This window comes from Magnolia sinica, chromosome 1, assembly GCF_029962835.1.
Source record: "Magnolia sinica isolate HGM2019 chromosome 1, MsV1, whole genome shotgun sequence".
In the NCBI taxonomy this organism is placed as follows: Eukaryota; Viridiplantae; Streptophyta; class Magnoliopsida; order Magnoliales; family Magnoliaceae; genus Magnolia; species Magnolia sinica.
Window position 1 is genome coordinate 43,301,509 of NC_080573.1, and position 72,089 is coordinate 43,373,597.

Consider the following 72,089-nt stretch of genomic DNA (forward strand, 5'->3'; position numbering starts at 1 on the left):
CAATGAGAGAATAAAAGAAAAACGGAGAGATCTCACCAATTACGAGGACGTAGAAGCGTTGAGATATAAATTGCACAGTAGATAACCTCCATGAGCATAACCTCCCTTCTACAAGCTTCATCTCTCTCTTTCTCTCTCTCTCTCTCACACCTTTGATAGCCCTCTTGTATTTTTCATATATCTAGAAAAATCCTAAGAACTCCTATTTATAGTTTTAGGAAACTCCTTTCCGCATCCCAGTTGCGAAAGGACTCAGATTTTCGCAATCCACAAAATCGCATAACGAATCTGTATAACTATGACCGGTCAAGACGAGACCACGACCGGTCGAACGCCACCCACAACCGGTCGAGAACCACCTTCGACCGGTCGAGCACCCCGGAGAAAACTAACCCAAAGTCGCTGGACTTTGAGTCGAGTTAGGGCTCAACTCCACGACTGGTCGTGCACCAGCCCTCAACCGGTCATGTAGGGCTCACGACCGGTCGAGCACGGGGAAAAAACCCCATCAATATATATATATATATATATATATATTCAGGAAAAGGAAGATTTCATTTCATCAAAAAAGATTTACAGAGCTGGCTCGCATCAACCAGGATCCGGGCTCCCTTAGACAAAAGGCGAGGGAAGCCTATCATAAGGAAAAGAAGAGAAAAAGAAGTAAGGAGCGAAGTGGGCCCAGAATCTAAATCCCCCTCCTCACTAAGCCTAACGACAATCTATCTAGGAAAAGGAGGCCCCTGACTATCGAAGGGATGCCGACATGGTCCAAAAACAAAGTCGACCTTTGACATTCGCTCCCCAATTTGGCCAAGGTATCCGCTGGCCCGTTTCCTTCTCTAAAAGTATGAACAAAATTCCTCATGTATCTTATAAAAGCTAATTTCTATATATGAAGATCTTAGATATATATAAACCTTAGAATTCCTAAAATATGAACTGATTTTCTTAGTGGTATGAGATCAATTCCTCATCTAAGGGACCCACAACTTAGCAATATTGAATCTTTTGTTTGTCTATTGTTGGAAGTGTACTTACAAGGTAGATACATGTATCTTATAAAAGCCAATTTCTATGGAGCCAAATAGCAAGGTTGTCTTCCCAATTGCAACGACACATCATGTCCTTATCCATGCGTTCTTGGTGGAGTCCTGAACAGGTTCATCCCTGTTGATAGTCTTTTTTTCCTCCTTTGGTTTCTTGTTAACTCGGGCTGCGATTGGATGCATAATTGAATTAAATGGTAAACCTTCAATTATATCGAGTAGAAATGATAAAAGTCAATGATGTTTCTTAAGGGCTTGTTTGGGTTCGGAAATTTGGCGCAAAGATTTGTGAAATCCATGGATTTCATATCTCCCTAGTTTGTTTGTTTGTTTGTTTTGTTTTTTTTTAGTTGAGGATTTAAAATCTTTGAATCTTCCATATCCACAGCCTTACATATCTATGGATTTAAGAGCACCTCTTCTGCTCATGTTTAAAGTGCAAATAAATATTTTTGACAGCCAAATAGTTGGTGTCTCACTAGGCATGCCAAAACTTGTTCGACATTTTATTTTATTTTTTTGGTTTGGATGTTTTGGTCATGTGTGAAGTGCGCAGGCATGTTAGAACTAATTGTGTGGCTTGATTCCAACCGAACAATTTAACCCCAATCTCTAATATAGGCAGATACGTGATTGTGAACATATATGATTGAAATTTGAGTAAATCGGTTATCTACTTGGCCACTCACAAATTATAATAAAGTGATTAGGAGATATCAGAGGGTACGATTCTTCATCCGAAGATCGGTTCAATTATGCCTTCTATATAAAAAGATTTTTTTTTTTAATTATTCAACAATGATCAATAAAAAAAAGGAAATACTTACAGTTGGTCAAGGCATAAGGGCAAGAAACCTATCTAAAAGAAGAATTTCTTTATATCGAGAATCAGATATAGTCCAGTGTAACTTATAGACTTGGATTACAACTAATCAAATACACCTAAAGGATTAAGATCACTCCTAAGGAAGAGCTAAACTCTGATAAGAAAATATAAATTGATAGATAATTAAAAGATAATTTGATTGATTTGTTAGATTGGAATGAGACACCTTGCTCTGTAGATTTTCTTTGTTATTTATAAGCTTTCATGCTACTAAGATGCTCTGTATCTTCCTCTTTACTTCAACCATTACTGTTAGGAAAGCACCCACTAAAGTGTTACCTCGTGAACATGCCCAAGCTTAGTAATGGATGGGCAAGGATGGGATACTACCCCAGGGCCTCTGTGGGGGGCTAACAATGATCTATATGCTTTATCCATGTCATTGATATATTTCAATAGGTCGTTTTAGAGCATGAGTAAAATGAAAGATGCAGATTGAAGGCTCAAGTGGGCCACACCTCATGAAGCAATAGGGATTTAAATCCTATTGTTGAAAACTTCTTGGGGGTCGCAAAAGTTTTGGATCAAGCTGATATTTATGTTTTCCCGTCTTACAAGTTGGCCTTATGAACAAGTTCAATGGCAAAAAAAAAAATGTCATGGTGGGGCCTTAGAAAGTTTTCAGCGTAAGAGTTCAATCCCCACCGCTTCATGTGGTGTGATCTATTTGAGCCTTCTATTTGTCATAATAGATGGTTGGTGCCCACAGACACCCTAACACAACCATTTGATTCTTGCTATGTACTGATGCGGGCGGTAGTACCCATCCTGCTCCCTTATTTGTCATCCAACATGTTGATCAGGTCACATGGATCTAAATGACTTTTGCAGTTAAAAAGCTTGTAGTTGAACTTTGGGATGGGCCGACCGTTCTGCATCTGGGTGTGCACCAGTCGTCTCTTCCACTCTACCGGCGATATGCTCCTGGCCTTAATTGGCAGGGTCGTGCCACCAGTGCTGTTATTTTGAAGAATGAATGAAGGGCAAATACAGATATGAGCTTGATACAAAACCATTTTGGCCCACAAAAAGTTTTCAATGGCTAATCACCACCGTATCATGTATGGTCCACTGTAATGGATAATTGCCATCCCAAACTGTTCATAAGGTCTAAAGAAATAAAAGAGAAAGAGAGAGATTGTCGTAGAAATTCTGTATTTCAATATGTATTGTATTGGAGGAAGAACACTCTCTTTATAGTATGATTACAACCTATTGATAGTAAATATATATAGTTGTAAGAAAGATCCTAGGTGCTAAATATAGGATATTACATAGCTAGAGAGAATATTACATAGCTGGAGATTTACAATCTAATATAACAAGATCACACAAAGTATGGTAACAAGATCACACAATATTCTAACATCCCCCCTCAAACTCGAGATGGTGAAGTCAACTTGAGTTTGGAAACAAGATCACGAAGTCAACCAGGAGGATGAGACTTCGTGAAAATATCGGCAAGTTGATCCTCGGAGGAGATGGATCGAAGATGTAGTGTACCCTGCTAGAGGTGGTGCCTAATGAAGTGACAGTCAATCTCGATATGCTTGGTCCGCTCATGAAAAACATCATTATGAGCAATCTAAATGGCGCTCCGATTATCACAATAAAGAGGGGAACTAGTCGACTGAGAAACACCCATGTCTGTCAAAAGCCATCATAACCACAAAAATTCAGCTGTAGTATCAGCAAATGCACGGTACTCAGCCTCAGTACTAGATCGGGCAACAACAGTCTGTTTCTTGCTACGCTAAGAAATGAGAGAAGTACCAAGTAAGAAACAATAACCCGTAGTGGAGCGACGATCGATAGGATCACCAGCCCAGTCAGCATCAGAATAAGAGCGGAGCTCCAGAGATGAGTGCGATGAAAAGTGAAGACCATGAAACAAAGTCCCCTTGACATAGCGCAAGATATGAAGAATGACAGCATAGTGAGTAGAGCGTGGTGCACTCATAAACTGGCTAACCAAGTGAACAGCGTAGGAAATGTTTGGGCGAGTAACTGTGAGGTAGATGAGACTACCGACCAATTGCCTATATAGAGTAGCATCTGAAAGAGATTCACCGTCAGTAGCGAGAAGCTTAACATTATATTCAAGAGGAGAAGTGCACGTTTTGCTATCAGTCAAGCCTGCTTTGGAAAGCAAGTCAGAAGCATACTTAGCCTAAGATAGATAATAACCATCTGAACAGGAAGTCACCTTAAGACCAAGGAAGTAGTTAAGCTGCCCTAAGTCTTTCATCTCAAAATTCTGACTCAGAAAGTGTTGAAGATCTCGAATACCAGAGAGATCATTCCCTGTAATGACCATGTCATCAACATAAAGAAGGATAAGAATAGTACCAGCACCAGTAGTCCGCAGAAACAGTGCAGAGTCATATGCACTAGGGACAAAGCCTTGTTGAGCAACAACGAAACTAAATTTGGCAAACCAGGCTCGAGGGGCCTATTTGAGACCATGAAGAGCACGACGAAGATGACAGACTTTGTGAGGAGGATGATCATAGCCAGGTGGAGGATGCATATAGACTTCCTCAACAAGATCGCCATTCAAGAAGGCATTTTTTACATCCATCTGAAAAAGTTCTCAATGACGCACAACAGCTACTGCGAGCAAACATCTAATAAAGGTAAGTCGAGTAACAGGAGCAAAAGTCTCCTCATAGTCAATACCATATTCCTGAGAGAAACCCTTCGCAACAAGGCGAGCTTTGTATCGTTCCACTGATCCATCTGCCCGAGTCTTGATTTTGTAAACCCACTTACAACCAACTACAGACTTTCCGGAAGGCAAATCGACCAGGTCCCAAGTATGAGTTTTGATAAGAGTATCTAGTTCATCAGACATAGCTTTTTGCCAAAAAGGATCAGTACTAGCCTCACGATAAGTATGTAGTTCGTGAAGAGTGACAAGGGCATAAAAATAATAATAGTGTTGAAGATGAGAAGGAGGGGCTCTTACTCTAGTGGAGTGACGAAGTGCAAGTACCTGGACAGACTCAGAGGCAGTTGATATAGCAGGAGGATCAGCAGACATGTCAGTTAGATCAGGAGCAGCCGTAGAATGAACGTCTGAGGAGCTTAGCATCTCTGCAGAGGGGTGAGGTACTAAAGCAATAGATGGATCAGTAAAAATAGGAGCATAACTGGAAGAGGACTGTGGAAAAGGAGAAAGACTCGTAAACATCTTATGCCCTCAAAACTCCACATGACGAGAAATACGAAGACGTTTGGCTATGGGATCATAGCAACGATAACCTTTCTGAGTGAGACCATAACCAAGAAGGCAACGGAGTCTGGATTGTGGTTCTAGTTTAGTGCGTTCATGTGTAGGAAGAGTGACAAAACAGATACAACCAAAAACTCGAAGTAAGGAATAGTTAGAGACTGTACCATGAAGAAGCTCAAAAGGAGTTTTATTATGGATGGTATGTGAGGGAACATGATTGATAATGTAGACAGCAGTGAGAGCAGCTTCACCCCAAAAGCATTCTAGAAGAGAAGCAGAGATGAGAAGTGCTCTTACCGTATCTAGAATATGACGATGTTTATGTTCTGCTCGACCATTCTGTTGAGAAGTGTATGGACAAGAATGATGAGAGACTGTTCCATTTTGTTGTAAAAGAGTAAGAAAAGATTTATCTTTGTATTCCATAGCATTATCTAAACGAAAAGTTTTAATGGTACAAGAAAATTGAGTATGTACCATTTTGTGAAAATTATGGTAAACATTTGTGAGTTCAGACCGATGTCGTAAAAGATAAACTCAAGTATAACGACTGTAATCATCTACAACGATAACAAAATACCGAGATCCCCCCTCAGTCGGAATCGGGGTGGGACCCCAAATATCAGAATGGACTAAATCAAAAGGTGCAAAAGAAAAAGATTCACTTTTATTAAAGGACAAATGTGTCTGTTTTCCAAGATGACATGAAACACAATCAAATGACTGAAAATTAACTGATCCTAGATAACCCTGAGAGGCCAAGAACTGGACACGTGGAAGCGAGGCATGACCCAATCGGGCATGCCATAAACTGGAAGTGACGGTGACAGCAGCCATAGAAGTGGTTGTTGAAGAAGGAAGCTGCAGATATGAGAGCTCGAAAAGACGTCCAACTTTACGGCCTGTCCCAAGTAGTTGACCCATCTGTGAATCCTGTACATCAACACCCTTGTTAGAGAATTTCAGTTCAAGACCTAAGTCACATAGTTGTCCAACAGAAAGAAGGTTTAAAGATAACTTAGGAACAAGGTAAGTATCACCAACAAATAAATTCGAGATAGAAATAGACCTTATATGACTAACAGATATATGGGAACCATTGGTAGTATATATGACAGGATTGGGAGAGATAGTTATTTTATGGGAGAAGATGGTGGAATCAGATGTCATGTGATTACAACAGGCAGAGTCTATAAACCACTGGGATTTACCTGGGGTGACGGACATGGCTGTTGAGGATTGAGACAAAACCTGGTAAATTAAATCCTTCACGTCAGCTGCAGTAAGAGAAGTGGACTGAGGTGGAGTCTCAAGTACAGGAGGATCAGATGAAGCAATCGCAGCTGTCTGTTGGGAAGCTTTTTTCTGCTTAGAATACTGGAACTTGCGGCATTCATCGATGGTATGACCAATTCATTTACACCACTTGCAAAAACTAGGCTTAGAGGTGGATTGAGAGGAAGAACGTCCAGCAGAAGACTGAGAAGCACCATGAGAAGTGGTGGCCGTAACCATGTCAGAAGATTGCATTTGCATAGTGGAACGTCGAGTTTTTTCAGAGATGAGTTCAGCAACTGCAGCATCCAATGTTGGAAGTGGCTGACGGTGAAGAAGAGAAGCTCGAGTAGATTCAAAATCATCTTGAAGAGCCATCATAAAGTGCATAAACTTCCGTCGATCAAGCCAAGTAGCAAACGTTTGAATGTCTTTAGAACATTCCAACTTAGGGTCTGCGGTAGATAATTGTTCCCAAATATGATTAGTTTGAGAATAAAAATCAGCAATAGACTGACCTCGGTCTTGACGCATTTGATAGAGTTTAGCTTTCAGTTGAAACTCCAATGAAGCATCATAGGTGCAGTTGCATCTTTTTGCCAAAAAGTCCCAAGCAACTTTAGCATTCCCAAGTTGTGGAAGAAGACTATTGATGGATAGAACGGAAGTATTGATGAACCAAGACAGAGTTTTGTAGTGAATACTGTTCTACTCTTCCAGAAGAGATGTAAAGGCATCGTCTTTCTCACCGTCTCCCGACGTAGGTTGAGGGACTGCTCTAGTCACATAACGCCATAGCCGACGTCCTTTTAAAAAGACTTCCATATTCTGAGCCCATAGACTATAATTGGATCCATCCAATATAAGATCAATAGGACGGACAATTGAATCAAGACTTGAGGCAGATAGAGACATATTGAAGATGGCGAAAAAGAACTCCAAACAACCGCTATATAAAAAAAAAAAAATTTATAGCCCACAAGAACTTGGCTCTGATACCATGAAGAAATAAAGAGAAAGAGAGAAATTGTCATAGAAATTTTGTATTTCAATATATATTGTATTGGAGGAAGAACACCTCTTTATAGTATGATTACAACCTATTGATAGTAAATATGCATAGTTGTAAGAAAGATCCTAAGTGCTAAATATAGGATATTACATAGCTAGAGAGAATATTACATAGCTGGAGATTTACAATCTAATATAACAAGATCACACAAAGTATGGTAACAAGATCACACAATATTCTAACAAGGTCCATAACTTCCGTAGCTTTTAAAAAGTTTTCAATGGCAGGTGTTTAATCACCACTGTGTAGCCCACTTTAGCCTGGGAACTGCCTTAATTTTAGGATTGTACCTTAAAATAATCGACAATCCGTTCCTAGCGGGATAGGAGGGAAGCTAATTACGTCCTATCCCCGTTTGCACGATAATCCGTCTAGGCACGGCTCCGTGGGGCACACCGTGACATCAGTGTTTTATCCACGCCTTTCATCCCTTTACTCCGATCATTTCAAGGCATGATCTGGAAAATGAGTCAGGTCCATATCTCCAGTGGACCAAATCAAAGAAAGCAGCGGTGATAATGATACCCAGCATTGAAACCTTTCCGGGGCAACCGTGATGTTTATCATGTAGACTGGATGAAGTGAAAAAACAAATATCAGCTTGAGCTGAAACTTGTACAGTTATGAGGAAGTTTTTAATGGTTGTAGTTCAATACCCACTTTGTGGTCCACTTAAGCTTATTTCTGTCTCATTTTTTGTTTCATACCTAAAATGATCTGTAAATATGGATGCACGGCGTGTATCAGACCTTTACATTACGTTGGGCTCCACATAGCCCTTCCCGGACGGATTATTGTCCGGGCTGGCGTATGATGCAATCCGCTTCCAGATACGAGGGTGATCGGTGCTCTGTGGGCCTCAAGATAATGAAATGTTTCATCCATTCTGTTTATCTATTTTTACGGATCATTTTAGGGCTTAATCCAAAAAATGAGAGGGATATAAATCTTAGGTGGAACACACCACAGGAAAACAATTGTTATTGGCTATCCACCATTAAAATCCTCCTAAGGGTCAATGTACTGTTTATTTGACATCCAATCTGTTGATTAGGTCATACAGACCTAGATGAAGGGAAAAAAACAAATATCAGCTTGATCCAAAACTTTTATGGCCCCAAATTTTTTTAATTTTTTAATGGTCGACGTTCATTCAACACTGTTTCCTGTAATGTGGTCTACTTTGAGATTCTGATATACCTCATTTTGGTCTCATATCATAAAATGATCTAGAAAAAATAGATGGACGGCATGGATGAAACACATACATCATGGTGGGTCCCACAGAGCACCAACGCGCTTGTCCTCTCACTCTCAGCATTTCCTTCCGTGACCTTTTCCATCAGGACCACCTGCTTTATCATTTTTCCATGCGAAGACTTTGGTGCTAGTAACTCATCTTACGAGCAAAGGTTGGAAATATTTTGAATCATATCATTAAAGATTCTTCCCCTCAATTACCATCTCTGGTCAATTCCTAGGATTCCATTTTCTGGGGAAAGGTACTGAAGTTTCTTTCTCCTCTTTCCTTATTTCTTCTTCCTACTCTTTAACATTCACTCCTACTTTATTCCAGATGAGTTCCTCCTTCTGAAGTATCAGAAGGTAATTTTTTAACTGCCATGCAACAAATGACATTGATAAAGAGACAGTATAAATATAATATGTAAGGTACTCATCTCAACCATACCTGGCAGAGGGTATACTTGAATCAATTACACCCTCTCAATTTAGGGCCTTACCTTTTTATATTTTTTATTTTTTATTTTTTAAAGAAAGGTATTGATGCAGCAAAATATCATTGATTACTTTGGGCCCCACCGTGATGTATATTTTATATCATGATGTTATGATCCCAAGGGTTTAATAGCCTAACTTTACACATTTCATCAGTCATGGGGCTTTTGGTGTCCTTAACAAATGATATCAGAGCCAACACTGCGCCTTGTATTCACCAGAGTGAAAGCCGCCGCAGCACGAAAAGGGCTACCTGAGCAACTAGAGTGCAACCGCCTCATATTAGTTAGGTTCTTAACACATGCCATCCATCTGAATTGCCAGCTCATTTTAGAGTACGAGCCCAAAAATGAATCAGATCCAAATCTCAGGTGGAACACAAGGTAGGAAACAGTGGTAATTGAACATCCATCATTAAAAACTTCTCAGGTGCCACAAAAATTTTGGATCGAGCTGATATTTGTGTGATGCCTTCATCTAGGTCTGTGTGACATTAGTAACAGGTTGAATGGCAACTAAAGATTAGGGTGGGCCTTAGGAAGTTTTTAATGGTGGGCATTTAATGACCAGTGTTTCTGTGGTGTGGTCCACATGAGATTTGGATCTGCTTCATTTATTTGGATCATGCACTAAAATGACTTTCAAAACAGATGGGCAGCATGAATATAATGCATATACATCACAATGGCCCCACAGTCAAGGATCCACTCACCTAAGGAGCAGCATGGACAATTGACCAGCATGTGAAGCAATACATGGGAAAATGATTGCCTAAAAGAGGGCAAATTATATAACATGCCTCAAAAGAAAAGTTATGCAGAAGACAGAGGACTGTTACAAAATTCCCTCCCTAAACATGACACACCCAAACTAAACTCAAGAAATGGGAAGCTCTCTTCTCTAGCAAGGTTGTCTCCTGCCTCATTGCTCTCCCTGAAGGTTTGATGTACATTTGCATCCACCTCTGCAATGAAGACTTGCATAGATCTCCACTAATATTGAGTTATCAAAGGCCCCTCTGGATTTCTCCATTGCTTTTGCCTATATTGATGATTCTCTGGAAAATTGGAACTAGATCTAAGCCATTCTGATCGACATCTGAGATCTGATTTCTCTCATTCTAGATCTAAATCATGTGGTTTGTTATCTTGCATATCCTCACTTCTTCAATTTGTACAAGTGACCTCATGGATGGACCTTGTTTTAAAGTCTCAATTGGATGATCATGACCCCTTGATTGGTGGTCCTGATGGTCAAGCCAAGGTCCTTAGATGTGATAGGTACTTGATAACCTTATCAAATTTAGGTCTAGGTCATCAAAAGATGGTACCTGAACCTAAAATGGGTCCCGATTGGACCCTAATTACCCACACCCATTGAATTATCTTCTTCATAAGATTGGTTAACCTTTTCTTAGTGTGGACCATTGGCAAAGTTATGCATCTCGAGTCTACTAGCTTAAACAATTAAAATCATTCAATAAAAGTGATTGTCCTAGTAGAGCCTTCTCTTTGATGGCCCCCCATATTAGTGAAAGGTTAGTCAAAACCTGCATGTTTTGCTTGATCGAGAATCATATGATACTTGCATTTTGAGAGTTTTGAACAAGAAAATGTGTGGTTACTTGGAGCTCTTTGATTGCACAAGCAGGGAGCATGGTTCGTGATTAATTAAGATCTGTGATTTTGGCTAGCTCTGATCGGACCATGCCCCAAATATCTTCACGATGGGACAATTCTAACTCTTCAATGTGTGGCCTGTGAGTAGACAGTAAGGAAGAAAGAATTGCAACAAGCACCCAACTCAATAGGAAAACAGCTAAATGTTGGATTGGTAGTATTCTCTAATATGGGTAAATTTTATGGCATGTTTCATCCGCCATAAGGCCCATGAGGTCCTTGTCCTCAAAAACAAGATCATGCTACTCGCTTGTTCAAATAAGTACACAGGGAATTTGTGATATAATTACTATAGAACTAAGGCTAGGTCAAAAGTAAACAATTAAGTAGACAAGAATTTTGCTCCTTTCTTTTCTAAACATGCGTGTAAAAGTTATCGTTCTTGAGTTTCTTAAGCATAACAACATTTGTCTTGTTATGAATTTTCAGTTCATTACAACAGATCCAAATGATGTCTATGAACAAGATGCCGGTGCTTTGTAAATTTGGGGGCAACTTCATTTGGGAATCAAATAAGGTTTATTACAAGGGAGGCACAAACCGCATTGTTCGTGTCGATCGTGGGATCGATTACATCAATCTTTTATCCAAAGTGTGTGGGATTTTCAAATTTACCGACATTAGCAGCATCAAGTACACATATCCTGGTCTAGATTTGGATTCACTTGTGTCAATTGAGAATGATGATGATATATCCAATATGATGGAAGCATTTCCTCGAAGCAGTGAGCCTATTAGCTCTTTGTTTTTTGTGACCAAAACTTTTCAATCTCCATTGCGAATCCCAGGTACTTGAAATACAAATTTTTTTGTGCTTGCAATTATGCAGTTCACTGATTCTCTCTCTCTCTTGTTTCTTAAGTTTTCTGATGTAGAATGCTGATAATGGAAATGATCAAGCATCATTGCGGGATTTACATGAAAGTAATGGAACACTTGCACCTTCCCCACATAATACTAATGTCAATAACAATGATGTTTCACGTGCATCAAATGATTTGCGCAAACTGGACTACTTGTTGATGGATAATTAAGAATTACCTTACGGGGTTGTTGATAGTTGTGTTAATGACATTCCATAAATGATGTCAGTTTTAAAAGAAGGTCAAGAATTTGAAGATACAAATGCTTTCCACAAGGCTTTAAGGGATTACGCCATGCGTTCAAATTTTGAATACAACGAATAAGGTTGGGATTTGGCTATTATCAGGCAAAATGCATTAAAGAGGATTGCTCATGGCGCATACATGCATGTAAACTTCCTAACAAGCCTACATTCAAGATAAAATCTCTGAAGGAAAACCATACTTGTTATGCTACGAATGAGTCAACAATGTCAAATACTAGAACGCATCGACAAGCCAGTAGGAAATGGATTGCTGCTTTGGTCAAGGATTGACTCCAGAAAGATTTGCGTTGTACACCCAAAGATATTGTTGATAAGATAAGGCAAGAATATGGGATCAAAGTAAGTTATGATAAAGCTTGGAGGGGTAAAGAGTTGGCCCTAAAAGAGATGCGACTTGAACAATATGTTCAAGATCTTAGTATGCTTTGTAAAGACATCGAGATGACAAATTCAGGAAGCACGGCAAAGCTCAGCAATTCATCAGACAATTCCTTGAGACTTTTTGTTGCATATAAGGCTGTCATTTATGGTTTCAAGCAAGCATGTTGACCAATTGTGAGGCTTGGTTTTAGAAAGATGGAAGGAGAATGTCGAGGTGTGTGGCTCTTTGCCATGGCCATTGATGCAGAAAATGATGTGTTCCCAGTCTCATGTGCATATGTTGAATCAAAGAATGTAGGGAGTAGGAAATGGTTCTGTGATGAGTTGGCTCAAGTCCTGGAATGCATACCTAAATTAATATTTATATCAGTGAGACGAGAAGGAATTCTTGAAGTGGTTAGTGGTATCTTTCCATTTGCATCTTATTGATACTCTTAGGGGGAGCTGATTGGAGAAATGTGGGAGAAGTACAAATGTATGAATTTGGTTCAGCTTTTTAAGAGTGCAGTTTGTGCAGGGGTTTATTTTGAATTTGATGCTTGCATGTGTGAAATTCATGATAAATATAAAGAAGCATGGAATATTGTAAAGGATATTAATCCTAAACACTGGGCCACTTCTCACTTTGAATAGAATCTTTGCTGAGGATTATCATATAGACATGGCATGGGATTGGTGGTGGGATGAGTTGGAGGGATGGCGAGAGGTGTCTATCACTAGGGTGTTAGTAAACTTGCACGATTATATGATAGAGATATTTAATGAAAGGTTGGAAAAAAGTTCAAATTGGGACACAATCTTGGTTCCATGAGTTGAAGAGGTTATTTCTTATGAAGAGATGTTCCCAGGAATTTATTATGTGTCAGGTGGTGCAGCAGAGTTTGAGGTTTGTAATGTGAACAATGAAAATGCAGATCCAAAGAAAGGTGGATCTTGAACGGAGAACATGCTCATGCCTTGACTGGCAAATCTTTGGGTACCTTTGCGAGTATCCCATTGCAGCTATCCAATACAATAGATGTAATGTGTATGACTACTTTGATGTGTACTTCACGGTTGACAAATACAGGGAGACATTCAGAGGTTATTAATCCTTTGCATTTGGCTAACACAAGCCTAAGCAAAGGGAAGAAAAGAAAATATGTAGTCTGAGGAGGTGTCTCTGACTGATTGGTTACAATCAAGATAGTGATGATGATGATGATGATGATGATGATGATGATGGACAGAGAGGATGTCACACAACACAGTATGCTTGGATGTTGTGCCCATTGCCGTGCCACGTGTCCTAACCTCCGTTTTGTGTGCACTATAGCATTATGTGTATCGAGTAATCTCGATATGGGTATTTTAGGATGATAATGCTTATTTAGAGCATTTGGCAGTGACTTTCTTGCTATCGTTGTGGACCTTTGTGCTTACGCTATTTGGTTTTTGTATTACACAAATTAGAATGTTGTAAATTAATGATGAAGTATGTAAATCATTATTTACTTTTTCTTTTTTAATAATTAAAATACTTATGCTAAGAATTTATTAATAAAAAGGGTAGAAATATAAGATGGTTAAGATCATCTGACAATGTGAATTCTTAGGCTGCCATACATGCATTATGGTGTCCACAATTTGGACGGTATGGATTAAAGTAAACATATTAAATAATCATTAGACAAATGGCATTTAATATGGTCAGTCCAACTGGCGCTTTAAGAGAGCACCGGATTGCGTCTTGCCCCTGCTTGGACGATAATTTGTCCAGACGGGGCTCTGTAGGGCCCACTATAATGTGTGGGTTTTATCTATGCCATCCATCCATTTTCTAGACCATTTTAGGATATGAACCCAAAATTGAGGAAAATCCAAGGCTCAAGTGGACCACACAATGGGGTTGAACTCTCACCTTTAAAAACTTGTTGTGAGCGGCAAAAGTGGCTAGAGACGGGTGAGGTAGGACACTCATCAAGTATGCTAATTGCCTCTGCCAATACATGCCCAACCCAAGGTTCCTATACCTCAACTCTAACCTAACCCAACCTTAGGTTGGGAATTATTAACCCAAGCCCAACCCAAGTGAGCTAGGTCAAGTGGATACGTGCTAATATTTTTGTTATTACTTTAGTTTATTATATTTCAATACGAGTCTTAATTTTTGTACCTATGATTTTATTAATTATATATGTAATTATTTATTGTAAATAACTTCATGTTTTTCTAAATAACCAAGCTAAAATATAGGACTACTACTTAAAAGTCACGTTATGTAGCACCCAATCGATTTAGGAGAGAGAAATCCGACATATTGTTAGCTTAAGTCATCGGAAATGGCGTGAAATAATGAGACCCGGTGACACTAAAATTTCTTGTGCCTCTAACACAGACGATGCACACTCAATTATAATTTGTAAATAACTTATACATCGATTGGGTTTGGCTTGGGTTGCTCGAGCTCGACCCAAGTTTTATCGGGTTGGTATTTGCATAGCCCAGGCCCAAGACCAAACCTGATACATCTTGCTTGAGCCCAACCTAAGGTTGGGTTGTTAATTTGAAGTTGCAGAGGAACCGACCTCCTAGAACACATGGCAGCCAGCAATGTAGCTAGCTTATTCTTACGTGCTAGCAACAATTACACCAAAATTCCAATTTAGGTTTTCATCCGTGGTTGAAAAGGGCGTCGCAAAACATTAGGAACGGTAGAAAACCGTCCTAAATTTTCAATTTAGGAACGGTTTTGAACCGTCTCAAATTTTATATTTAGGAACGGTTTGGAAACCGTCGCAAATTTCCAATGTGGAACATTTTTATTTAGGGACGGTTTTAACAAAAAAATTTCTATTGGAACATTTTTTTTAAATATTTGATACCTAAAAAATATTACACTTCAATTAAAAATGAATATTAAATAATTATTGTACACTTTAAAATAAAAAATATATAATATTTACAATAACAAGTGAATTTGTCTGAATACATTAAAAAAATAAAATAAAATTCCGTGTGATCCACTCTTAGCTTGGCCAATACAGCTAGCCATCTCCAACCTTTATCCACAACCAAGAAACATTGGTACCCATATGCAACTGTCGCTGTCAAAATCTCCATCTACTAGTTTAAGAGAACAAACATGTCAAGAAGTCAAACAAGACGGTATAGATTTTAAAATGCATGTTTTTACTTCCTACAAACAAAATAGTTTTTACAATTGTCAGTTTAGTGTAATATTTGAATGGTAGCCCATAAATTGTGTTTGATCAAATGCACAGTCTAATCAAGTGATTAGATTGACCAAATGTCCCAATGCCACTAATATGAAGAACAAATGCAATCAATTCCAGAATTTCACTGAGTTGCAATCATGGTTCAATATTTTATTACAGTAACATGCAAAATTAGGACAACATAAATAGAATTCCTATAGTGAACTAGGATAGTTCTCCTTTCTTAAAAAAGAAAAAACAAAATCAGTCCTATGTTATATTGAAGTGCTCAATATCTACCTAAATAGAATTAAAATCTCAGCCCCTAAAATGGTTATGTTGGTTGTGTCAGCTTTAGCTTAGTCGCTTGATTCCTATCCTAGCTTGATTTTAGATGCATATACAATTTTAGCTTTGCTTGGCTCATGAGTATTGCAAGCTTACCTCTGCCAAACAATCACATATGATCTATGCAACCTTCAGATCCCACACTTGGTATATTGAGGCGTCTATTTTGGAACCCAACAGCTCCAACTACCTGCATTGGGTTCATTCCACTCCACGGCATGCGCAAGGTAGCCAACTCCCACAATATCACACTGAAGCTGTAGACATCACATTGCAAGAAAAAAACCGCTTGTATTATTACCAACATGTATGAGTCTTAAAATGAAATGGAGCTGCTATTATCAATAGTTTCCAAGAGAAATAAAAGTTGCTACTCACTTCTCATTGGATGGTTCATTTCTTAAACTTCCGGCGCCATCAATTCCGGTTGCAGTTCAACAAAGAGCATTTCACTAAAGAACTGATGCAATCATAGAACAGAAACCAAAGTGTCCATTCACACATGCAAATATCTAAAATTTGAAGCAATGCATGGAATCCAGGGTCCATGAAATTTGTCAAGTCCTGATTGGTCCTCTGGCCTTCAGGGTGTGAGGTGTTCTTAGAAAGAATGATGTAACTGTTGGAATGACCTCAGGATCCTCCAGGTGGGATTGTTTCTAATGGAGTATAAGGGAAGGAGCTTGGCAACTTAAAAGGTGCTATTTGTTATTTTGTAGTGACAAACATACATTCCAAACCAAGAGGCTTCTGTTGATTTCTAAGGAGATTCAACAAATGGCTTCTTGGCTAGAAATTTTGTTTGCTCGGGAGGAGAATCTAACACGATCGCCAATATGTCCATTAAAGTTGTGGCAAGATCACTTGAAAAAAGAACGCGTTTCCTTTACCCTAAGTTACTCCTCTTATTCAATGAAGTTCGGGAAAAGAAACACTCAAAGAAGTTTCACAAACAATAACCACTAACGAAGAAACATTTATTGATGAATAATAGTAGTTCGAGAAAACCAAACACAAAAATCTGTCCCTCAGAGACAAGGAAACGGATTGGCTACTCCCCCTGCCACCGGCCAATGGCTGGTGGTCGGTGCTCTGTGGGCCCCACCATGATGTATGTGTTTCACCAATGCCGTCCATCTATTTTTCTAGATCATTTTATGGTATTACACAAAAAATGAGGTATATCCCAATCTCAAGTGGACCACATTATAGGAAACAGTGTTGAATGAATGTCAACCATTAAAAACTTTTTGGGGCCCATAAAAGTATTGGATCAAGCTGATCTTTGTTTTTTCCCTTCATCTGGGTCTTTATGACCTAATCAACGGATCGGATGTCTAATAAACAGTACAGTGGACCTTAGTAGGATTGAAATGATGGATATCCAATCACTATTGTTTTCCTGTGGTGCAGTCCACCTGAGATTTATATCCCTCTCATTTTTGGGATAAGGCCCTCAAATGATCTTTAAAAATGGATGAACGGAATGGATGAAATAGATACATCATGGTGGGGTCCACAGATCACCGACCACCAGCCACGGGGCTGGTGTCAGGGGGAGTAGCCAATCCGTTCCCCAAAGACAAGGCCATCCAGAAACGCTGGATCTTACACCAAAACATAGAAAAGGACAGTATATGAAGTCAACTAACAGGTGCTGAAATACAAAACTGTTAAGAGTCACAAAGGATTACCGTTCCAGCTGTAGATTTTGAAGGCAGAAACGTGTGGTGCTTCAACCATGACAAGCCAAAATCACAAACCTGAAAAATGTGCCAGTAAATATCAAAACTTTGGGCGCTTCCTTAGTCACGAAAGCATTCTTAATTTGATCAGCACGAGCACAAAAACTAATTGAAAAAAATCAATTGACAATAAAGGAAAAACAGTTAGGGTGGTTGTTCATCATGGTGAAAGTGCTACTAATAACCTAACATAGCTGCATAATTAAGGTTGTCCTTAACAACTCATGATATGATGATCATGCATGGATATGTGGCAGCAGATGTGAGTGCATCCGGGTGTGAGTATACATTGCATGTGTCTAACAGTTTAGTACTAAATGAGATTTTCCTACAAGGATCGCCCAATCAGCTTGCCCGTTCACTTCATGATATGATGATCCAAACCATACATTTAGAAGGTCCCATAACATATGGCCAACATTAGCATATATATGGCCCACATGAGACAAATCTCACTGGTCCTCAAATTATGTAAACATGGCATACCTCTGAAGATATGAAATTCCAAAACTCAGTGTTCCACACATCAGTTGCACCACAATAGTAATAGAAAAATGAAAAAATTGAAAGGAAAATAACTATTGGTTCACATTCAATGTATGCTTATCACCCACCTGACAAGCTGACCAGCCTGGCTTTCGATCCAATCACCAGCCATCTTACTCAATCTCCCACAAGTGTACCATGTTGGCATGTATGCTGCTAGGCTCCTTCTCCATCTTTTTTGCGCATGTACTACTCACATTGCTCAATGAAATGATGTCGTTTAAATGATCTGTTAGCCAAAAAAATCAATTAACTATAGAAAGCAATTCAAGAACCATACAACGCAATTACCAAAAAAGGAGGTAGTTGACAATGCACAGGCAAAGAAATTGTATGGCAAGTTTAATATTCAGTTTGCATAAACAGGACCCATACTTTCTTTGTTAAGTGTATTTTTAGTTAATAAACATCCTTCAATGTTTGAATTTTTAGCATAGAATTTGGTTGATCCTTCAATGTTTATATTGGTGGAATCCAAAAGCTACTGTTGAAAAAATAATAATAATAAATTCTGCTGACATGACATTTTTCACCAATTGGTATAATAAAGTAATATGTGGAAAACTACTTTTCTTTCTACGATTTTCCTAAAATGGACATTTTCCTTTTCTACCCCAAACTTTGATAATCCACATTTCCATAATTTTTGAGAGACAATTATCACTTTTTGATCATTTACCAATCTACATTTCCTTGAAAGTCATAAACACTAAAAGGAACAACTTTTTTAGAATTCTTTTCCTCGATCTACCTTAACCATGGTTTCTTTGAGATGTAGCATTTTTCTTTCTAAATCTGCTTTTTGAATTTCACCAAACTAAACGAGACTTAAAATACAAATGCTACCCATAAAACTATGATTAGCGCTCATGATATTCAGATCGAATAATATAGCCTGCATGATTTTCCACAAATTTGTTAACATTAGACCAGAGCATTAGTGACATAATTTCACTCTAAAAAGGAACAATCTTAAAGTAAATTACCTTAGATTTGAATTGATCATCTGAAGTGTAACTTTAACCATGCAGGCATTTGAGGTAGTATTCATCTTGTGTTATTACCGGCTACTCAATTGCCTACAGTGTTTGCTAATACCCTGTGTGTATCTCCATCGCACTCCTGAAGCACAATAATCCAAATGATTCAACTCTACAAAAAGTAGATTATGCATTTTTACAGAAACAGAGAAGTGATTGAGCTTGAACCTGTATAATATCAGCTGGACCATAAGTTTCGGTCTGTATAATCACAAGACGGTCTAACAGGCCAACATGTATGCCATGTGGACTGCTCATATCAGTTCCCCTACATCATATGCATTGAAGAAAAAAATAACATAAGCTTGCAGGAAGATATTGCAGATTAATGCTAAAAAAGGCATGTAAAGATTTCTAGGAAGAACAAAATTCAAATAAGAGAACAAAGTAGGATCTTCCAAGAAGCAGTGTTATATGTAAAAGCAGCTGATATATGTGAAAGCAATGTTCAAGACTGAACTAGCTAGTGGACCAAAAGATAAGAAAACACAGGTCATTTCATAGCCATCTACTACTTGCTGATAGGGACGTCATTGCTTGTAATGCCTTCTTTGTATTTGCTGTTGGTCAAGGAGTTCCTTAAAAATTAATGCCACATGTTCAATCCAGCTGATGACCAGATTGATTTTCTGGCAATGGCTCATAAATGGTGGAGCCAAGAAGCCAGGCTAATGGGGCCATGCCAGGGACTAGCAAAATCAAAATTTTGAACAATGCTAGCATGAAGGCATGGCCTGACCAGTCCAAAATCCAGGCTCCGGTCTGACCCATTTTCTCTAGTTTCCACAGAAGTTCGATAGATTGAACAATCATCTAAACACACATAGAGAATAGGACCTGCTTAATTCAGGGTTTGAAGGGATTTGCTTATTAACAGGTGGCCACTCTAAAGTAGCAGCTGAATTGTATGAAATCCTTTCCCGCTCATCAAGCTCAGCCACATGACCTTTGTTCAGTTCGTTAACTCGACATTGGACGTCCGGCTTCAGAGACTCTTAACTCTTCTATAGGGGCCACCAGTTTCTATAGTTAAGAAGAAGAGTCAACTATATTCCAACCAAAAAGTTTTTTTAAAAAGATGCTGAATTCCTGAAATAAAGATCCAACACCATATAATTCTACTAACCTTCCTGAAATAGATTTTTTACTTTGGAAGCAAAAACTGGTACTCTCGATGGAGTGGTATAGTCTCAGACATCAAACTGGACAGTTGAGAAATCAGTGAATGTATATGAAAAATCAATGGGTTAAACCAAGTGAAAAAAATAATCTCAAGTGAGTAGCACTCTAATGAGACTAACAATGAGAAAGTGACAATAACAAGAAGGAAAAGGCAAGCAGAACTCCCATAATGATACCTTCTTCACCTTGAAAATCTGAGAAGGATAATATACAGGTCTATGAGATTCTTCTCCTCTTGATACATACTAGCCTGAACAAAGAAAACAAGCATTGCGCATGAATGAATTTGTCTCATGACTTGAACTCATTTAACCTAGAGAACATCCAAGAACCAAGGCCCACAAGCCATGTTGCTTTGACATACATCAGAATTCAGAATTACATATCAAGTTCATTATTGTGCTAAAAGTGAAATCGATCAATTTCCAGACAAAACTAACAGGGAAAAAAAAAAGATTACACGATCTTTCTTTAATAAATGGGAGATTCAATATTGTTGTAGCATTTTCTTAATGATTTGTTTGCAGCACATCCGTAGCAGGCTTGGATCAACAGCCTAGCTCACCAAACCATGGACTGTTTTTGCATCTTTTTCTTAACCAACTGTTTTATTAACTGATGGTTTGCGAACAGACAATTAAGAAAAAGCTGAAACAACAGTCAAAATTCGATGGTGGAGCATGCAGATTTTTAGATTTCCCACCTTCATTTTGCCAATGATACACTCCGTGGCAGACCATTGAATTGGTCAAGTTACTACGAATTTTTTAAGCTAGATTATTTGCATGATCAGCGACACCTTGTCTATCATAACCAGCATCTGCAACCTATCATCCAATACAAATGATGGGAAGTTCATTGTATTGGATGGAATTACCTATCTTCCTCCAGTTGATCAGAAGGAGATTCTCCAATGTGACTTATAGAGTTGTGGCCCACCTGGAAGGCAAATCTCCTAATTAGATCTCAAGCAATTAAAATACTCATGTAGATATCTATCAAACTGACTTTCAGCCTAAAATTCTTATTCAAAAAATAAAAAATAAAAAATGGATGACTTAAGTAAAATGTGAACCAAAGATACATTTGGGCAAAATCCCCAATATAAGCCTCCAAGAGAATTGGTACCTAAATAGTACAAACGACACAAGAATGTCAAAATTATTTAATTTTCAATCTTTTTTGGTCAACATTTATTTAATTTTCAAATTATGAGGGATTACAATTTTTCCATAAATGGATGCTTCAATACCATGTGGGAAAGATGCACCAGTATGTCCACATATATAAAGGACACAAACCAGGACATCAAATTTTTTATTTTATCCACTTGGAAATAAATACATGATAACATCAGTTGACAGGCAAAAGGAAAACATTACAAGAGAAACAGTCTGCATTTGCCTCAAAGCCATTTTGGGAGAGTAAAAACATAATATGTGATTATTAGTTCTTGTATTTCCATGACAAGATCATCATTTCTTTGATTTTCATTTTCTTCCTAGAATTTTTATTGCCAACCATTTTCTTGAGTCCTATGATTACCATATTGCGGCCTACCTAGGAGTAAAACAACCTGATTTTTTAGGCCATAAGTTTTACACAATGTGGCCCACCTACTGAAAATCTCCGAACCATATTGGCAATGTGAAGATCCCCATTGTGACATGTCCCAACCAAATGTGGTACCTTGTTGCATGCTCTAAAGGGACATCTATGAGGCGGAGAAGAATTGATCCTCATGCAATTGGGAGAAACAGAAATGCAAGGCAATACAATCCAATTGATCCCAAGTGAAACCCTGTAAGTTTCAACATTCGAAGACTGCACAAAGTCATATTTTATTGAAACCTGCATTCTTTTTTTCTTTTTTTTTCTCTCTCTCTCTCTCTCTCTCTCTCTCTCTCTCTCTCTCTCTCTCTCTCTCTCTCTCTCTCTCTCTCTCTTTTATTTTATTTTATTTTTTTTATTTATTTATTTTTTACATATTTAAAACTTAAAAGATAATATTACATAAATTCATATTGAGTCTGCCACTAATAAACTGAAGGTAGCCAAACTGCAATGTGTCTTTGGTTGGCATTCATATTGAGTAACTGGCCACCAAGTTAAAATCATTGCAATTCTAAGTTGGACTTGAAAGGAATGCAATTGCAATTCCAGGGCTAATTCTGCCCTGCCAAAACTATCAGAAGTCCCTAATTCTTTTCATGTGTACCCAAACGCAACATTAGGGTCTTCAAGTATGCAAAATGGTATCTCTTGACCGGCAGAAAAAGCTCCAAGTATTGCAGTCATTCTGTAATATTCCTTCCCTTCCAAGAAAAAAAATGGTAATTGCATTTTAGAGTCCAAGTTCCTTCTCTGTTAGTGACTAACATGGAACTTCACTGTCATGCATGATGTTTGCCAGGCTGGCTTATCGAAGCCATTAATACCACGGCCCCATCAAAGATGGACCATGCCCACAAAATCTTCCAAATTGGAGGATGCCTTCCAGTAATCTTTGGCCCTTTGCCCATAAATGTGGTATTTTAGCACACTTACCCATGTATTTGTATGCAAATAAACAAATGGTTAGCGTTGTCTGACCGAGAAGATTTTTTGGGCATAGTCCATTGATGATGAGAGACACTTGTTCAATGGCATAGATTACCAAACCATGGGCCACACATGTACAAAATCCACACACAATAGGGAAGTTCCATGTTAGTCACATTTCAATATCAAACAAAGAGAGAGCAAGGTATTATTTATCACACACCATGAAACAGAAGGATATAAAAAAGTTGTTCTTTTGTCATTTCTCCATCAAATGCATGTGGAGATGTATACATGCGGGTTCCTAACAATAAAATATGTTCATCAAAACCACAATGCAGATAGAATAAATAAATGAAAAAGAAGATCTATGGAATGCAGATGAGAACAGAACAAAGAAGGTCAATGTGACAGTAGATTTGAAACCAAAATGAATGTTCCTGATCTCAGCTAAAACAGATCAAACACAATGTGACTTAAACTGAGAAAGCTATTGACAATAACAACATCAGATCAGCTGTAGATACTAGACATTGACTGATTCATTAGAAAAGAAGATCTGTGAATTGCAAATGACATTCGAACATATCAGATCAGATTTACATTGGAAGATCTAACACATAGAGAACTAAGGGGACATGAAGATGTACAAACCAATCGACCGCCATAGGTACTAGACCTTTTTTTTTTTTTTTTTCTATAGCTAAGATCTTAGGGGATTTTTTATTCATAGGCCATCCATGTTGAGGCGGCCCATCATATCAATGGTTGGATCACGTAACAGCAGGCCCCACTTGTAGCACTGTATATTACCAACTTACAAGTCTACATGGCAGTTCATCAAGCATATATTCACAATGGAGAATATGGAAATAGATGAGCAGAACGGTATTTATTGGTGAGAAATCATGGTTTCTAAATACCTCTCCACATTGTCCAGCCCACAGAGCTCCTTAACCGCCGGCATGGTTGCCGGGACCTTCATTTGGAATATCAAAGAAGGATGATCATAGCCGTTGGTTGCAAGGAGCTCTTTCCTTGCTTCTTTGATGGCTTGTCTAGTTGCACAATGAATAGAGGCCGCTAGAAGCAACGGTGGCTCCCAGAAGCTTTGGAAGAGAGCAGGCATTTTTTGTGATGGCCATTGTTAGGTATCTCGACATTGAATTCTTTGGGGATTGTGTCAATGGTTGGGACCTTGTATGTCCACGTTCCATCCGAAACCACCAACCCATCTGAGTTTGATAGATATTCTTCCAGCATGAAAAATCCAACTCCTTGGATAAAAGATCCTTCAATCTGTCCTAAATCCACAGCAGGGTTTAAGCTCGGTCCACAGCCATAGATCATATCTGTTTGCAAGATTGTGGTAGCACCTGTAAGAAGATCTATCTCCACCTCACTTACAGCAGCACCATAATTTAGATACTCCATTTAACTATAGTCAGGGTCCCATAAGGTAGGTACTAGACCTTGACAAATTCATTGCAGATAAGATCAGATTCACATTGGAAGATCCAACACATACAGAGAACTAAGCAGGCATGAAGATTTGCAAACTGATCAGATCCATTCAAACAGTTCCATCGCAATGCAGACAGATACAAGGGCAGAAGAAGATCTGTAAACAGTGAATCAAAATCAGATGAGAACAACCCAACATTAGAAAATAAATTCATAATGCGAGTTCAAAATTCAGATCATTCAAAGAAAAATCCACCACAGGAACAAAAAGAAAGAGTTTCATTGCAAGAGAGATCTGCCCCTCACCAGGAAAAATATCAAATTACTAGAATCAAATGAATTTCAGATGCAACATTAGCCCAACCGAGAAAACCCCAACAAGAAAAAGATAACGAAAACAAAAGGCCTCTAAAGAAAGAAAAGAAAAAGAACATCTTCTCCATCAACAACCTACATACACCATCTAGAGATATGAATTGGACGGATCTCACCAATCTTGACTGCTGCTGAGCATCCATTCTAACAGCTGCTGCTGCTGAAATAAAAACTGCATGACAGATCCAGATGCTTTCTAATGCAGTGAAATTTCTTAGATAGCAAGAATATTCCGAAATAAACAAATTAATTTAGACATTTCATCAAACAGTTTCTAAGCAAGAGAGATGCACCCACACTTGCAATAAACATCCATAAGAGCCACTGTTAGAATCATATTAAATCCATTTCGATTCTCTTCTATAGACCCATTCACCAGAATAAGCTCATTAGGCACCACATTTTCAAACTCCATCCGTTGGAAGAGGCTCACAGCTTCACCAGGCCGATCCCACAAGAAGAAACAAAAGAAAAATGGACAGAAAATAGAAAAAAAACCTAAAAAAGGAAAACAAAGGAGAAAAAAAATCTAAAAAAGCAAATATAAAATTCCACAAAATCAAGATCCACATGCGAAATGGTTTCAATCCCAACCGAGACCCACAAAAATGCGGAAATATTGAACCTTCAGATGTTATATCTTGATGCTAATTAAAAAAAATAAACTAATCCCAACTACAATAAATCAGAAATTAACTTTTAGCATAAACTAGTAAAACCATAACTGGAAAACCCTAAACTACGAATGGAGATAGAGAGCTTTTGTAGAAATGAAGCTTCTGTTGTAATGATTTAAATGGGTAGGGAGAGAGAGAGGGGATTTGAAGGAGGATTGATGTTTCGTCTGTCATCAGTGAGAGGGTTTTGGGTTCGATCGGAGCATGAAGATTGCAAATAGAGAGACTAAAAATGGAGATTACGGGAAAATACCATGGAAATCGCAGGGAGAGAGAGACCCAGGAATGAAATACAGACATTGTGGTTTTCTATTTCACGATTTTGGGGGGTTTTTGGTAGTGTAGGAACGGTTTAAAACTGTTTTGCATTAGGAACGGCTTAATGTTGTTCCTAAACCAAAGATGCAACCGTTCCTAATAATGATTTTGGTGTAGTGAATGTTATCTCACTCTACAATGATTCCATGACATCCAACCTGTCCAAACAGATCTCCCAACCATGAATTGGAGGTTTTTGGCTGGTTGTCAATTGTTTTCTGTGGTAGGCTCTCCATGTTTTCACCCAATCTGCACATCAGGCAAGCCTTATCATGACGATGCGATTTACTAAAAAAAGAAGAAGAAGAAGATATGCTTATACAATCATCAGGTGGGCTACACCATGAAAAAACAATGAACAATCATTCAACAACCTCCTAATTGAAGCAATGGACCACATGGTTGGATTAGTCTGATTTCTTTAGAATCCTACTTCCATGGTTGGACGACCCTTTTGAATGGGTTAAATCCCACAAATACAGTGTTGAGCCCACGTGCCCCTGCACACGTCAAATGGGCCATTCATTTGGGGAAATGGCATGATCCTCGACTTACTAACTTTAACAAATTTCTATGATAATTCACCGTTAGTTCTGAATAGCATCCCTGGCTAAGATTTTGCAACTCCACAGTTTAGGAAAAAGCAGTACAGGGCCCATTTTTTGACAGTTTATCCCAAAATGATCTTTGGGCAACTGTCTACTCATCTAATCGCTGTGCGAAGATCAGATGATGCTCACGCAGAAGGGGAATTGGGATTTGGCTCAAAAAAGTGTTTAAGCATCGCCCAAATGACCCCTAGCATCGTTTCAATTAAACCATGCATAGGCCCAAAATTTGGATGGCTTGGATATCATGATCTATGAAAACTTAGGACATGATCCATCATGGTGCTGTCATCCTTTCAACAGTCTAGCTAGATTACTGAGCTATTAGTGAAGAATGTTGGATTCTTTCTTAATATGTCATAGTTGTCACCTTGAAGCAATCTCCATCTGTCTGTAGTATCTACCCTCCAAGTGGAAATGGTAGCCATCTCCATGTGTATGAACCACTTTGATCAGGCTATTCAGACCATTCAATCAATGGTTAGTACGACTCGCACATATGGGTGGCAGCAAGCTGAGCTGGGTTCTTCTGGAAGAATGGATGGATCATCTGGTGTGTCCATTTGTATGAATATTGTATCAATTGGGCAATCCTATGTCTAACGAGCAATTTTAAAATGGATAGTTCAAAAGGAAAACAAGCTTTCATGGTTTTGTTTAGTCATCCGCTTTGGTCGGTTAGAAAAGATTGATGGCCTAGATTACTTGGCTATGAAATATACTAATAAATATGTACTTGTAGAATGCAACCTTCTTGTTAGAAGATTGATAGCTGCAAATACATGAGCTTAACTTGATATCTGAGAATTCAAGGTTTTATGTCTATTTGTATTTGTAGTCCTACACTACTAATGTCAGCATTGTTATATGTTGCTGTAAAATGAACAGCAATAGGAAAAAAAAAAAAAAAAACGAATATCATTTTTTATCAATGAAGTCAATACAAATAATAAAATATAATAGAAAAACAAAACAGAAAAAAAAAAAAAAAAAAAAAAAAAAAAAAAAAGAAGAAGAAGAAGAAGAAGAAGAAGAAGAAGAAGAAAGAAAGAAAGAAAAATGATCTTATGACACAGGCAGGATCATCCCAACCATATCCACTATCTTGTCCTGGAGTTTATATGGTGAAATCATGCTTTCTAAGCAGTTTATAATGACTCTTTAATTGTTGTAAATCATTTTGAACCCCAAAACCAAAGATTGAATGCATATCTTGTAGAGTTCCAGGCTTCTTTAATCCACCCTGTATATGATCCTTTCCCAATATTAGTTTGTTCTATCAATATTCCAATTAAGAAGGCTCATTCCAATCTACTTTGCTGTGGTTCTGGGAGATGGGACAAAGTGCAAAAGCTTATATTGAGGGCCCGTTTGGATACCACCAAATAAGTTACTTTTCTACTTGCAGCAGTAGATAAGTGACTTATTTCATATAAGTTTGGTTTATGATTAGTTATAAGTAACTTTTTTAATTAAAAAGTACTTGATCACTTCAGTTAATTTTTTTAGTTTTTCTACTTTTCATGAGTTGCCAAAGAGAGGCATCAGGAGAGACGAAAGAGAGGAGAAGCTGATAAGTATGTTGTTTACCAAACATACTCATCTTCTTAATAAGTAGAAACTAAGATAAGCTACTTGTGGTATAAGTAGCTTATCTTAAGCAACTTAAGATCCAACCCGTCTCTAAATGAGAATGCCAGATTTCTCAAAATAATATAAATAGAATCATCAATGTGAATGGATAGCATACTCTATTGGATAGAAGAAGCACAAAAAATTTAGTGTGGGTAGTTCTTGGAATTTGTTAAGATCATATGCATATGGTTCATTAACAATAATCTATGTTTGGAATGAGAAAGCAAAATTCAAATATAAAGGAAACTCATTTCTTACAACATGAAGTTTGTTGAAACTGCAATAACTTGCTTGTTTATGCTTCACAAAGGTTGCAATTGAACCAGCCTTTGCAATAATCCAAAGTGATTTGCAGGATGGACATGGAAGAGCCTGTTTGTGCTATTTGTTGGTGTTAACTTTAAAATACAAAACATAATCTGAAATGATTTAGCTATTGTAGTAATGTTTGCATTCAAATCTTCTTCTTTTTCCTTTGTTAACTACCCAATGTTCAGTTGCAGCATTTGTTTTTGTTAACTTCTCTCTCCCAGCTCATCAATCACTTCTATTTAACATTTCATTAGGGATGCCATAGATCAGGCCCACGAAACCCACATAAACCCCACAAAATAACATTATAAACTTCTCTTCTTCTTTTTCTTCTTTTTTCTTTTCTTTTCTTTCTTTTCTTTCTTTTCTTTTCTTTTATTTATTTATTTATTTGAAAGGTGATAAACTTCAAAATTCAAGACCACCGAAAGGACCACCATAGGCCCCTGCATCCTTAAAATATCGAATCAAATGCAAGCAAATTTAAATCCATGAAGCTATCAAATCACCATAAGAGCAGCAAAAAAGAATCCTCTGTGTTAGTGTTGTTGTTTTTTTATAAGCATTTGATTATACATGTAGATGATCATGCCAAAAACCATAATTCCTTTCTCAGGGCATTCTGAAAACACTAAAGCGAATAGTACGAAGCCATCAAGTATGACAAAATGAAAGACATCAACCACTTGAACTTGTTCGAACCAGTGTTCGGAATATCGGTATCGCGCAATGTATCACAACCTTGGGATACAGATATGTATTGGTTATCGCATGGGATATATCGTTTGTACCGCGTAATTTATCGCACTTTTTGGGAAACATGGGGAAACATTGGAAACATGGTTGAATTTTTCAAGGATTATTAAAAAAGACCTTAATACACACTTTTAAATCATAAAATCTCAAAAAAGAAGTGCACATAATAGGTTTCCTTTGTATAGGGTCCTAAACCATGTCCTGTCTGATTGAAAAAAAAAAAGGCAATTATATTCAAATATGATGCATAACATTTATAAATATATCGGGACATTTATGAAAACACAACCAATGCATTCAAAAGCAAAGGATATTGTAGAAATTAAAAAAATAATATTTTAATAATTTGTTCAGGTGGAACATAATACAGGAAATAGTGGTAATCGATCATTATAAACTTCTCATGGGCCACAAAAGCTTTGGATCAAGCTGATATTTGTGTGGTCTCTTTATCCAGGTCTTTGTGACCTTACCAACAGGTTGGATGCAAATAAAAATTCCAGTGGACCCCAAGAAGTTTTAATGGTGGGGATTCAATTACTACTGTTAACTGTGTTATGGTCCACCTAAGACTTAGACCTCCTTCATTTTTGGGATCATGCCCGAAAATGAGCTTTCAAAATGGATGGACGATGTGGATGTAAGGCACATACATTACAGTGGGTCCATAGTTAGGGATCCACCAAAACAGCGCCCACAAAGTGGACGCAGATTTACTGCTGAAAACCTTTCCTAGGAAGTTTGTACTAGAACCTAGATGGGGCCCACCGTGATGTTTTTGATAAATCCACCCCGTCCATACGTTTGGCTTGATCATTTTAAGACATGCAACCAAAATTGAGCTTGATTTAAGAGCCAGGTGGGCCACATGAGAGGAAACAATGGGGATTGAGCAACTACCGTAGCCATTCGTATGGCCATAAAAGTTTTCTATTAGGCTAAGATTTTAGTGTTTTTAGTTCATACCAACGGGAATGACCTTATAAACAATTTGGATGTCATATAAACATCAAGCTGGAGCCCAGAAAGGTTTTAATGGTAGTAATTTCTTTCCCCAATTTTACCTCTCGTATGGCCCACTTGACTCTTAGATCTGTCTCATTTTTGGCCGCATATCCTAAAATGATCATGCAAAATGGAAGGATGGCATGGATTCATCACAAAATTCACAGTGGGCCCCACATAGGTTCCCAGTGCAGGAACTTCGAGTCCGCATCCGCCTGAGTTGGGATAGTCCCCCAGTCCGCCGGGAGGAATAGCTTAGTGGGTGTTACCCCTAATGTGTGGCCTACATGGGTGATTTTTTGTACATTCACACCGTCCATCCGTTTCTACAGATCATTTGAGGATGGGGTTCCAAAAATTATGCAGATCCAAATCTCGGGTGGACCATACCACTGAAAACTGTGGTAATTGAGTGCCCCACCATTAAAAATTCCAAAGAGCCCATCGTAAGGATTATTTGCAATTGAACCTGTTGATAATGTCAAGAAGATCTGGATGAAGGAAAAATATAAAGATCAGCTTGATCCAAAACTTTGTGGCCCCCACTCCTTAATAATGGTCATTCATCACTATTTCAAGTGGTATGGTCCATTTGAGATTTGGATCTTCTCACGGTTTGGTATCATGTCCTAAAATGGGATGGAAAAACAGGTGGATGGCATGGATATATAGAAAAAAATACATCAAGATGGGCCCCACACGGTTAGGGTAACACCCGCTTAGTTATTCTTGGGGTAACAACTAATCCGCTCTCAGTCCACTACACACGGACAAGCGATGTGAGTGTGACCTTCACAGTGGGCCCCACCATGATGTATGCGTTGTATCCACACCATCCATCCATTTGGATAGATCATTTTAGTGCATCAGCCAAAGAATGAGGCCGATCCAAAGCTCAAAGTGGACCCCACCACAGAAAACAACGAGGACAGTCTGCCCTCCATGGAAACTTGAAACCTTCCTAGGGCCCATCATAATGTTTATTTGTGATCTAATCTGTTCATAAGTCTAAGAAGATATGGACTAAGGGATATCAACATGATCGAAAACTTCTGTGGCCCTCAAGAAGTTTTTAATGGTAAGCATTCAATCCACACTGTTTTCTGTGATAGGTCCACTTGAGCGTTGGATCTACCTCATTCTTTGTCTCGTGACCTAAATTGATACCTAAAAACGTATGGACGAAATTGATATAAAATATATACATCAAGGTGGGCCCCACTGTAAGGGTTGTACCGTATCAAATACATCAAAGTCACACCGAATCTACTCCTTAGTTAAAGGAGAGAGTCGACAATACCATCGCCCAGTTTTCTTCTCCACAGGCTTCGCAAGGTATCGCGATTTTGAATCCTTTCGAAAGCCCAAAAATCTCGCCCGAATTCCATCCTTTTTCCAAATCCCTCCCAAAATCCCCATAACCTCGGCAGAAATCTAATTTTTTCCAAAGAATTTATCTCCGGAAGAAAAAAAAAGAAGGGTTTTAAGTTTTTTTTTTTACCTGATCCAGCGCACTCGACGTTTGGCCTACCAAATTCAGTCGAAGACGATTACCTAATAGATCTTTGAGGTAAGAGAGATTTTATATATATATATATATATATATATATATATATATATATATATATATATATCTATATATATATATATTTGAATTTGTGGGGTAGCAGCGAGGATTTTGCCTCATATTGCCGAAAATGATGCCTGCTTTATCGTCAACATCGCATGATATTTCACAATATCTTGCGATATATTGTCAATATTGGTGATATTGCACAATATTTTGCGATAACTTGGGATATATAGTGCGATATCAAGAATTTCCTTTTTTTTTTTCATCACTGAGTGAGTTTTGCTGAGTTTCATATCGCTAGCAAGCGATAACGATAATATCGGCTAATAGTATCGATATTATGAACACTGGTTCGAACCGACCCATACTAGATGTATATACCCAAAAAGCTTTCAAACTAGCAGATTAATCAAATAGAATGGTGAAAAGTAGTAAAAAGCCATCAAGTAAGACAAACAAAAACGCCGGCCACTTTAACTTGTTTGAAAAGATCCATACTAGATGGACTCCCAAAAACTGTGTAGTGTCAAAACGCAGAACTGTCAGCTCAGTTGGACCTGTCTCCTCACCAATCAATGGACAGTAAATTCTGACAACATTGAACCGTAGACTAAAAGAACATATCAGATTGGAAAAAGTTACAGACCACCCATGTCACGCATGCAGCAAACTGAGTAATGGATAAAATATTTCAAAACAAACGGTTTCAATTTGTGGTGGGTAAACTGCTATGCTACTCTAGAACTTGAATTTATTTGGGATCCTTAAAATCGTTTGGAATTTACCGTGAAGGTCAAAACTGGAACTATGTAATTTGTTTCCCATCTTTATGGATCACCACAAAAATTTGGAGTTGATCAATTTAGAATGCCAATCATTGTGCATTTGTTCATGAATGTCACTTTACAATATAACGTTTATCAATGAGAACCTAACCTGCCGTCGATTATGAACACCACTGACTACAGGTATCACATTGCCTGATGCAACTGTAGCAAATCGTGAAGTTCTAAAACAGAAACATGCTGAATGCAAAACCGCAAAGTTCATAAATTAAAGGAAAACATGAAGGAAACAAAAAGATTCTGTTGTTTGAATTTGTGACAAGAGATGAGATCAGTTGCTTTCATGCAGAGTTAAAGAAATAACAAAACCACACTTGCACTTGGTCAAAGCTTTCTAGTGAGATAGTAACTTTTGGCTCAACACCTATAGGTAGGAACATTGAAATTAGATACAAATCAGTGTAATAATTATCTTCCTTCGGTTTAGCATTTACTGATTTTCTTTAATGACGACAAGGTGTCCCCACCCCTTTTTGAGGCGAGAATAATCCCTGCGGATGCACGCAATCACCTGCAAACCACGTGCATTAGGTAAATCACAGGGAGGGGAATCGAACTCGCGTTTGTGGGGAGCAAACCCACGACACTAGCCATTCGCCCGAACGCCGGTTTAGCATTTACCGATAGAAACCAATTGTCAAAAAGATGCATCAAGAACACTCACAAGGATAGAAACCCATAAATGACTGGAAAACTATTCTTTGAGAAAGAACGAGCTTTAATGCACAAAATGACCATATTTCTATTCATGTTCTTAGAACATCACAAGCATGTATTGATTAAACATTGACTAGCACGCGGAATATGCACTTTAGAAGTCAACAATGCAAGGTGTAACATAGTGGTTTGTGCAATAGGTACTAAGTCACTTAAGAGTACTTAAATGAATTTTTTTTTTAAAGGAAGGAGAAACGAAAAGGGATAGTCTTCCGTTTTTTTTTATAAAAAAAAAATCCAAGTGATAGTGTGAGTTTGGGATTTGTTAGTTTGAGATTAATTAAGTGTTAAAGTATATTACCTAAGAATCTATAATAAAAAATAAATAAATAAATAAAAGAAAAGAAAAAAACAAATGTGACAAGAATAGATAGCTTTCCAGATGTTTGGTGTTTACTTTAACTTGTCTCTAGGTCAAGATAAGCACAACTAGGTGTGTGTGCATGGATTACCATGAACTTGAAGTATAGTAACATGGAGAAGCTTTCTGCAAGAGTACCAAGGAAATTTGGAGCATTGAAACTATAAGAAGCAACCTACAGCCACTTCCATGTTAGCAATCAATATATTCTGGCGAGACAATTAGAATTGTTAATACTTGGAAATGTGTGTGATCAATGTCTCAGATACTTCAAAAAAACTGGAGTTCCCAAGTCAGATACTTGGATAGCTGGACAAGAGTAAGGGATCACCCTTTCCCGACACTTGACAATTTAACATAGAATTTGTTGGGATTTTGAACTCTAAATTATCAATTATTTTGGATTTGTAGTGAATTGCACCAATTGAGCAAGAAATTCAACATGTGACATTGTTAAGAGTATTTTAACATGATTAATGATTATACTCATCAATAGAAACCATTGTGTGCCATAAAGGCCCTTACGAAAGGATAATGGTGGCAACAGTTACACATTACAGGGTCATAATGGTCGTAATAGACGTTATGAAGAAAAAATGATCTATAACCGCCATTAACAACCCATTGTGTCCTTTATAAAGGCCATAACAACCCCGTAATTGTCCGTTATGGGGTAGATACAAATTTTCAAACTTTTTTTAAACATTATGGGGCAGATACAGTTTTTTTTTTTTTTTTGTTTTTCAATCAAAAAAAAAAAGAAAAAAAGATCGTAACGGCTGTTACGAGGGCTTTAAACAACTGTTATGACTTGCATCGTAAAGGTAACGATGGTGACCGTTATGACCACTGTTGCCATTATGGAATAGCTTGGTAGAAACCATTGCTTAACACACCCATATCTTGAAGTATTGGATTTTAGTGATCCACCACAACCAAGCCTTTGTTGTAATAGAAGCCCATACCCAGAGAGTCAGCACTATAGGGTGTGATACCCATATCACGCATCAATATCAAGCAAGGTGTTCTGTATCCTTTACGATACGCCCATAAAGACCGATACGTATAGGTAACGGCCATGACCGTTATGCAATATGGGGGTGAAAATGGGCAGTTAGTTTTTTGAAACCATATCATCTGTTATGGTGGCCTTAAAGGCCATTATAGGGCAGAACGATCGTTACTCCCATAATGGTCGAAAAACGATCACTTTTTTTTTCTATTTAAATTCATTTTTTTCACTTTTCTTATTCCGAAAACTCTCCTATATCATTTTGCAACGGATTTCGACCACTCTTACTATAGCTTTTAAGATTAAAATTGTAGATTGAAGTGATTTGAGCGAATGGAATCTCCAAGGGCCCTTTTTTCAAAAAAAAATTTGAAAAAGCAGTATTTATGCCTTTTTCTGATTTCTAGTTCTAATGCTTGATTGTGATGTGTAAACATTAGAGAGATAATCATATTAAACAATTCACTAGACAGCCCGATACAACACTCTCACCAAAGAGTGGATCGTTACACTACCATAAACATGTTCAAAACAAAAAGGAATACATATTTGAAATATTTATATTATTATTGATTTTCTAGATATTTTTTTTCAGAATTTTTCGGGCAATTTTTTTTCCAACCATTACAGGGGTTGTAACGCCCCCGTATCGGCCGTTATGGCCGATACCAGTATCAGTAATGGTGGTGACCGCTATGGCCACCGTTACCAATACGAAATACCTTGATATCAAGTGTATATCCTACAGGCCATATCCATAGATCATTGTGTATAGATCCCATTGTAAATCACAATGGAAAGGTATATAGTTGAGTTGATAGTATCATCAATGAGCTATTACATATTTTCCATATAAAAAAGTGGAAACTGAGTTACCAAATCAATGAGAGTTTCATACCTGAATTGCAAGAATGGACAAAAATACACCCCCAAGAATGTTTAAGAAGAGGAAATAAGAATCTCTATTGGAAATTAAACTTCTATTTGCAAAGACTAAAACAAAAACTCATAAACATGGAAAAATATGGAATGCCTGCCTCTTACACCACCTCCCCTTTTATAGATTAGACCCTAAAGATATCTTAATGAATCTTTAATGAAATCACTCAACCATTAGATTGATTTCAAATCAATCTATAATTTATTTATGATAACAAAAAAATCCATTAAATACACCCAAATCCTTCAATCAAATCTTCCACATCATCCCACCTATCTTCCACAAATGGCAAATGCGAACTCTAGCATCTAGGACCCAATTTTCAACAAACAACCCAAAATCAACAGATGTTGACCCCTATGGTAGGCCTATGGGCATATATCATTCCCTCCAAATTAGAAAGAACTCGACATTTCATACAAATATTAGAGGTCTGAATCCAATCTCTTCAATTCATCACTCGTGACCCATGCACATTCAGAATAAGGATTAGTTGTCCATTTCACCAAGTATTGCTTATATTGGCCTCATTGAGTGTTAGTAGTCTACATGGGAAATACTTGTTCAACTTCTTTCTTCTTTTCCTTTGGGAGTTGTTTATCCATATCAATCATAACTTCATCTTGAGTATCAAACAACTCACTACAATACTCAAACAAATCCACTACATTGAAAGTCCGCGAGATATATGATCATCTGAAAATTTGATCTCTTAGGTGTTGTCACCCAACTTCCTCTTGATTTGGCATGGACGAATCTTCTTACACTTAAGCTTGTTGTAAGTTTACCTCAGAAACCTTTCTTTGTGGAGATAAACCAAGACTAAGTCACTTTATATATATATATATATATATATCCTTGCAATGGTGTTCATATGTAACTTCTCGGTACTTGGCTCTGCTCTCTTTGATATTCTTCTTTGCTTCTTTTCTATCTCTTTCATCTTTTGAACTTCTTTATGTTAAACCATTCAATTGGTAGAAGTTGAACTTGTTTGGCTTGTACAATTCAGTAATGCACATGATTTGGCATTTTAAACATGGCCCCAAGTCAATATGGTGTTGAATATTATTCATAGGAGGAAGCCCAGCTCGGAGATATTTAGGCACCAAGTTTTGATATTCACAACGGTGTTTTTGCATGAAAGGTGGAACATCCAACTGTTTTGCTTCTTCTTTAACAACTAAGACAAATGATTAAGTCTCTTTCCTTTCTTTTTCATACTCTTTTACATTGGGAAATTGTTGACCCATTTCTTTATCAGATTTGAGCATTGAGAGTTGTTTTATTGGGTGCAATGTGATATTAACACCATCATTTAAAAAAACATGTTAACTCGGATTATATGCATCATATATTAGTCTCACAGCCACGATTTCTCCAACAAAATGTGGTAGGCATCCATGGGGACCACGTCACACCGCACATCATCCTTGCACTTGGATTAAATAGAGAAGGAAAGTAAGCACTTCGAGTTAATGGAGACTTCACCCTCTCTTTTCTTTTTTTTTCAAACCAACAAATTTGAAATGGATGTAGATGCTTAAGCTCTCTGAGTTTTAATTTATCTACCATTTCTTGTGAAACAATGTTCTCACTACTTCCCGGTCTAGCAAAATCGTACATATCTTCCCACCAAAAGTGTAAGGGGTGAGGAAGTAATGTGTCGCAACTATTGTCCCTCATCAATCACTTGAGGCATAAATAGCGGTGCGTTGGATAACCATTTATTCACCCCTATCACCATACACACCTGCTACATTCTCCCCAGCATGGGCTCCATCGTCATATGCATGTTCTTTATATTTTTGTGTCATACTTGGCTTTCATACAGTCGGAAGTGTCATAAATAATTCTCATTCCTCAACCAAATTTACTTTAATTGTGGATTGATGTCCAAACTAGTTAAAAGAACTACGTCCTGATTGTCCACACTTAAAAAGTATTAAAAATGAGTGTTGTTTTGCTCCATCTTGGGTGCACTAGCCCCTTGTCCATAACCACCTCCCACCAAGTTGGTGTTTGGCATCATTGTTGGATGTTAGCCCATCATCCCTAGACATATGGAAGGCACAATTGTTGCCTTACGTGAGAAATTAACATGTTGTCCATTATTGATAAAAGTTTTCATAAGGCACCAAATCGTCTCCCAAGTCCCCAGTCAATATTATTTCATCACAAGTATATATACATTGGACATTTTAAATATATCTTTGAAAGATAAGGTATTAAAAGCGGTTTATGTAATAGTTGTTATGGTTGTTACATGATGGTGGGAACTGTTATGTGTTATGGGGCCATAATGGCCATTGTCAATCCATTACAGGGCCGATGCAATTTTTTTTTAAAGGTCGTAACAACCGTAATGGCCTATATTGTAATGGTAATGAAGATGGCTGCTATGGCCACCATTACCATTGATAAATACCTTGTCAAAAAAAAATTTATTTCTAATGTTTGGATTAAGACCATTAAGCTATCTTGAAATCTTTTGGTCTTCATACTCAAGAAACCCTGGCGATGATGTTAATGTATGGAACTCCTCAATAAATTCATTTATCGATTTGTATCCTTGACTTAGATTGCGACATCTTTGATAAAGGTCATGGGCGTAAGTCGCAGCTAGGATCTTCCTTATAGCTTCTTTTTTTTTTTTTTTCATATTTTCCTGAAATTTACTTTTTCCTTATCTTGACGGATTCATCCAGCTTGGAAATCATTCCAACATACTAACATGTTCCAAAATACTTCATTTTGATGAAGTCATCAACATGCAAACAATAATAGAATTTCGGAACTTTTAACTTAATTCTGGACTCTCTTTCATGTTCTAACAATTGAAGAATTCGATCATTGGTATCTTCACAAGATGGGGCTGTCTGCTTTTTTTTTTTTTTTTTTTCAAAACAGGAATTCATTAGATCAAAAAAAAAAAAAAGGCCAATTACATTCGGGGGTCCCCCAGGAGAAAAAGAACCTGGGGGACGCCTCATAAAGCACCTGGAAAAGAGAAACTATACAAACTAGGAAAAAGAAACCCGCAGCCATGCACAGAAAACCAGGAAAGAAAATCAGCCGCGGTTCCGCTCGGCTCTAGTTCTTTCCCGAATAGATCCGAAGAACTTAGTACGGACCCTCCCCTATGCATCCATGTGCTCCAACTTCGGTCTCCAAATCCCTCAACATCGGAGCTCTCCCACTTGATTAGTGAGATTACCTACCATAAGCATGAGTTGATCTACTCGCTTTATGAGTACACGGTTCAATTGGATTACTTACACAAATTCTTCCCGTGTAACCCTTTGAAACCATTAGGGGATGATGTAGAGTAAAAAATTCCCCAACGATCACCCACTCTAGTACCAAAACGGTGCAACCCGGTTATTGAATCAATGAGATCTCGATACCCGGATCGCAAGAATGGACAAGTGCATACCCCCAAGAATGTTTGAGTAGAGAGGAGTGAGCAACTTCAATTAAAATTAAAATTCTCCTTAGAAAGACTTAACAAAAACTCATAAATGTAGAAAATGTGGAATGCCTACCTCATATAGCACTTCATTTTTATAGACCCTAATGATAATCCCTATGAATATTCAATGAAAATACCCCAACTATTACATTGATTTTAAATCAATCTATAATTTATTTATGATAACAAAAATTCCACCAACAAAGAATTGGCTAAAAATAACAAAAGCAAATCTATTAAATGCCCCCAAAATCATCAATCATATTTTCCACATCGGCCCCCCATCTTCCATAAATGGCAAATGTGATCTCTAACATTAGGCCCCAAATTTTGGAACAAACAACCAAAATCAGCACATAGTGGATCCTACGGTGGGCCATGGACCTACCAATTCACAATCTAATGGTCCAAGCATCAAAACTTCAAGAAGAATGCAAATTAACACTATATGCCTTAGAACTTTAGAAAGACTGCATTCACATGCTACAGTTTAATCCCATAGGGAAAACAAAATCATTTCAACTTCTTCACTAGTCCCTACTGTTATCAACTAAGTATGAGATTCAAATTGAAATATGGATACAAAGATACACAGATCTGTAAATATGATTTGTTTTTGTTGATCTAGATTACAAGTGATGTCTACAAATCAATATCTTCCCATTTCAACATATCAGTAACTACTTTCTTGGTTCTCTTCTCCACCAGATTTAACTTGGCATCTAGTCATCTTCTTCTTCTACCTCTTTTTTTAAATTGATGTTCCTAGTCATCATTTGGAAGCAAATATCCAAAGGATGGTTAGAGTTACTTTCCTTCTTAATTTCTTGAGCTCATTTCCATTCCTTAAACATGGGAGTTATGTAGTTGTGATGTTTGTGCCACTTCCTCAACACAAAACTCCAGCTGCAGCAACATTCCACGCCTTAAATCCTTTAAAATCCGTGTACCAGAAAATTGATTTCTTCTCATTTAAGTGAAGATCTGATGCTCTCTTATTGATGTGTATAGTAGAAAACAACTAATAGAAGGAACAATTGAAAATCATACAATAGACTAAGGAAATAAATTTTCAAACACAATTCACAATGAAGCATTGAATACAAGAAGGAAAAAATTCAGAATTTTAATCAAACTTGCAGATCAAGAAAAATGCAACCTACTATTATGAAATCTTAAAATTTTAAGAAATGATAATAGAACAGAAGCTCTCTGAAAATCTTCTAATTCACTAAATTCAATGAATTCACAATTGCATATATTTGACATGGAATTTGATATCATATATTAGAAGAAAAGAAAACTGCAATACAATGAGATCTTGCCATTTTACTCATTATAGATAAATAACTACAAGAAAAGTATACTACAAAAATCTTTTAAAAGATTGATAAATTCAAACTCCCAAATAGAAAAGATGTTAGGATTCTCATCTCCATCGCAATCTCAGAATTATCAGAAAATTAATGAAGAGAGAGAGACAGAGAGAGAGAGAGAGAGAGAGAGAATTTTTTTCTTTTTCTTTTTGTATTTTGGACATGCAAATGATGGTGTGTCAGACCATTCTTTGATGAGAATGTTGTTTGTCGGCTTGACTTGTTGAGGGTCAACTAAATGCGCTTTAATTGAACACAAATCAAGTATGATTTGGTGAATTAGGGCCCATCACATTGATTGCAATAAAAAGAAGATGAAAATATGAAAAACAAAGTGAAGGTTTACTCCTTTTTTTATTTTTCCCATAATGGTCCGCTTCATTTCACTTTGTCGAATCTCATTCAAATAAATTGTTTTGATCGCAAAATAGGTCTAGATCTAACCTAAAATAAGCTTTTAAGCTTCCTCCATGGTTTAAATGAAAATAAAAAAAAGAGGTGATAAGTGATATTTTGAAGAAAAAAACAAAATTGAGGTTTATGGGCTTATGGGCCGTATCGGCCCCATATCTATGCCAATACACCCTGTATCGGCCGATATGGGTCATATTTTTCATATCGGGCCAATACGGCCCCCTACCATGTATTGTCTCGTGCCAATACAAATACAATACGATCATATCAGCCGATATGATACCGATATTTAGATATATGGATCCGTCATATTCTCACAATTGAATGAAAACCAAATATGTAAAGGAGGCATGTTTTGACATGGAATCCAAAACTTTGAAAAAAGAAACATATCAAATGGAAAAAGAAAAGAAAAACTAAAACTTTTAACATTTCAAGAGAATGTAAAGAAAATGTTCCTTCTATTAGCCGTCTAGCTGATTGTAAAGAGGGAAGTTTGCCATTCTAAAAACTTGGCTTTAGGATGCACCTATGATCAAAAGAAAATAGATTCTTATTAGTGAAAATCATGCACAAACTAACCATCAAAATAATTCATAGTTGATGAACATTTCCATGTTAGCAGTAACAACATTGAAATGATCATTCTAACCAAACCCACTTTGTTGAACGAGTGTTTGTAGAATGTGATATAGCCTTTTGAGCGGGTGGTGGCAACTTTTAATTTGTGATGTCGAATTCTAACCCAAATCAAAGATTGGAATCTAATGGACATCCATGCTTCCTTATTCGACACCTAGGCATTGTGTTTCACAATATCAGCTTGCTTTATCAATCCTTCAACTAAGAAAGTGTTGCGTGCTTCATTCCAATCTGCCTTGCTACGGTCTTGGGAGGTGGGGCGAGGTGGAAATATCTTATATTTAACGAAATAAAAAAAAAAAAAAAAGAGTACATTTTTTAGAATAATGTTCATCAGAGAATGAATTTTCTAGTAAATATGGGAGGAAGCATGAAAAATCGCTACATGGATACTTTCGTGGATCGAGTTAGAATCAATTGAACAATGAAAGAATAAGACAACAGTTTATAGATAGCACAAGATGACAAAATTCAAAGAAAAAGGTTGAAGGTTTTCTTTTTACCTCAAAGAAAGAAGGAAAGAAAAAAAAAAATTAGTTGAATCACGCAAAGTTTAGAAAAGAATAAGACCACACCTATGTAACTCGGTAAAATCTTGCCTTCAAGAACATATGAACTTTAGAAGTATCTTCCTTAGATATGCTAACCTCTCGAGAAAAATTTTACAAAAGAATTCCCAGGTATTTCCTTGGAGGATTGTGTCCAAAGCAGTTGGGCTCCGTCTATACTCATTAAGAAAGAAAGCTCAACGCTCTGATGCTCGAGTTGAAATTGATGGTAGTTCTCTTGGGAAGCTGATTGCAGCCAATAGAAGTGCAAATCAGAAGTACGATATCCAAGAAAATGCCATGTGTGGAGCATATACTCTAAGCCTCTAATAACCAGGTGGAGAGAGCTGAAAAGTTTATGTGAAATTTTTTATTCTTTGAAAGGCCTTATTGTGGAAAATTTTTGTTTCCTTAAAACACCTTTTTCAACAATAACTAGAAATGGAAATGGGATATTAGAGAGCCTTTTCCATTTCTTTGTGAAAATTGACGTCATTATGACTTTTCTAGCGTCATATCCATTAAAATGTTTGCAAGATTTTCAGAAATACCTCTCAGTTGATAAGATAGCTTTTATGACACCTCTCACAAAAATTCTTGAGTTAAAATAATGATTTTTCCTGGATATGGAAATGGAACAAAATGGATTTTTATGGACATCTCCACAAACTCACAAATTATTTGGTTTATTTGGGGATGTATTTCCACATAAGTATTTCTACGGTCCCAAACTCTCTACTTTTCATGCTTCACGCTAATTCCATAATTTGACTATGCAAGTGTAGCAGAACACTGAAAGAAAAAGTGATAAGAGACATGATATTCTCGTTGTGTGATGAAGTAAATCAGATAGGAGAAGATGGTTTGAATCGTATATGCTTTCACTTTCCCCTCATTTCTATGTCATGAGTAGGCAACATCTTCACAGCACACATGTCAAGTCAATACGCTTGTGTGATCCAGACCATTCCTGTGGGGTCACTTTGACCACACCTTGGCCCAAACATAGACAATCCACTCATCAGATGGGATGCACTTCACAATTTATCTGATGAATAAACTAGCCTAAATTTTTGGCAAGGCTCTTCTCACTGCAGGATGCACTTAAGGAATGAAATAGATCTAAATCCCTCATATCGCATAAAAGCAACATTGCAATGTGTACCAAGAAGAGAGCGCGAATCTCACAGGAGTGACTCCCATTGGTAAGGATCACATAAAGAGAAATCACAAGCATAGGAAGCTACTTCTACCAAATTCTGCATTAGCAGTCAAAATCTCCAAGTGGGACATTATTAAAATGGACCAATATCAAGGTTAGGGTAAAAAGGAACGTGGGCAGCTTTCCACCACCTAAGAACAGGAAGAAATTCCGATGCAAATGCAACTTGGGACTTTTTAAAACCAGATATCTGAACACTGAGGTGTACCCTCAATTTCCCACTACCTGACAACAGGCAGGAATCCAGATGCAAATGGAACTTGAGACTGGTTTGAAGCCAAATATGAAAACACAGCAGTGTAGCCTCAATTTCCCGCTACCCTGAGGACATGTGGGAATCCCAACGCAAATGAAAATTGGGACAGTTTCAAACTGGATGTGTTAACAATGCAACGGGCACTCAATTTCCCAACACCCGAGGATGTGCGGGAATCCCAATGCAAATGGAAATTGGGACTGTTTAAAAAACCAGATATGTTAAAACTGCAGCATACCCTGAATTTCCCTCACCTAAGGATGGGCAGGAATGCCAATGCATGTGGAGATTGGGAGTGTGTGAAACAAGATATGCTAACACTGCAGCATACCCTCAATTTCCTACCACACGAGGACCGAGCAGGAGTTCCGATGCAAATGAAAATTAGGACTGTTTGAAGCCAGATATGCTAACACCACTGCTGCAGATGCTGGTGAGATTGGGTGTTCCCCATGGGTACATAACGAACCCAGAACAACCCAATATGCGGGAATCCCGATGCAGATCTACTGTAGGATATTTCACTGCATAAAAAGAATAATCGCAGGAAGTCTTAACCCCAACATCCCGCACGCCCCTAGCAAGCAGCTGGCGGGAATCCCGATGCGGATCTAAAATGGGATTTCTCTGGAACCCGTATCGGAACTGCGCCGAGACTCCAGACGCACGACTTAAAAGAGCTCGATCTCAGTGAAAATGAGAGTAGCATTTCAGGAATCACTCCCGGAACTGAAACGTAGAACGAAGGGATATGAAGAAAATACCAGCAATGTAGATAGCGGAAATGGAGTCTGGGATTGAATCCTAATTGACGGTTCGTTTGGAAGGTAAAGAAGGCCATACCCACGGTTAACTCACCTCCCAACGGTTCAGCTTTTTCTTCGCCTTCTTCCATTTCTCTTCGGTCGACAACAGAGTGATGATGGAGGAGGAGGAGGAGGAGGAAAATATACATAAAAATAAATCTCAAACGCACTTAAAATTTATGTACTTGCTGTATATAACTCAACTACGAGGCAAAATGCAGGTAGATCAAAACCCCTAAATGAGGCTATATTAATAAATGTATCTTATTTCCATTTTGATCGTCAATTTGATATCCACTAAATCCTAAAGTCAAGATATAATTCCAGTTTGATTATTGATTTATCAACCAAATAAATTGGCCCTACTATTTCAACAGTTCAATTTGAGTTCCATGCAGAGCTGTACACAAACCAGGTTAGCTTGGTTAACTCGCTCGACTCAATTCGAAAAAGCTCGATTTGACTCAGTTCGAAACTAAGTTTGAGCTGAATCGAGCTGATTTTTGGAGCTTGAAAAAATTTTGAGTCGATTTCGAGCTTGTTTGAGCTTAGATCCACTCAAATCAAACCCCAACTCAAATCAAACTCGGATCGAACCAGTTCGGTGACTCGGTTACTTTGATAGTGATGTTGCTCACCAAGTGTTTGATGAAATAACTCAACAAAGTATCGGCTGGTGGCGAGGAAGGTATGGGTATGAAACAAATACCCTTATATCTTAATTTTGATGTTGCCTACTGAGTGTTTGATGGAATACTTATATACTGTTGTTGCTGTTTTACATGCTGTGAGAAATTAAAGGTGCACTCCATGTGTTTGAGAAAATGCCACATAGGCTCGATCTTGGCTCAAATTGGCCCTTGAGTTGCTGATCGAACGAGTCGAGTTGGCTAGTCAGGCTTGAGGATCGATCCGAGTTGAGTTCTAGCAGGGGTCAGCTAGTGGCCGAGCCGAGTTGACCTGTGCCAAGCTTGACTCGGTTCAACTCGTGTACAACTCTAGTTCCATGTGAGGGGGTTTGAAATACAAGGTGAAAGCTTGGATTACATCTAAAATCCTGCCAAGAATTGCATCTATAACATGTGTGTCACTAGAGTATTAATCTATCGAGCAAATGGCTCACTAATAATATCCCAAAACAATTAAATTATCAATTGCATCACTATAATTACTTTAATACAATGATTTGCGCTATTCAAAATTTGTCCATGTAAATCAATGGTCAAAATTCGTTGTTTAGTCAATCGGATGTGATCTTGTGCTTGTGGCCCATCTGAGACTTAGAATTTCATCATTTTCAGGCAAAGTATATATATTTCAATGGGCTTATTATAACCATTGTGTCAAACATTACATACATACACTAAGTAGAGATATTAGAGTTGATTTAGTAATTAAATTCAAATCCCTTTAAATATACCATGCATAACTACTTTTGGATTACAGGGAATCATAAATCTAGGGTGTCAAACACGGTAGGACGATTTCAAATCCAGGGGTTCCAAATCCACACTCCCAAACAAGCCTTGATGGTGCCGAACATACTAGGAGATTTGAAATCCCCTCAAACCCCCCAAATCCATGGTGCCAAACAACCCCTTAATGTAATGTAATGGGTCCAGGCGATTGCATGGATCAATCTAATCAAATCAATTCTCCACATAACCAGAACTTAACATAGTTAACAAATCATAATTGAGCTGTTATATGAAACGGACTGACGTGGCCCACCTAAAGATTTGATCATTCAAGTAATTGAGGTCCTAGCATGATTTGACCTTAGGATTTGAATGAATGATGTGGATCTCATCACATACATCCTAATGGCCCATTTTGATCCTTTGCGCCAGAGCCGGGCATCAAGTCGAGTCGGACCGAGTTAGGGCTGACCCTACTCGATCCGGTTTTGAAATAGGCCTGACCCGAACTCAACTCGACTCCATATTGAGTCTTGCATGCCTAAACCGATCCGAATCTAGGTGTGGCCTGGACTAATCCGAATCGAGTCCGACCTAATAAAATGTACTGAGTCAGTTCGAGTTGGCACCAATTTAGATCGAGAGATGAGGGAGGGAGGGTAGAGGGGGGAGAGAGAGAGAGAGAGAGAGAGAGAGAGAGAGAGAGAGAGAGAGAGAGAGAGAGTGTGTGTGTGGTGGGTGGTTGCCGGGCTTGGAAGAGGAGGATGAGGGAAGAAGAGAAAGTTTGGGATTGAGTCGGGGTGTATAGGGTTAGAGATACTTAAAAATTAGGATTTTTTTTTAAAAAAAAATATATATATATATATATACCCGAATTCAAGTCGAGTCGGTTTCGGATCAAGTCAAGTTTGACCGGATCGAGTTTCGGGTCAAGTCGGGTCAAGTTACTGGGTAACTCGAACTCAACTCGGTTTGAGTTCAGATTGGGCGAAGCCAACTTGGTTCGGACCGACTCACACATTCAGTTGGGTTTGAGTCGCCCGAGTCGAGTTAGGCCAGTCGAGTCGTCACGTGCCCAGCTCTACTCTGCGCTAAGGGAATCATTAATTGCATAAGAAATCTGAATCTTCATAAATCATAAATACACATTTCAAACCTGACAACATAGTGTGCATCTGACCGATCCATTCCACAGCTTCCGCTCATTGTGTTGATTAGATAATCTAAATCTTTAAATTACTAAAATTAATCATCTCAATCGATTAATTTTAAAGGAATACATACACATATACAATCACCCATTGCCACCAGGAAGGGGAAATTCTCTACACCAAAAGTTGTAGGTGAATTGCACAGGGAGTTGATCCTACCCATTCAGACGTGCACGGTGGCTGGAGGGCTAATGTAGACCATCCATCACACCCATTTGGCCACAAACTATAAAATATAACAGGAATGGAATAATCGTAGTAACCTGACATACGCTTCTTGTAACTCCTCTCTCTCTCTCTCTCTCTCTCTCTCTCTCTCTCTCTCTCTCTCTCTCTCTCAAGGTACATAGAGTCGGAAGTTTTAGGGTAGGATTTCCTTTGCTCGAGTTTGAGTTTGAATGGGACTCTCTTCTCATGACTCTTTTCTTAATCTGGTCCCTAGGCTAGATCAAGTTCCAACTTGGTGGACCCTGAATGTTGGTCCAAACCAGTTGTGAATCGGACCAACTCCATATAGTTACTGGCTTGAGCAGATCCACTGAATGCCACAGCCTCTTGGAAATATGGGTGGCAATGGGTTGGGTTTGGATTAAGTCAGATTCAGCCCAAGTCTGGCTCATCTCCTAAACCGGATAAGAATTGTAGCTTGAACTCCCGATGGATGGACAGATACGACCCACTAAAATTCATGGAGCCCATCACAACCCGTCCTGACCCATTAAGTTGTAATCGGTTTAGGATTGACTGGCACAACCAAACTTTGCACGACCAAAGTCATGTTTAATAATTATTTTTAAAAAAAAAAAATTCTTCTTCTCGGACTTAATGCCTCAGGTCGCCAAAGGATGTGTCAGATCCGAGGCATGGTTCACTAAACCGAGACAGAAGTTAAGTCGGTTCGGACGACACATCAGCAATCCGGGCATGCATCGGGCCGATCTTCTTATCAGATCGGCCAGCGCAAGATAAAGCCTCATCCCGAATATCTTGGGATAAGATCTCCGACCCCGAAGCTCACGGGATCGGATGAAGACTGGAGATGGGCACGATCCTATCTCCGTGATACCAGGAGAGGATCCCGCACACGATATCAGGAGAAGAATCCTCGTACGATTAAATGCTCCAGCAGCTATAAAAGAGGAACCTCCATCGTCTTGTGAGGCAGGTAAAAAGATTCTTTCTCAAAACCCCTCAATACATTTAGACCCAGAATCCAGGCCTGACTTTGGCATCGGAGGGTCCCCTGCTCAAGCCAGGGTCTCCTTTGTCCTCTTTCCGTGCAGGTATACGAAGGTCTAAGAGGACGAACCAGATTTTTGCATCAACAGTTTGGCGCCGTCTGTGAGAACCGTACAAAAAAGCCATTTCATATTTCTATATTGAATTCCATGGTGATGACTAGAAGGACGGTCCCAGAAGAAGATTTGAATGAGATTGCGATTACAGGGCCAGCGGGTCCAGTCGCGGTCCCCGCAGCCCAGAACCCACCTAACAACCGCCAACGAGGAGCGACCAGAACAAGCAACAATCAGCGGGGTCGCAATGATGGGCGGTTGGACCAGGAGGTTCAAGAAATCCGGTCTGATATGAATATGATGAAGCAGATGCTGGAACGAATGTATCAGTAGCAAATGCAGCCACTCCCGCATCCTCAAGGGGAGACAGCGCACGTACCGACTGCGGCGGTTAATCCTCAACCTTCCGCGCCGCAGTCTTTCCGGCAGAGCCAACCCCAAGGCGAATCAGAACCATCTCCAGCGCAGTCGGCCAACGCTTCCCTGCCCCCGACCGATCTTCGACACGAGATAGAGCGAAGAAGGCGCAACCGCCCTTCCATGGAAGGCACGGCAGAGAGCAGTGAACCTTGGAAAGCCGATATTCAAAATTTTAAAAGAGAAGTGCGGGAAGAAATGGCGAAAGAGATGGCGGACATGAAGCATGGCCGGAATATGTATTTGACCAGATCCAAAGCAAAGGCGTCCCCCTTTGTGGACTCGGTAATGAAGGCTCGGTTGCCCGAGAGGTTTCGATTACCTCAAATCACTCCTTTCACCGGCAAGACCGACCCGATGGAGCATATCAAATGCTTCAGAACCTATATGGAGCTCCACGATGCCTCGGATGCAGTAATGCGTCGGGCCTTTTCTCTTACATTGACCGATGTAGCTCGACTGTGGTTCAAACAGTTGAAACCAAAGTCCATCAGCTCATTCGTTGAACTGAGTGACGCCTTCCTCACCAACTTCATCGGTGGAAAAAAGAAATTGAAGCCCCCTGCACATCTGAACAACATAGTTCAAAAGCAGGGAGAGCTATTGAAAGATTATATCAAGCGTTTCAATTTCGAATCCCTTCAGGTTAGAAAACATTCAGAAGAAACGGCTCTCAATGCGCTCATGAAAGGAGTTAGAGATAAGTCATTCCTAGCATCTCTATACAAAACTCCGCCCGATACTCTGGCAGAATTTATGGCACGGTCGGATAAGTATGCAAACGCCGAAGAAACGCGAATTCTGCGTGAAACTAAAACTTTGGTCAAAGAGTCGGCCAAAAAGGAAGCCGACTCGGCCGGAGGAAGGAAACGCAAGGATGATCAAGCGCATGATGAGCGAAGGTCAGGCAAACGACCAGATCGAAGATTTTCCACATATACCCCTCTGAACAAGACTCAGGAACAGGTATTGATGGAAATCAAAAGCGAAGGCTTTGTCAACTGGCCCAGTAAGCTCAGGAGTAATCCTAATCGGCGGGACAAGGATAAATACTGCCATTATCACCGTGATCACGGGCATAACACAAGTGATTGCCGTCACCTAAAGGAAGAGATCGAACGACTCATAAAGGACGGCCGACTCAAAGAACATGTGGTTAAAGCTGGGGTAGCTGAGGGACGTCCGACCGAGAGTCAGCCTATGGAAGAAATCCGGACAATTATCGGCGGTCCGCAAGGTGGGGGCAACTCAAACAATGCTCGAAGGAATCATGCGAGAAAACTTAGTCAGCCTAAGTCCGAGCTTATGATTATAGATCGGCCACCAAAGGAGAAGAAAAGGGAAAGATATTGCATTTCGTTCACAGAGGAAGATGCCCGAGGTATCTATCACCCCCACGATGACGCATTGATTGTCACCCTGACTATCGCTAACCGAAAAGTGTTCCGAATACTCGTCGATACGGGGTCATCTGCAGACGTGTTGTTTACTCAGGCGTTCGACAAAATGGGGATCGAATGATCCATGCTACGCCCAGTTCGAACCCTGTTAATCGGTTTTTCCGGAGGACAAGTACTGCCCGAAGGGATTGTCTCGTTACCACTCACTGCTGGTAGTGCCCCACATCAGACGACGATTATGGTTGAATTCTTGGTCGTCGATCAACCCTCAGTATACAACGCAATACTCGGCCGACCTTCATTGAGTCTCCTCCAGGCCGTGGTATCCACATACCATCTTTCACTGAAATTTCCGACTGAGTCGGGAGTAGGAATTGTCAAAGGAGACCAGCAAGATGCGAGGCGTTGTTACATGATAGCTGTAAAGGGAACCGCCGACAAAAGTCCGATCAACATATCAACGATCGAATCATTAGACCCTCGGGGCGAGAGTCATGAACGAGGGCAGCCGGTCGAAGATCTTATCTCAGTCCCCTTGGTCGAAACAGATAGATCCAAGACGGTACGAATTGGCTCGTCTTTACAGTCCCCCTTGAAAGAAAAGCTGATAGCCCTGCTCCATAGGTACGCCGACGTATTTGCCTGGTGTCATGAAGATATGCTCGAGATCGACCCCTCTGTGATGACTCACCGACTCAACATCGATCCGTCATATCGACCGATCCGACAGAAGCGACAACCGCTCGGCCCTGAACGATACGCCATCATTGAAGAAGAAGTCAACAAACTCCTCCAGGCTAATTTCATATAAGAAATACACTATCCAGAATGAGTCGCGAATGTCGTGCTTGTAAAGAAATCTAAAGGGAAGTGGCGAGTCTGTATTGACTATACTGACTTAAATAAAGCCTGCCCGAAGGATAGCTTTCCGCTTCTGAGGATAGACCAGCTAGTAGATAGTACCGCCAGACATGAGCTCCTTAGCTTCATGGATGCATATTCAGGGTATAATCAAATTGCAATGCATCAAACAGATAAATCAAAAACTACCTTTGTCACCGACAAAGGCCTTTATTGTTACCAAGTGATGCCATTTGGTCTGAAGAATGCCGGCGCAACTTATCAAAGATTAGTTAACAAAATCTTTGCTCGGCTTATAGGCTGAACTATGAAAGTATACATTGACGACATGTTCGTCAAAAGTATACACACGGCAGATCATGTGAATGATTTGGAAGAAATGTTTCTCATCCTACAGAAGTTTCGGACGAAGCTGAATTCGAGTAAATGTGCTTTTGGGGTGGGCTCTGGAAAGTTCCTTGGTTTCTTGGTTAGTCAGCGAGGAATAGAGGCAAACCCTGAGAAGATAAAGGCTTTGATTGATATGGAATCCCCTAAAACCATTAAGGACATCCAAAGGTTGACTGGACGAGTTGCAGCACTTAATCGGTTCCTGTCCAGAGCCACGGATAAATGTCTCCCTTTCTTCAAACAGTTGAAAGGAAGACAAACAATGGGTTGGACGGAAGAATGTGAAGCGGCATTCCAACAATTAAAATCATATCTCGGTTCTCCACCTCTCTTATCAAAATCCGAATCAAGGGAGTCCCTGCTCCTTTACCTAGCAGTATCCGAGGCAGCGGTTAGCTCGGCTTTGATACGAGAATCCGAAGGAAAGCAACTGCCGGTCTATTACGTCAGCAAAGCGTTATTGCCAGCAGAAACGAGATACCTAAGCTTGGAAAAAGTGGCCTTGGCTTTAATAACTTCCTCTCGCCGACTCAGGGCGTATTTCCATGCCCATACCATCATCGTGATGACCGATCTTCCGCTTCGCCAGGTATTGTAGAAATCAGAAGCTTCCGGCCGACTCACGAAGTGGGCTATCGAACTGAGTGAGTTTGACATTCAATACAGACCGAAGGTAGCAATCAAAGGGCAAGCCGTAGCTGATTTTATTGCCGAGGAAACACCACCAACCGAACTCCCAGTCAACGATATGCCAAAGGATGTTGCAGTTCCAACAACAACCGCTCCCCTGACCCTACCCTGCCCTATTCCTTGGAAACTGTTTGTCGACGGTTCTTCCAACTCGAAGGCAAGTGGGGCTGGGGTTGTGCTGGAAACCCCCGATCATACCTATATACAGTATGCCTTACGACTTGGATTCCAAGCGTCGAACAATACAGCAGAATATGAAGCATTGTTACTCGGCCTCCGACTCGCCGCTAGCATGGGAGTCACGCATCTAAGTGTTTTCAGCGATTCTCAGTTGGTTGTTAATCAAGTTACCGGTGTATACCAGACACGGAAAGACCAATTAAGAGCATACATGGAGAAAGCGAAAGAACTTATCAATGGATTTCAACTCTGTCGTGTCACTCGGATCCCTCGTACAGAAAACGGTAAAGCCGATTTACTAGCAAAGCTCGCCTCCGCCGATGAAGATGATATACCCAGGTCCGGCCCTGTCGAATACGTCGATAAGCCGAGTATAAATGAACCAATTAGCGAGGCCGTCAATACAATCGACTCGGAACCATCCTGGATCGATCCAATTCGCCAATACCTTGACAAGGGAAAGCTGCCTGAAGATCGTGCCGAGGCTCGACGAGTTAAGATCCGAGCCTCCCGTTACACCATACTCAACGGAACCCTCTATAAGAAAGGTTACTACGCTCCGTTGCTGCGGTGCCTCAAACCCAGTGAGGCGAACTATGTATTACGTGAAATCCATAAAGGAATCTGCGGAAACCACTCTGGAGGGCGATCTCTCGCCCACAAGGTCCTACGACAGGGATATTACTGGCCCACTATCCAACACGACGCTCGCAAGCTCGTCCAAAAATGCGACAAATGTCAACGGTTCGCGGCAATTCCGAGGCAAGCCCCCGAGGCACTGACGCCGATGACTGGTCCCTGGCCCTTCGCACAGTGGGGTGTCGACATCATAGGTCCACTCCCTATGGGAAAAGGTCAGACCAAGTTTGCTGTGGTAGCAGTGGATTATTTCACGAAATGGGCCGAGGCAGAGCCATTAGCTAAAATAACCGAGCAGAAGATCACCGAGTTTGCATGGAAAAACATTATCTGCCGATTCGGAGTACCCCGTACCATTATTACAGACAATGGAAGGCAATTTGATAATAGGAGCTTTCGCAAGATGTGCGATAACCTCGGAATCAGAAATGTCTATTCTTCACCTCATCATCCTCAAACTAACGGACAAGTTGAGGCGGTTAACAAGATTATCAAGCAACATCTTCGGACCAAGCTTGACCGGGCCAAAGGAGCATGGGCCGAAGAGCTCCCGAAAATTCTTTGGGCTTACCGAACTACAGCTCGAACCGCCACAGGAGAAACTCCCTTTTCACTCTCGTACGGCTCGGAAGCTGTTACTCCCGTTGAAATCGGATTACCTTCGGCTCGAATCACTTCGTTCAATGCGGAAGAAAATGAAGAACTCCTTACACTCGGGCTCGACCTTCTGGACGAACAAAGGGAAGTGGCGCGGCTGCACACGGAGGCACGGCAACGACAAGTGGCTCGGTTCTACAATACCCGAGTTAAGATTAGGAGGTTTCGAATGGGAGAAATAGTTCTCCGAAAAGTATTTTCCAATACCAGGAAATTTGGATCGGGTACGTTGGGACCCAATTGGGAAGGACCCTATGTCGTCTCGGGCACCATCCGACCAGGAACGTATCGGCTAGAAGATCTAAACGGACAATCGTTGCCTCATCCTTGGAAAGCTGAGCACCTCAAGATTTACTATCCTTAGCTCGGTACTCATGTTTAAAGACTCTAAACTAAGAAAGATTAAAGCCAAGTCAAATGAATAAAACTAAGCGTTTTCTTTCATTCATCAACCACATGCGAGTACAACATATGAATACATCGATTTAAAAAAAAAAAAACACAAGGGGCCCTAGTTACTGTCCCCCGGTAGGAACGGTACCCGAAGCATTCTCGCATGTATCGGCCTCATCCCCAGCAGTGACTTCAGCAGCGGCGTCGGGATTCTCAGATTCCGAGGCTCCCCCACCCTCGATTTCTGAGAGATCAAGGTCAGGAAAAGATTTCTTTGTCTTTGACACATTCCAGAAATCCGCTTTGGAACAAGCGATCCCTCTCATCCTCGAACTCCGCTGACTCAAGGAAAGCTTGGACGGCTTGGTCCCTAGCCTTCTCAGCCTCCCGAGTCTTCTCGTTGGCCTGCTAAATATGCCCCGCCGCCTCAAGTTTGGCCCGAGCCAAGCCATCTGCACAAGAAGCATGGACTGCGAGAACTCGTCGGTTCTCTTCTTCAGCTCTGGAAAGGAGAGCCAATACCCGAGTAACATCGGCTTGCGCTTCATCAAGGGCTCTCCTGGAGAAAGCCGCCTCTGCTTTTGCGTCTTCGGCAGCTTTTCGGGCAAAAGCCGCCTCGCCTATCAGAACGCCGACCCGAGTTTCGGCATCCTCGCGTCGCCCTTCGGCTTCCGACAGAAGAGTCTGCAGCCGATGAGTCGAAGATAACTCTTTGCTGACCTTAACCAAGCAAGGAGCGAGTTCAAAAAGCACCCTTGCTGCATGGCCGATGGTTTGCGATGAAGGAGCGTTGTAGAGACTGATGAACTCTTTTTCGCTCCCATGGGCTAAGGCCCAGGGAACCATCCCCGACACCACCTTGTGCAAGACGGACGGCCCTTCCTGGTTCGTTTTCTCCCCTCTGGAGGATGCAGTCCTCGTCTCTTCTTCCCCTCTGGAAGACGCAGCCCTAGTCTCTTCCTCCTGTCTCGGAACATCCGTCGCAACGTGTCCCGAGTCGGGTGCCGCCTGAGGTTCCGAGGCTGCGGCCACCGTCACTTCCACCCTTTCTTCCGGGTCAGAAATTACGACGACAGTAGGGGCAGAAGAACTCGCAGGCTCCTTCTCCTTCCGCACCACTCTTTGTCTCTTCGGCGGCCGAGGCTCCGACAGAAGAACTGATCGCCGAGGAGCCTTTAACTTCGAAACCGCCCTAAGAGGAGGATGAGCTCCAGTCATTTCCGAGGGGGCCGATTCGGGAACAATCCTGAGATGGGGTCGAGCTTCGGGCAAATCTAAAAATAATAATAATAAATGAACGAAGTAAGTCAGGAAAAATTCAGAAGATACATGAAGATACTTTTTCAATTACCTGTGACGGCCGAGTCTAGACCTGCGAGATGAAGACGCTCCGGCTGTAAGAGCACCTTCCAGGACCTATCTGCCGGATCCAACGTCCTCAACTCTTTGATCCGAGCTGAAGCACTGGAGCCGAGCTTTTGCCGCTTCTTCGGAATATCTGCCAGACACAAGCCCGTCAGACTCAGAATATTACGAAAATAAAGAAGGGCAAGAGAGAAGACCCAAGTCACCGGCTCTCTGGAACGCCCGAGGAACACGAGCCTCGCAGGACCCGGACTCAGCCGTCTCCCAGCGACCGCAGGCCCAAAACCAACGTTCTCTCCAATGTTTGTTGGAAGTGGGAGGGTCAGTTATTAGGGAGCCGCCTCCGCCCCGCCAAGCAGCGAAGACATAAAAGCCGGGGTAGTTCGGGTTCACGCGCACTTGGTATAAGTGGAGAAATTCGTCGACTGTTAGCGGTGGCTGTTCCATCTCAGCCCACAACACCGCACACCCGAATAAGTTCCTCCACCCATTCGGAACTATTTGCCCCGGGGCAATCTGAATACGAGATAAAACTCCCCGGACAATGGCCTGAAGGAGCAGACGCAAACCGCATTGCATCGAGACTTGGTAGATCGCGACCGCCCCAGCAGGAGGATGATCCGGCAAGTCATTCGGATGGGGGAGATAAGTGATAACCGATTCGAGGATGTGATACCCGATTCGGATTCTGTCTAAATCCGCCTCAGTTAAAACTGAAGGAACCGGGCAGCTTAGATCATCCCCCGATCCTTCTCCTTCAGACTCGGCGTGTGCCGACTTATCAACAGGAACTGGCCCAGAGGTTCCCTCAACAATCAATATTTTCTCTTCCTCCTCCTCTTCTTCCTCCATGCCCCTTGGAATATTAGGCCTTCCCAGGCAGGTTATTAAAGACGACCCACCACGAGAAGGATCAACGGAAGCAGGGCGCTCCGCCGGAGCTTCAGTGACCCTCTCAGAAAGAAAAGCAGCGTTCGCATCAACTGTTATCTCTGTCAGTAAGGAAGGCGATTCCGCAACATTCCAAAAACGTTGCGCTTCCCCTTCATCTCTGGAAACTCCCTCCTGGGGACTTCGAGAACCTCTAGCCGCCATTATCACTAAATAAAGAGGAAGGGGAGACTCACCGGAGGGAGGAAGGAAAACGGAAATGGCGAAAGGAGCCGCTGACAGTTAAGAAGGAGGAAAGGAAGACGGCAAAAGACCGAAAAAGCTCCAAAGGAAATGCAAAGCGGGAATGGCAGTAGAAGTTCGAAATGCGGGACCCCCACCATTTTATAAGATTGCCATGTGACGGAAGCAATTAATGGGGAAATGATTCGACGCCTGCATTGACTCCCTCACTCGACACGTGGCGCACGTCGACTGATGACAATAATGCCCTTTCTACGTGTCCAACCCTCATTGGCGGGGTGAGCGATTTGACGGCTGTCGGCGCATGCGATGTCAGAAACTGAACCGTCTCCCGTCAAAGGCGACACAGAATGCATTAAATGACTACTTATTGTCTCGGACTAAGTTATGAACCGACTCAAAACTCGCTACTCCTAAATGTCATATGAAACACACGGAGTAAGGGGGCTTACTGTTGGAGACAAGATACAGAGTTCGGAGACTCAGACTTAATGCCTCGGGTCACCAAAGGATGTGTCAGATCCGAGACATGGTTCACTAAACCGAGACAGAAGTTAAGTCGGTTCGGACGACATATCAGCAATCCGGGCATGCATCGGGCCGATCTTCTTATCAGATCGGCCAGCGCAAGATAAAGCCTCATCCCGAATATCTTGGGATAAGATCCCCGACCCCGAAGCTCACGGGATCGGATGAAGACTGGAGATGGGCACGATCCTATCTCCGTGATACCAGGAGAGGATCCCGCACATGATATCAAGAGAAGAATCCTCGTATGATTAAATGCTCCAGCGGCTATAAAAGAGGAACCTCCATCGTCTTGTGAGGCAGGTAAAAAATTCTTTCTCAAAACCCCTCAATACATTTAGACCCAGAATTCAGGCCTGACTTTGGCATCAGAGGGTCCCCTGCTCAAGCCAGGGTCTCCTTTGTCCTCTTTCCGTGCAGGTATACGAAGGTCTAAGAGGACGAACCAGATTTTTGCATCAACAATGTTTAATAATTATTTTTTAAAAAATTTTCTTCTTCTTTTCTATTGTTTTGGCTGGGTTGTGTTGGATCACGTCTACTATCTGGCAACATGAATGAAATTTTGGAATGTGAAATAGAACTGCAATCTAGGGCTGGCACCGATTCAGGTCAGGAACCGTGCCCTACAGACCCATGATTTGGCTAGTTGAGCTAACTGAGTTACCGTAGGGCTCACAAATCAGCCCAAAATGAAACTCAGGTGGGCTAAAACAAAGGGGGACAAGTTTCGAGGGGATGCCACCCTTGATTTGGGTAGTGACCCACCATTTTGTGTATATGATGGAATCTTAGACCATCCAGGCCTTTATCTCCTGGAGAAGATACTAAGACAACGAACAAAATCAATTTGTTCACGTTATGGACTTTCTAGCCTATAATTAAATTCATTTTCCTACAAATAATACGTATCATTCATTCTTCTATGAATTGATTACATAATTAGGATAACCTGGTCAAAGCAATTCGTGAATAACATGTGCCTTTAAAAGCGCGGTTCACATGATGGATGGTCTAAAACTGATTACTTCGGTCCACTTTTTTACATACAATCTGAGCCGTCCATTGCCAACAATTAGAAGTGGGTACCTCATAAAGTGCATCTAAAATATTGATTAGGTCAATTCTCTTGTAATCAATGTGGGCCATCCATTTTCCAAGCAATCAATAAGATGGTTAGGTTCGATGATTGATAAATGCACATCTTGAGAAACACATGCAATCAAAAGTGGGACCACAAGATGGATGGTCCAAATTGATTATTAGAACCATTCCAATGATCAATATGGATCCAATGATCATATGGTTAAGATAGTCAGATCAATGCAATTCAAGAAGAAAACACATGCAATGGAAAGTGCAACTTGCAAAATGGACAGGCCAAATTCATGATTACACTGGTTCCTACAATCAATATGGACCATCAATTTTCCTTGCAATGATCATATGGTTAAGATGGTCATATCAAAGAACTTTTAGATGAAGACAAATATAACTTTACAATTTAAAAAATAGAAAAAAAAGAAAAAGTGAGGCCCACATGGTGCAAGGTTTAGATTGGCGATTGGAATTTTTTTATTTTTTTTCAAAAAAAAAAAAAAAATCTCTCCATTTTCGTAGCAATTGAGAGAATAATTATGAAGGCCCCTTCAAAACTAGTTTAGATATTTGTCTGGGTTCAAGGGCACTGGGATGAATGGTTAGTTAATGATAATGACCATTTTATTTAGCCTGTCGTATCAAGAGCCCTAATCGTCCATTTGATAGCATTCTATTAAATAGATAGGATTTTTTGATCAATATGATAAGACGCGATACCTATCCGGAGGGCAGAGAGCCAGTCACACGCGGAGAACGTAAAAGAAAGAAAAGGACCTAGCCCATAACAGGACGCATTTTGTTCGGGAATACCTGATTTTGTAAGGATAAGTAGTCGAAAGAGGCTGTGGCCCCACTGCAAGATGAGGCAAATGCCCAAACCGGTGAAAATGCTCAAACATGCAAACAAAACCGGAATTGCATAAAGGACAGAGAGAATCTACCCACTGTTGGACCTACCATCAAAATTATGTAAAAGTTAGAAAAGGAGGAAGGGTTACAATCGGACGCGGTTTGGCTGGCGACCCAACCTCAGCCTGCCAGCTGGTATCAAATCTTTGTGGGCCCCACTATATTGTATGTGATTTATCCACAGCGTTCATCCATTTTTGCCAGTTCATATTTAGGACGTGTCCAAAAAATGAAGCAGATTCAAAGCTCAGGTGGACTACACCACTGGACGCACTGAAGATTGAATACTTACAATTGAAAACTTCTTGAAAGCAACAATAGTTTTGAATCAAGCTGATATTTGTATTTTTTTTTTCCCTTCAAAGAGGGTTATGTGAGTTTATGAACAGTGGAAGGCAAATAAACATTGTGGTGGCCCCAAGAAGTTTTCAACCATAAGGCGTTCAAGCAACACTTTTTCCTGTGATGTGGTTCACTTAGCATCGTATCTGCCTCATTTTTGTGAGGTAGCAAAATGAATGGGCAACATGGATAAAATAACATACATCATGGTGAGGCCCACAGAGCTTTGGCATCAGCTAGCCGGCTGGTGTTGGGACCACCAGCCAAACCATGTTGTTACAATCAGGCCCTCGTGGCAATTTACATGTGGACACGGTGGGGCTTACCATGTATGGGCCATCTTTATAAACTACACCATTAGGATATCCTAGCTCTCATTTTTATTTTTATGCCAACCATATCCAATACCTATAGTCTCGACCATTCACCTTATTGGCATGATTTTTGAACCATGTACCCCACGTAATAGGTCCACTGGGTGGGAGGTCCTGATTCATTCGTACCCTGGTTACATGTATGCTGGTCAAAGGCTTTACCATACTCGGCTTCAACCGTCTCGAAAATGTGCTAGTGACAGTTCCGCATAGAGATATTTACGACTGTGGACTCCACCTTTTATCCATTGGATATTCTTGAAGCAATACAAACTTACCATACGCACTTAGACCTCCTCGTACGAACAATAAATTTCAGGACGAAAATGGCGTATCGTCGGTGGTATGTGGGACCCACCATGATGTATTCTTTTCATCCATGCCGTCCATATATTTTTCCAGATCATTTTATGGTATGGGACCAAAAATAAGGTATATCCAAATCTCAAGTGTACCACATTACACGAAACAGTGTTGAATGAGTGTCAACCATTGGAAACTCTGGTGGAGCCCACTGTGATGTTTGTGAGAAATCCTCCCCATCTAAGTTCATTCATAGGGTCACAAAGACCTGGATGAAGAGGAAAAACAAATTTCATAATGATTCAAAACTTCTGTAACCCCTAAAAGGGTTTCAATGGTAGACATTCAATTCCCCATTGCCTTTTACAGTGTGGTTCACTTGATAGTTAGATCTATCTTATTTTTCATCTCAAGCCTTAATATGAGCTCGCCAAATAGATGGACGGTTTGGATATAACACAAACCTCATGATGGGACCCATAAAAGCAACATAGCAAAAAAAAAAAAAAAAAAAAAAAATCTACAGACGGCCATGGTGCCACGACAAAAAAAAAAGCCCAGATTGACGTGGCACTACCGCCGTACTTTTTTCTCCCTTACATTTTTCTCTAATACATAATTATGTAAATATGTATATATAAGTATATAAAAATATTTTCCTATCTTTTAATTCATTTTTTTGTCTATGTATTTAATAAGCATATCTCCTAAACTAGAATGAATTTTTTATTTTATTTTTACGCACACACACACACACCCCCACACACTCACACTAGTGGAATTTCACCACCTATGGATACTCGAATGCTTGACCGGGTGTTGAAACTCCTAATAGTCTACCACCCGAGTGGGGCAAACATGAAAATGAGCGGGGCAAACTAGAAAAACAATGGGACAAACTGAAATATGAGCGGGGCAAACTAAAAAAACAGCGGGGCAAACTGAAATATGAGTGGGGCAAACTAGAAAAACATTGGGGCAAACTGAAATATAAGCGGGGCAAACAAGAAAAACAGCTGGGCAAACTGAAATATGAGCAGGGTAAACTAGAAAAATAACGGGGCAAACTAGAAAAATAGCGGGGCAAACTGAAATATGAGCGGGGCAAACAAGGAAAATAGTGGGGCAAACTGAAATATGAGTAGGGCAAACGAGAAAAACAGTGGGGCAAGCTGAAATATGAGCAGGGCAAACAAGAAAAACAGCGGGGCAAACTGAAATATGAGCGGGGCAAATAAGAAAAACAGCGGGGCAAACTGAAATTTGAGCGGAGTAAACAAGAAAAACAGCGGGGCAAATTGAAATATGAGCGGGGCAAATAAGAAAAACAGCGAGGCAAATTAAAATATGAGCGGGGTAAACAAGAAAAACAGCGGGGCAAACTGAAATATGAGCGGGGCAAACTAGAAAAACAGCGGGACAAACTGAAATATGAGCAGGGCAAACTAGAAAAACAGCGGGACAAATTGAAATATGAGTGGGGCAAACTAGAAAAACAGCGGTACAAACTGAAATATGAGCGGAGCAAACTAGAAAAACAGCTGGGCAAACTGAAATGTGAGCAGGGCAAACTAGAAAAATAGTAGGATAAACTGAAGGGGGCAAACAAGAAAAACAACAGGGCAAACTGAAATATGAGCGAGGCAAACAAGAAAAACAACGGGGCAAACTGAAATATGAGCGGGGCAATTAGAAAAATAATGGGGTAAACTGAAATATGAGCGGGGCAAACAAGGAAAACAGCGGGGCAAACTGAAATATGAGCGTGGCAAACAAGAAAAATAGTGGGGCAAACTGAAATATGAGCGGGGCAAACTATCTAATTTTGCTAATGAATTTGGAATTTTGAACATATTTTCTTTAAGAGTAATGATCTCCTATAACCGGTTGTTGGATAGCTTACAATACAGTCCATCTAACCTGTAAACCTATCATCTGCCAGGGACATGAGGGCCATGCTAAAAGAGGGAATCACTTGAAGAATCATTTGGTGAAAAAACTAGGCCATTGTGCATGAAAAAACAGAGAGTTTAAATTAGAGATGCTAATGGTGTGCTTCCATTTACTCATTTGGCCCACCTGATAAATGAGTAGGGCTAATTTTTGTGCCAGCTGACCTACATGGTGGGTCACATTTCTTCATGGTTCAAATATCCTATACGTGACATATTGGCACATGTGATTAGTTGTATCTTAAGCTAAGCAACAATGAATTGTATGTGATCATTACTTTTCCTACAAATGAGAACCACCCATTTGGTGGCTCCCCATCGAATGGAGGGACCATCTAAGAAGTGCAATCTTGGGCAATTCCCATCCAAACTGAGGCCCATAATTCAGATGGTCAGGATTTATGTGCATATACATTTATGTGGTTTTTATCCTAAAATGGTCTGTAAGCTAGACTGTGGATACCAAACAAATAGAATACTATCTTCGCTAGCTCACATAAACATTTTTCTCAGTTGTAGGTCATCTAGTATAAAGAGTTTATCCTTCTCTATTAACCAAATTCCATCGCCAAAGGCAGTCTAGGAGGGCAGCTTGGTTATTTTTAAGTACATGAGTCCAAAAGGAGCAACACTTCGCCAAACTCACTTAATAAGACAAAGTAGCAAAAAAGAACCACAGAATTTAACAAATGGTAACTGCAGGATCAATCATATACTGAAGTATTGGAATTCAGCTCTTTGAGAATCTCTTAAGTTTTGGGGTTCCAATTTTCATGCTTGCCCCGCTGAATTTCATGCTTGCCCCACTCATTTTCATGTTTGCCCTGCTGAATTTCATGCTTGCCCCGTTCATTTTCATGTTTGCCCTGCTGATTTCATGCTTGCCCCGCTCATTTTCATGCTTACCCCGCTTTTTTTCATGTTTGCCCCGCTCATTTTCATGCTTGCCCTGCTGAATTCTATGCTTGCCCCGCTCTTTTTCATGCTTGCCCCGCTCATCTTTATGTTTGCCCCGCTCATTTTCAAAGAGCTTCAAACAATTTATCGAGAAAATGAGCGGGGCAAGAATGAAATTGAGCGGGGCAAACATGAAATTGAGCGGGGCAAACTAGAAATTGAGCAGAGCAAACTTGAATTTTAGTGGGGGAAACTAAAATTTGAGCAGGGCAAATACGAAATTGAACGATATATCGAGATTTGAACGTCGATAATATCGGGACATACTCAATATATCGAGAAATTATTGAAATTTCAGTGTTGGATGCTGAACATTTCAAAGGCAAAGTCGATATTATCGAGCAACACTTGATATATCGAAGATTAAATCTCAATATTATCGAGACACTCTCGATATATGTCGATACTTGTATCTTAAACTAAGCTTACCTAGCTGAAGTGATTATGTAACTTTAAGTAAAAAAGTTACTTATAATTGATCTTAAACCAAGCTTACCGAGCTTAATTATCTCGAATAAGCTACTTATCTACTACTGTAGGTATACAAAGTAACAATTTCATTAGAAGTGAAAGAAGGGATACGCCAAGCCAAATGAAAAGAATTTACAATACATAGAAAGAAGGAGCAAATTGAATTATGAGCGGGGCAAATTAGAAAAATAGCGAGGCAAACTGAATTATGAGCGGGGCAAACTAGAAAAACAGCGGGGCAAACTGCATTATGAGGGGGGCAATCACAGCCATAATCTTTTCCACTTCACACCTGAAATGATCACCACCTTAAAAAATAAGGCCATGATCAAGTGCTCAACTTTTGAGGCCATGGTGGCCCACCTGTGGAAATCAAGGACAATGGCTGTCTTTGAAGACCCATGTGGGGTTTTAACGGTACACTTTGCTGTGAACATTAGGAACAAGATAACTCCACCCTTGCCACATGGGTTTGTTGGGAATACTGTTGTAACAGCTTGTGCAAGTGCAAAGGTGGTGGATTTGAATAAGGAGTCTTTGGAATTTTTTGTTGAGAAGGTGAAGGAAGCAATAGAGATGGTGACAGATGAGTATGTGAAATCAGTAGTGGATTGGTTGGAGGTTTATAGAGGGGTCCCTTCCACTTTAGATGAGAATTTTTATGTGTCAGCTTGGTGGAAGCTACCCTTCCATGAGCTGGATTTTGGGTATGGGAGACCCACCTATGGTGGCCTAGTTGTGAGTGGAATGGATGAGTTTGTGCTGTTGCTCTCCGATGGTATTGGGGTGAGAAGAGGTGGAGGTGTCAATGTATAGATGGCCTTAGAACAAGAGAAGATGGAGAAATTCATGATGCATGTGTTTGAAATGTAGTCATTTCCTTATATATTAGATGTTGGTATACATGTGAAATAGGGTAGTGTCCTTATCATGTGTATGAGTTGTACTATAGTGAAAAGAGTACAAACTATAGTATTTGACCATCAACTTTTTTGGTGTCCTTGTACAATGGTTTGATTACAGTGGTCCACATCTTTGCACAGAATGCATAGTTTTTAATTTTCACAAGTGGGAGACATTTTTGGGTGATGCAGAACAATTAATTGGTCAATTGACTTCCACTGAGGATGTATCAAGGCACAAAGCGACATAATTTACTATAAAAGAATAAAATTACAAGAGATAGAGATTACCCGATTCGAACAAGTCTTGAATCACCTAAGCTATAAGCTTGAAACCTTACGAACGAATTAGAAAGCTCTTGATACCCCCTATTCCCGATTACACCCATATATATACATGACATCTTGGTGAATCACGATCGAAATAGGAAATAAATCCCACACTTGTGCAATTTTGTGTAACTTTGTATGATCGTTCAATGAAACATTCGATGACACTTCGATGGCATCGAACATCTTCAATGTTATTGAACTAACCAAAATGTTCTAGTAACTAAACATGTATTTTTCAAATTTTCTTGATGGTACTTCGATGGGACTTTGATGTCATCGACGGTTCGTCGATGGCATCGAACCTCTTTTGATAGCTTTAAGCAGGATACCAAAAGTGTCCAGTAACAAATCGTAAGATTTTCGTATTTTTCCGATGGCATTGAACAACTGTCAATGGCATTGAATAGCTCTTGATGGCATCAAATGGTCTGTCGATGGCATTGGCAGACCCTATTATTGAAAGATTTGAGACATCAACAGCATATGTTGCCTTGTATCAGGCTTTTCAGGATGATATGGGATGATATGAGCCGTATGGTTGATGAATGACATTGGAAGACAATACTTTAAAGCTTAAACTCATTTTTTAGTTTAGATGAATGGGCCTGGTTTAGAAAAACGGCAAGCAAACTTAAGTATGAGCGGGGCAAACTAGAAAAACAGTGAGGCAAACTGAAATATGAGCTGGACAAACTAGAAAAATAGCGGGGCAAACTGCATTATGAGCGGGGCAAACTAGAAAAACAGCGGGGCAAACTACATTATGAGCGCGACAGTCTGGCAGATTTCCACCGTTGAAACCATAGTTGTCCCAACAGTGATGTTTGTTTGTTATCAAACCTATTCATAAGATCATACAGACATGGATTAATAGAAAACACAATTATAACCTTGATCCAAAACTTTTGTGGCTCATAAGAAATGATCAACATTAGAAGTTTAATTCAAAATTTCATGTGGTGTGGTCCATTTGAACATTGGAGATGTTTAGATTTTTCGGCTCAAGCCATGAAATTATTTGTTAAGTTCGCCCCACTGAATTTCATGTTTGCCCCGCTCATTTTCATGTTTGCTCCGCTGATTTCTTAGTTTACCCCACTGATTTTCTAGTTTGCCCCGCTGATTTTCTAGTTTGCCCCGCTGAAATTGTAGTTTGCCCCACTGATATTCTAGTTTGCCCCGCTGAAATTGTAGTTTGCGCCGCTGATTTTCTAGTTTGCCCTCCTCAATTTCATGTTTCCCCCGCTGAAATTCAAGTTCACCCTGCTCAATTTCATGTTTTCATAATGGGGTATCCGTGTATGGTGGAAGAATTTCCTTCATTTTTTAGTCAGTGTTGCACTAAAAAAGAAGAGAAAATGGGCTTTATTATTACACACTGTCAGCATGACGATTCATATACAGGTGTAGCAATTATATATAACGCAGGTAAATAGCAAAATTGTGTTTGCAAAAATGACGATTTATATGCTTGACCCGCTCATTTTCATGATTGACCCGCTCATTTTCATGCTTGCCCCGCTCATTTTCATGTTTGCCCTGCTGATTTTCCAGTTTGCCCCGCTCATATTTCAGTTTGCCCCACTGATTTTCTAGTTTACCCCGCTCATTTTTATGCTTTCCCTGCTCATTTTCATGATTGCCCCGCTCATTTTCATGTTTCTCCCGCTGATTTTCTAGTTTCCCCTGCTCATTTTCATGTTTTCCCCGCTGATTTTCTAGTTTGCCCCGCTTATACTTCTGTTTGCCCCATTGTTTTTCTAGTTTGCCCCGCTCATACTTCAGTTTGCCCTGCTGATTTTCTAGTTTGTCCCGCTCATATTTCAGTTTGCCCCGTAGTTTTTCTAGTTTGCCCCGCTCATACTTCAGTTTGCCTCGCTGTTTTTCTAATTTGCCCCGCTGTTTTTCTAGTTTGCCCCGCTCATACTTCAGTTCGCCCTGCTGTTTTTCTAGTTTGCCCCACTGATTTTCTAGTTTCCCCCGCTGATTTTCATGCTTGCCCCACTCATTTGCATGCTTGCCCCGCTAATTTTCATAAGTGATTTCGTCATGTATAAACCACATAGTTTTCTTGTTTGGATGAAACTTTTGTTTTGGAGTTTTTTGGGTCTGAATCTTTCTTTCTGCTCCCAATTGAAATATGATTTGAGAACACAAAAAATGACGTGTTCGCAACTTTTACTCGTAATCTTCATATGCCAACAGTAAAACTTAGAGAGGAATGATATGATCGTTGACAAGATAATATGAATAGTACTCTCGGGTCTTGAGTTTATTCAATTGTGACGCATGGTTTGGCGATCCATGCCAGTCATCTAATGGGTTGCACCATGAACCAAAATTTTTCTGAAATTTTCCCTGTAAGTAAATCATTCTAGTTTAGGATTCTTACTCTTGCTCAGGTGGCAGACTCTTAAGAGTTTCAATACCTGGTCAAGCATTCGAGTATCCATATGTGGTGAAATTCCACTAGTGTGAGTGCATGGGGGTGTGTGTGCATGTGTAAAAAAAAAGAAAAAAAAACATTTTAATTTAAGAGATATGCTTGTTAAATAAATAGACAAAGAAATAAATTAAAAGAAAGAATTTTTTTATGTACTTATATATACATATTTACATAATTATGTATTAGAGAAAAATGTAAGAGAGAAAAAGTTCTCTCTGTTAAATAAAAAATAAAATAAAATTTGCCAGATAGTCGCGGTAGTGCCGCCGAACTAGCGGTAGTGTCGCGGCTGTCTGTGCCTTCTTCTTTTTTTGCTAGGTTGCTTTTGTGGATCCCATCATGAGGTGGTGATTGCACTAGCATACGGGCGCCATAGATGTCCCTGGGTAAAAATTTCTAAGCCTCCGTGGCCAGGAGACGCCCCAACGTCAAAACCGAGTGGATACATGAGCGTCCGAGTGCCACTGTGTTTTGGATCATTATGAAATTTGTTTTTCCTCTTCATCCAGGTCTTTGTGACCCTATGAATGAACTTAGACGGGGAGGATTTCTCATAAACATCACAATGGGCCCCACCTGAGTTCCCATCGTCGGACCGTTCGTCAGCACTCGTCTCTGCATGCCAGCATGAGGAAGGCAGGGGTATTTTCGTCCTCAAATTTGGTGTCTGTACAAGGAGGTCTGAGTGCGTATTTTAAGTTTGTATTACTTCGTAAAAACCACTGGATAAAAGGTGCGGTCCACAGTCGTAAATTTCTCGTTCTGCATATGTTCTAAAGTTGGGTCAGTCAACCATCCATATGGGCTCAACTGGTACCGCATAGAATTGAGACCACCTAGTATTTCACAGCATCCAATCCATCCATTAGATGCGTTGCTTCAAATTATAAGTAGCTCAAAAATCAGCCCCAAAGGAAATTTAGGCAGGTCGCAACACAAAGGGACAAGTTTAGAGGGGATGCCCACCCTTGATTCGCTTGGAGCCCACCAATTTCTCTATATGGAATCTAGACCGTCCAGACCTTTCATCTGATGATGGGTGAGGACAAAAATCAAGCTGTTCTTCAGCTCAAGTTGGCCCGATCAGAACCCAGGGTGAGAATCCCCTTCCACCTTGTTCCCTCTGCTATGACCCACTAGAGCTTTAGATCAAGTTGACTTTCATGCCTTGGGGGTAGCCTAGGAAATGCATCCCATCCATAGTTTAGATAGTTTAAAGGTGATACATACACCACGTAAGCTCCACATCTATTGTTGCGTGGATGCCTTAGATTCTACGGATATGGTTGGGCAAAGGAGGTCATCATCGTTTCGACTGAATATACCCTCAGTCCAACCAAAATAATGGGTGAATTAGAGTTACAAGGCTTGGCCAATAGCTAACCTCAGCTCCAACTCGGCAGCTCGGTCCTTGAGCGCCTAATTAGCCAGCTCGGCTCAATTCGGTCAGAAACTCAGGCTAGTATAAGCCAAGTTCAAGCCTCTATGACATTTTCTCAAACACATAGAGTGCATCTTCACTTTCTCACATAATACAAAATAGTAACATTAGTTTATAAGTATTTCATCAAATACTTGGTGGGTAACTTCAAAACTAAGATATGAGAACAGTTTTATATGGAAAGGTTTTTTTTTTTTTTTGTAGTGACTTGTTATCCATTCCTTCCTCGCCACTAGCTGATCCCGCGGAGAATGTATCCACTCGAAACAACACTTTGTTGAGTCATTTCATCAAACACTTAGCGAGCAACATCAATTCAAAATAACCTATTCACCGAGCTTATTCGATCCGAGTCGATTCGAGTTGAGGTTCGATTCGAGTCGAATCGAGCTCTAAAAAACTCGAACTTGACTTGAAATTTTTTCAAGCTTCGGAAACTAGCTCGACTTGGTCGGAATCTAATTTTGAGCCAAGGCGAGTCGAGCGAGCTAACCAAGCTAACTCAACTCATGTACAACTCTAATCAGAGTTTGCACACTATGAAGATTTGTAAGTTTTCTGTTCAACTGAGTGTGACTTGGTTTGAATGGGTCCAATCGAAGGTTCCATTCGGTTTGACTGATATGATTATGCAGAGTTGCGTAAGTTGGGGTATTTAAGTCTGGTTTGCGGTTAGGGCTTAATGAATTATGGTGTTTTCTCTCTAAGGGCAAGGGTTTGCCTGGTGAGATGGTTCTAAAACACTTGTAAGGGCATGAGAATGGATTTTTTCAAGGGGCAAGGGTTTTCCTGGGTGTGTATCGCAATGGGAGATTAGTTTCGTCTATAATCGAAGAAGGTGAGTGGTGTAAATATCTAATGTTTTGATTATAGTGGATCTTTGTCTATTTGCATCATAGTTTTTTCTCGTAAGGGTTTTCTACGTAAAATATCTTTTATTTTGTGATGGTTTGTTTGATTTCTTGGTTATTCAATTTTATTCCATTATTCTATCTTCATTGAATATGCTTTCGCAAAGTGTATGGATTAATAGTAGTATTATATCCAAATTTCTAATATCTGTGTAGACGCTTGACCCATCACGGTCATGCGGTGTTGACTGAGGTTTTAATGTGGTAGTAAGGGGTTATATATGATTGGAGTCATCACTTGCTAATTAATCCAATTTCACAGTTGGCTAGATTCTGTAGAAACATTAGGATAGAGAATCCATAGACTCCCTATCCTAAAGTGACTCATTCATGTGCGATTGAAGATTTTGATTAAGGGACTACAATTACAAAGAAGGAAGGGGTTAGGAATCCACTCTGCCCGTATAAATGTATTGCCTTTACTTCACAAGACTCAACAAACTATTAGAGATTGAGATTAGTTCTTGTGCACTGAAGATGCACAAGTGTGTGTAATTTTGTATTAAATGCAATGCCTAGGACAAGTTGTAGCCTAGGTTGGATAAATCCACCTTGACTCTACCACTTGCCAAAGCAATAATAAACCAATCTAAATTTCTAATAGGTGGGATATGATTAATTCTGTAAGCCACATAACATATTTTTGAATCGATTAGGTGAATAATCCTATGAATGCAATGTTATGGATGGGGGGTAAGTAGGGGGGTTGAGAAGGGAGTAGATGTTGCACATTGCTAATGCATATTTGAATGAAGCTGACCTAGGTTTAGTGGCTCAGGGGACTAGAGGTTTGGCTAACCTGGGTTGCACTCCTTTCCTACTACTCTTCTCTTCCTTGGTAGATGTATGGAGGGGGAGATGGATGGGAAGATGGTATAGGCTTGGTGGATATGTGTTGGATCTTAATCGATGGTTTGAAATAAAAAATGAGGGGGGTATTTATAGTGTTTTGGGTTGAATTTTTGTTAATTATGGAGAAGCTCAGGGGTAAGAAAGGGTTCAATGGCTAGGATTTGGGATTGACACGTGGAAGAATGTGGATGGTTGGATCAATGGCATGGATTGTAAATTTGGCTAAAGGGAAGGGCATCGAAGTCAATTCACATTGACATACGATTGTAGGTTGCAGAAGGAGAATTTTCACTTCGGTTGGGGTCGTGTTGGGGATACCTGATAGACAGAAAACTTATTACATAGCTGGTGGATCCCTGGGCACTGTTGGATCCACAACTTGTCTCCTACTTTGGTAGGTGGGCTCCTCCATGTGTGTAGGAGCTCCTACTCCCTGGGTACCCTATCGTTGTTGTAACATCTCGTAAATTTAATCACACTCGATCCTAACATATATACGGGTGTTATCATTAAAGGAACCATACATATTCAGTCAGATATCTTTAGGAGCTGTACATATTTAATTAGATATCCGTAAGAACCGTACATATTCCATTAAATATCCATAGAAACTCAATGAATATGCTTGATCACTTAAATTGTTGGCCTAACCATGTGATCTATTAATTGAGGGCAAAAATCTAAGCGAACCACGGACTATTAATTAGAATAACCAAAACATAATGAAGATCCACCTTAGACTAAGTCGATTAATGATTTGATATGGATTATCCCATACACATATATGGAATTAACTATATTACCTTACTTGCATAAGAACCAATGGTGTAGAATCATTAGAACCAAATCACCATCTCTGTTATACCTAGGAAGACCAAACGATACCCTTGGACTATCAAGACTCTAATCATCATACACAAGAAGTCCCACTACTCAAATTATTATAAAAATAACTAAATTAACTAAACAGACTCTACACTATTCATTAGTGGGTCATTCACTACAAGGCTATAGAAAAGTATCCACTTTAGCAGGCTTGACATCCCTCCTGGATCGGATTATTGGGAGCTCCAAATTGGTACATGTAAAGTGAAAAGAACGTGGATAAAAATATAAGCTTCCTAGATATTTTTCAAAGGAGGAAGTTAATTATATTATTTTGGACTTATCTAATGTTGAGGACTTTGGACTATCGGATCGCGATCACATCATAGATACCAACCTTAACTGCATTCTATGGGTATTCTTATAACTGCGACCTTGATCGATAATCGACTACAGTTGAGTTAATCTCTTAAACTTATTCGTTGATCAGCGCATCCAAAGTGCAAGACGAGCATAAACTTACATAGATCGTTAATAGATGTATCCATTTAATGGCTCAGATCAATCTTAAAAGGGCCCTAGTTTGTCAATTAGCTTGAAATTAGAATCTTAGAGTCAAGCGAACCCCAAAAAAGACCAAAGACTGAAGATTCAAAGGGTTAGAAGCTTCAAGTACAAGTTAAGGTAAGCTAGCATTATAACCTAGCCAAACCCTATACCTAAACCCCTTTAAACATAGCCCATACTTGACCAAAAATATCTAGAAAAAATGTTTGTTAAGTACACTGAATAGTTATGGAGTTGGATGTTGGAGTTAAAAGAAAACATCTTAAAATAGCAATATTCGATGACATCGAAGTGCCATCAACATGCACATTAGATACATCTCAACATGCACATTAGATATGTCTCTTGCACACTGAATATGGTTTGATAAAGTCAATGGCTATCCCGATGAGGTATGACCCCTAAGAGTTATAAAAAAAACCATGATGATTAAGCATAGTTTTCAGGAA

General features: G+C 39.8%; 2 protein-coding genes and 1 long non-coding RNA gene across 4 annotated transcripts in view; 1 reads left to right on the forward strand and 2 right to left on the reverse strand.

Moving 5' to 3' along the window:
• Positions 1-17,860: 17,860 nt before the first annotated feature.
• Positions 17,861-20,649, reverse strand: LOC131247161 (uncharacterized). 2 transcript variants are annotated; one of them, XR_009171554.1, is made up of 4 exons: positions 20,446-20,649; positions 19,488-19,587; positions 19,266-19,401; positions 17,861-18,508 (listed from the first exon to the last, which is right to left on the reverse strand). It is a non-coding gene; the product is annotated as an uncharacterized LOC131247161 (long non-coding RNA). The 2 variants fall into 2 exon arrangements; XR_009171553.1 differs by lacking the exon at positions 20,446-20,649 and having other exon boundaries at positions 17,867-18,508; positions 19,488-20,424.
• A 3,097-nt stretch (positions 20,650-23,746) lies between these two features.
• LOC131247151 (indole-3-acetaldehyde oxidase) lies at positions 23,747-27,136 on the reverse strand. The gene is given in 2 exon segments (XM_058247587.1): positions 23,747-24,143; positions 24,146-27,136. Coding segments are annotated over 2 exon segments (540 nt in total). The 5' UTR covers positions 24,477-27,136; the 3' UTR covers positions 23,747-23,934.
• Positions 27,137-63,744: 36,608 nt separating this feature from the next.
• The window catches only part of LOC131245871 (uncharacterized), a 20,941-nt gene continuing 12,596 nt past the window's right edge, over positions 63,745-72,089 (forward strand). Inside the window, exon 1 of the mRNA XM_058245623.1 lies at positions 63,745-64,173. Within this exon, the coding sequence (XP_058101606.1) occupies positions 63,745-64,173 (429 nt within the window). The remainder of the gene's footprint in view (positions 64,174-72,089) is intronic.